This window comes from Oryza sativa, chromosome 1, assembly GCF_034140825.1.
Source record: "Oryza sativa Japonica Group chromosome 1, ASM3414082v1".
Classification (NCBI taxonomy): Eukaryota; Viridiplantae; Streptophyta; class Magnoliopsida; order Poales; family Poaceae; genus Oryza; species Oryza sativa.
In genome coordinates, this window is record NC_089035.1 from 26,414,859 (window position 1) to 26,485,825 (window position 70,967).

General features: G+C 46.9%; 3 protein-coding genes and 1 pseudogene across 9 annotated transcripts; 2 read left to right on the plus strand and 2 right to left on the minus strand.

Moving 5' to 3' along the window:
* Positions 1–2,833: 2,833 nt before the first annotated feature.
* LOC107277952 (G-type lectin S-receptor-like serine/threonine-protein kinase At2g19130) lies at positions 2,834–6,967 on the plus strand (annotated as a pseudogene).
* On the minus strand, positions 2,849–10,177 carry LOC4326564 (single-stranded DNA-binding protein, mitochondrial). Of its 5 annotated transcripts, none has more exons than XM_026027432.2 (5): positions 9,872–10,177; positions 9,546–9,772; positions 8,927–9,027; positions 8,539–8,636; positions 2,849–2,984 (listed from the first exon to the last, which is right to left on the minus strand). In XM_026027432.2, exons 1-4 carry the CDS (start codon positions 10,142–10,144, stop codon positions 8,563–8,565), a joined length of 675 nt encoding a protein of 224 aa, XP_025883217.1. In that variant the 5' UTR covers positions 10,145–10,177; the 3' UTR covers positions 2,849–2,984; positions 8,539–8,562. The 5 variants fall into 5 exon arrangements, with proteins under 5 accessions (XP_025883217.1, XP_015622363.1, XP_066167891.1 ...); XM_015766877.3 differs by lacking the exon at positions 2,849–2,984 and adding an exon at positions 3,114–3,285; XM_066311794.1 differs by lacking the exon at positions 2,849–2,984 and adding an exon at positions 5,120–6,686.
* Positions 10,178–12,642: 2,465 nt separating this feature from the next.
* Positions 12,643–35,044, plus strand: LOC4326565 (auxin efflux carrier component 3a-like). 2 transcript variants are annotated; one of them, NM_001398033.1, is made up of 7 exons: positions 12,643–12,793; positions 30,529–31,869; positions 31,972–32,320; positions 32,994–33,079; positions 33,217–33,374; positions 34,464–34,540; positions 34,631–35,044. In NM_001398033.1, the coding sequence occupies exons 2-7, from the start codon at positions 30,750–30,752 to the stop codon at positions 34,695–34,697; spliced, it is 1,857 nt and encodes a 618-aa protein (NP_001384962.1). In that variant the 5' UTR covers positions 12,643–12,793; positions 30,529–30,749; the 3' UTR covers positions 34,698–35,044. The 2 variants fall into 2 exon arrangements, 1 of the variants encoding a protein (NP_001384962.1); XR_010738565.1 differs by lacking the exon at positions 12,643–12,793 and having other exon boundaries at positions 30,640–31,869; positions 32,446–33,079; positions 34,631–34,948.
* Positions 35,045–46,888: 11,844 nt separating this feature from the next.
* LOC4326566 (homeobox-leucine zipper protein HOX3) lies at positions 46,889–50,640 on the minus strand. Of its 2 annotated transcripts, none has more exons than NM_001398034.1 (4): positions 50,262–50,640; positions 49,741–49,973; positions 48,720–48,799; positions 46,889–47,588 (listed from the first exon to the last, which is right to left on the minus strand). In NM_001398034.1, exons 1-4 carry the CDS (start codon positions 50,332–50,334, stop codon positions 47,285–47,287), a joined length of 690 nt encoding a protein of 229 aa, NP_001384963.1. In that variant the 5' UTR covers positions 50,335–50,640; the 3' UTR covers positions 46,889–47,284. The 2 variants fall into 2 exon arrangements, with proteins under 2 accessions (NP_001384963.1, XP_066162634.1); XM_066306537.1 differs by having other exon boundaries at positions 49,741–49,970; positions 50,262–50,415.
* Positions 50,641–70,967: the final 20,327 nt, after the last annotated feature.

Genomic DNA, 70,967 nt, shown 5'->3' on the forward strand with positions numbered 1-70,967 from the left:
ACTCATGCATGAATCAAGTTTTTGATTTTTTTTATAATTTCTTTAAATAAGACAGACGGTTAAACGTTTGGTACAGAAACCCACGACTGTACTAAAAATAGGACGGAGGGAGAATTTCTTTTCTCTTAAATATCCCAGAAGCTATACGTAAGTCACAGTGCACAGTACTTCGGGCTTACGCCTTCTTTGTTTAGGCTTATGCTTATTGGCTTACACTTTTAAGTCAGCATATTGGCATAATAATTTATAAGCCAGTGGATTTAATAACCTAAGTCTAGTGTTAGAGTCATACATCTATCTCATATAAGTAAAAAAAAAAGCTTCTCTAACCTAACTTTTGGCTTAATAGTGTTAGAATGGCTTATGGCTTCAAAAAAGCCAAACGAAAAATCTGCTTGTTTGTTTAGGTTTAGACTTTTCAGCTTATAAGTTGGCTTATAAGCCTAAACAAAGAGGGCCTTGGTTCTATTTTTCGGTTTCTCGGGGTAATCAAGAAGCCCTTTATTTTCTTGGAGGCGGCTTAGGGCCTGTTTAGTTGGTGAAATGAAAATTTTTGGGTGTCACATCGGACGTTTGGCCAGATGTCGGAAGGGGTTTTCAGACACGAATGAAAAAATTAATTTCATAACTCGCATGAAAACCGCGAGACGAATCTTTTGAGTTTAATTAATCCGTCATTAGCACATGTGGGTTACTGTAGCACTTATGGCTAAATCATGGACTAATTAGTCTCAAAAGATTTGTCTCGCGATTTCCTCCCTAATTGTACAATTAGTTTTTTTAATCTATATTTTAATGTTCCATGCATATATATCTAAAGATTCGATGTGATGCTTTTTGGGAAAAGTTTTTTTTTTAAACTAAACAACCCCTTAAGGAGAGAATACTTCTGCACTTCAGTCGGATATACTCCCTTCATTCCATAATATAAAAATTATACCGTTTAAATTTATTTCAGTCGTATATACTCCCTCCATCGCGTGACCCGTTCACGCACGACATCCCAGCTCTAAAGTCGGACTATGGACGGAAATAAGGATGAGTACAGAATCATCTTTAAGTTTTATAATAAGTAGAGATAAAGATATACGTAGAAAATAATAATAACATGTTAATTAATGAATCGTTGCACCGTTGGTTCTTTGTCAAGCTATCAATCTGCTGCTAGGGGATAGTACATGCCCCCTAGAGTTTTTCTTTGGATGATCCGGAAGCGAGAGTTCGTCATGCCGTCATGGTTGAGAGAATCATGGCTGCGAGCCTCTGAATCTGTGATAGTCACCAAACAACCAGTTGCCGGAGTTGACAAAAGGTGCCCGGCCCGCTACGGTGAAAACTGAGAACTGACCGCCACTAACAAATGTACATGTACGACACTAGAAGTCTCTGTCGGCGGCGACCCACCTCGTAGGAAACACAATGATCCAAAAGAAGAAACAACAGCTGCAATAAATTCTGGTTTAATTAATTTAGTTAAGCTTTTTTTATCTCCTTGATATATATTTTTTCTGCGTTGAATAAGAATATTCGTATTCCCATTTGAAATTTTGTCGAATGATTCTATTTTTGTATTACCGAGTTTTTCCAGAGGTACAGAGCAGAGGAACTCCAAACTCCGGAGTCCGGACGCTTTTTACAGCACACTTTTACTAATAATGGTAATAGTGTTAAATCATACTCCACCTATTTCACAGTGTAAGTCATTTTAGAATTTTCCATATTTATAGTGATGTTAATGAATCTATATATATATATCATTAAAATCAATATGAATATGAGAAATGTTAGAATGAATTACATTGTGAAACGGAGGAAGTACCATTGATTTATATAGATATTTTAGATCTTTGGTTAAAGTAATAATTAATTAATTTATTAAATCTAATAATTCCGTGAGGATCTCTCTTTCCATCTCGCATGGCCCCCAACTTAACGAGCGCTGCCACTGTCGCCGCCAGCCGCCATCTCTCTCAAATTAACAACAGTAACAGCCTAGCTTGTTCTCAAAAAAAGAAAAAAAAACCTAGCTTGCAGCATAAAAAGTCCTTATTAGAGCCCGGGTTTGCATGCAAGCATGAAAGAATGAACAGGCATGCATGCAACCTTCTTGTTTAATTTGAGGATTAATTACTGATCATAGATTGTACGTGCTTTTGCAAAATCCTGTTCAATCGAATAGAGAAGAAGGAAAAGAAAAAAAAAAACGAAGATGCTGTTCATAGCTATCTGCCGGTGCAATAATTTGGATATCTTCTCTCCAAATATGAAACAATAATCAAGAGATAATTAAGCCAAGAAGTGCGTGGATTATGAGCAACGGAAGTCCGCGTATGACGAATTCTGACGCGTTGGATCAAACTAAATGGACGGCCTATATATATATCTAGGGTATCTTAAAAAAAACCTCAAAGTCAATAACTACACGAGCAACCAAACAGGGAATACTCTTTTGTAGGTGGTGTTCGGATATGAGGAGACTAATTTTAGTCCTTGTCATATGCGCTAATTAGAGTATTAAATATAGACTAATAAAACTAATTGTATAAATGAGAGCTAATTCGTGAGAAATTTTTTAAGCCTAATTAATCTATAATTAGCACATGTTTACTGTAGCATCACATAGACTAATCCTCGTGAATTAGTCTAGAGTTATGAAATGGTTTTTATCATTAATCTCTGTTTAACACTTTTAATTAGTGTCGTAACGTCCGATGTGCCATCTATCCATTCCAAACACCACCGTAGTCTCGCCTTTTACTATTCTGGCACAGTAGCACCAGTCAAGGCTGAACTATATAATTGCTTTCCTCCCAGCAAAAGAAGCCAATCACTAATGGAGGCCTCCTTGGGCGCGTTGATATTTCCGTGTTTTCTTCTGCTGATATGCGCGCGGGCAGACGACACCGTCTCCCGGAATCGGCCGCTCTCCGGCGGCCAAAGGCTTATCTCGTCCGGCGGACTTTTCGCGCTGGGGTTCTTCCAGCCTGGTACGTGGATATACATGAGCTAATAATTCAGCCCTATCATCCACTTCAAAAACTTCAGCCTATTTCGTTTGTATTTTTTATAGCAACTACTGTAGCAAGTAACAAGTGATATAGAGATTAGAGACATATTGTAAACTTCAGCTATTAGTTTATCTTGCCTCTGCTTTATATTCCAATTCTCATCGGGTTTCATTAAGTACAAAAGGTTTCAGAAAGCTTTCACCCACATTTCTGCATGTTTCGTCATAGTTCTATGCTTCTTCCAGTCCTTCAAGAAACCTTTTTTCCCCGGAAATACCTAAATTTTATATGTATAATTGCAGTAAGGACAATATGGTTTGATCAAAAACCAAAACAAAAAATAAAACGAGGTACATATAGTTTTGTTAGGCGTATGCATGTTTCAGTGAGTCTTAATTTAAATAGTTCAATCAATTTCTATGCATGTTTTGGCTATATGCCTATATATCCTGGATGTAGAGGCTAGATTGACTTCTACTATCGAAAAAATGTTTTATGCAAGTTCCGTACAAGATTTCATGGGGTAATGTTTTATAGGGGATACAAGATGGGATATCGTAAGGATGATATTCCATTCTGTCGTTAGCATATATCTTGTATAATGTTTTACAGACTTAACACGATTAATATGTTTTTTTTTTCAAAAGTACTGTTCATGGCAATTTTATAGTTTTACAGTGTGCCATCCTTGTATTGCAATAGTAATTACAAACCAAATTGATGTTTTGAACATGTTATGTGCAAAGCTTATTGCACCCCAAGATAGTACAATACTCCCTCCGTCCCAAAATATAAATGATTTTGGAGGGATGTGACACTATCTAGTATTACGATATTGTGTTACATCCCTTCAAAACCCTATGTCTAGATTTGTAGTACTATGTTGTATTACATCCCTTCAAAATCCCTTATATTATGGGATGAAGGAAATATTTTATATTGATATAATAGAAAAAGAATAGTATAAAACTATAGCCTTGGGGGGCTATAATTAGGGGAAAAAAAGAAACTACAAGCCACGCCACATGTTTCCTTTTATTTTACTTGATACTTTCAGGTTGGAGGTGAATATCTGGCTAGTGCCCTAGTAGGCATATTTTTGTGAGAAAGAAATAGGTGAGTTCTTGAAATCCACAAGGAAGGCTTCCGAAATATGCTCGTTTCATGGCATAATTCTTTTCCTTCTTTTTGTTACTTTCCCACAAGCTTTAAATTTTAACTTATATGAAAGATGGAAATATAAGAGAGAAAATATTATAATTTGTAGAAGAAGATATTTCCATGTACAACAAATGAATCATGCAGCAGTTAGCATTTGTTGAAGATGTGAAGCAAGACCTATCTTCGTTATTTCTTTCTAGATACACATACTAGTCTCTAAGCTCTAGAAGTCTTTGTCTAGTGCATTCTTGAAAACTATTATAATCTCAGTGGTTAACAATTCAGATGATAGAGCGCCTAACAGATGGTACCTTGCTATTTGGTACAACAAGATCTCAAAGACCACACCCGTCTGGATAGCAAATCGGGCGACTCCAATCTCTGATCCAAACTTATCACAGTTGACAGCATCAGAAGATGGCAATTTGGCATTGTTCGACCAGGCCAGGTCTTTGATCTGGGCCACAAATATCACTAATAACGTCAACTCCACAGTTGGAGTTATCCTTGATTCAGGCAACTTAGTGTTAGCTCCTGCCTCCAATACCTCCAATTTCCTATGGCAGAGTTTTGATGAACCGACCAATGTGTGGCTCCCTGGGGCCAAGCTTGGACGGAACAAAATTACTGGCCAAATCACAAGATTTATCTCATGGAAAAGCTCTGTTGATCCATCACCTGGGTATTATACGCTTGAGATTGACCCGAATGGTGGCGACCAGTTCATCCATCTATGGAACAATTCTGCCATCTACTGGGAAACGGGCAAATGGATTGGTAATATGTTTACTGGAATTCCTGAGATGGCATTGTATCCTAAAGAAGTTTTAAGCTACAAATTTACCGTTAACAACCAAGAGAGCTACTTTGTGTACCGAACTAATGCATCCATTGCCACAGCGATGTTTATTATGGAAATTTCAGGCCAGGTAAAAACAGTAGTATGGATGGAGAGCAAAAAAGACTGGGTGCCCTTCTTGGCACTGCCAAAAGCACAGTGCGCCGTGTACTTCCTTTGTGGTTCTTTTGCCATGTGCACTGAGAACGCCGTCACTTTCTGCAGTTGTCTCAGGGGTTTCAGCAAGCAGTACAACGGCGAGTGGCGATATGGTAATCCCAGTGGAGGTTGCATGAGAAACACTAAGCTACAATATGATGGCAATAGCTCTAGCAAGACAACAGCTGATGAATTCTATGCACTAGCTGTTGCTAAGTTGCCTGACAAAGCCTGGGGTTTGGCAACTGGTACAGATGGATGTAAGCAGGCTTGTCTGAACAATTGCTCTTGTACCGCTTATTCCTACGCTGGTGGTTGTTCTTTGTGGTATGGAGATTTAATCAATCTAGTGGCTCCTGCTGATGGTTCAGTGGGGCATAGCATCCATATCCGGCTCGCTGCATCAGAGTTCTCCAGCTAACGAGGAAGGCAACTGTTATTGGGGCTTCAACTGCTGGAGCTATCCTTGTCACCCTCATTGTGATCATTGGCATACTTCTGATTCTCAGGAAGAGGAATTTGAGTGAAGCGAACAAAGTGGAGGGTTCGTTGGTCGTATTCAGGTATAGGTTCCTACAGCATGTGACAAAAAACTTCTCTGAGAGGTTGGGCAAAGGTTCTTTTGGTCCTGTATTTAAGGGAACGTTACCTGATGGGACACTAATTGCTGTAAAGAAACTTGATGGTGTTTCTCAGGGAGAAAAGCAGTTCCGAGCTGAAGTCAGCACAATTGGCACAATTCAGCATGTGAATTTAATCCGGTTGCTGGGATTTTGCTCAGAGAGGTCCATGAAGATGCTAGTCTATGAGTTCATGCCAAATGGGTCGTTGGATCGTTACCTATTTGGAAGCACTCCATTGACTTTGAGCTGGAAGACAAGATATCAGATTGCTCTTGGAATTGCCAAGGGATTAGCTTACTTGCATGAGAAATGCAGGAGCCTCATCATACACTGTGATATAAAGCCAGAGAATGTACTCCTAGGTGCTGATTTCATGCCAAAGATCGCGGATTTTGGACTTGCCAAGCTCCTCGGAAGGGATTTCAGCAGAGTTTTGACAACCATGAGAGGCACTATAGGGTATCTTGCCCCAGAATGGATAAGCGGCACAGCTATCACCACAAAGGCAGATGTTTTCAGCTATGGGATGATGCTTTTCGAGATCATATCAGGAAACAGAAATGCAGATTGGCATCGGCAAGGTGAGCAAGGTGCAGGGACATTCTTCCCAGTGCTAGTGGCGATGAGACTCCCTGAAGGGAAGATTCAAGACTTGCTAGGTTCAGAACTAAGTGCAGATGCTAACTTAGAAGAGGTGGAGAGGGCTTGCAAGGTGGCTTGCTGGTGCATACAAGATGATGAGAACACAAGACCAACGATGGGAGAGATTGTCCAGATTCTAGAAGGATTGGTCGATGTCAGCTTTCCTCCTGTCCTTTGGTATCTACATGTTCTTGCCCAGCGCTCCAACTTCTCCACCGAGGAAACGTCACATTAGGCAAGTCTGAGAAGATTGCTCTGTTACAAGAATAATGTGCTCATCTTCAGTGAGAATTGGCTGTTTCGAGCATAGTGTATTCACCTTTTGTTTATTAGACAGACATAAGAATATTGTTCTGTTACAAGCATAATGTGTTCGTCTTCTGTTTATCTTTTAGAATGGCTGGTGGGCTTTTTGTCTATCTTAGAATGTCCGGTTTGATCTTCAGAATCAGTTGCATTGCCCTAAAACTTTTAGCTCACAAAGTAACTATATATACCCTTCGAGCTTATATTACATTTAACTGATGTGCAAAGCAGATGATATCTGGATATGCGATGGTGAGACAGAAAAGGCGTGTTCAGCAGGTGAGAAAGTAAAGTTTTGGGGTGTTAGCATGCAGGTTTGATAACTTGTTTATCCCTCAAACTCTACAGATCTTAGAGCATCTCCAACAGCTTCTCTATCCCACTCTCCAAGCCAAAATTTAGCCATTTTGAACAAAAATCCCACTCCAACAGCCTCTCCATCCCACTCTCCAAGCCATCCGGATGGCCAAATTTCTTCCCTCACTAGCCAAACTTGGCCAGCCTACTCCACTTGCCATTCACTGGCCATCCATGGGTCCCACCACGCTCCTCCTTGTCTTCTTCGTCGTCGCCTCCAAATGGAAGCCGCGGCGCCAGCTTCCCACGCCGCCGCCTCCAGTCGCGCGGCCGCCTCCGGCCCGCACCGCCTCGGCGAGCCCGGTGGCCACCTCGCCGACCGCGCCGACCTCCGCCGCCTCCTCGTCACCGCCATGTTTGCCGTGGGCCACCTCGCCGACCGCGCCGACCTCCGCCGCCTCCTCGGTGCCGCCATGGTCGCCTCCGGGGCCACGCCGGCGGCGCGGCGCAGCCTACTTCCTCGGCGTGCACAGCCTCGCCTTCTTCCTCGCCGCCGAGGTCGCCAGCGGAGTCGTCCAGTTCGCCTGGTGGCCATGCGTCGTCGCCGTCGTCGGGAACTGGTTCGGTCACGAGTCGCCGCCGCCACCGCCTCGCGCACCTGCGCCTTGCGCGCACGCGAGTCGCCGCCGCCGTCCGCCGTCGCCTCGCGCATCCGCGCCTTGCGCGCACGCGAGTTGCCGTGGCCGTCGTCATCCGTCGTCGCCGCATCCAAGGTAAAGGCGAGGGGAGGAGGCAGTAAGTAGTACTGGAGGTGGTAGAAGGGGTGGCCGGGTGGGGAAAAGAGAGTGGAAGAAGGGTAGTAGAGGCTGACGTATGGGTCCCATTTGTCATAGACTTGTAATGGAGATGGTAGATGGAGAGGCTGTTGGAGTAAACAACGAGTTTGGCTTGTCAAATTAGATGGAGAGTTGGCCAAATAGACATTTGGAGAGTGAGAGAGACTGTTGGAGATGCTCTTACGATGGACACGTGAGATAAGACAAGAAAAAAGCATACTTCAGAAAGATATGTGGTAACTCCCGTAGTTGTTCAAATATTTTTGTTTACTGTCAGATGCCAAAAAAAAAGTGATAGGCTTTATCATCCGCATTAGGTATTAAGGGGGTTATCAGATTAGACTGGAAGCATCATAGAACAACTATTGAGTAAACAGATCCATTTTATTGTAGAAAAGCTCAAATTCACAAACTTCTCTGACCCAAAAGGTCAAAAGAAATTTTGGGAGAACTAAAATAAATAGCACAGCCACATATGTTGTTTTGTCAAAATCAAGTTATACAGTACAATCAGTTGTTCAATTATTAGAGGGTTTCGACAATGATGTCCAACTGTATTTGTTCCATAAAGCTGGTCCACTACTGAGATCTTCACCATACGTTGAACGCTTAAAGCTAAGCACAGTTGAGATACCTCTAATTTAAATCAATTTTATCAACTGATATACCTTGATGTCGAGTGGACCTCAGTTTCAGAAGTAGCCAACGCCCTTGGCTTCACCTAACTTGGGCGCATTACAATCATTCCCAAGAAACAAGAGACGGCCTGTTCGTATGGAAAAAAAAAGTATCATACTCCGACTAAACAACATCGATAGAAATATTGAACAGTATCGCTGAATGCTCATATGCAACATGACATTACTTTGTAGTTTGTACGTGAAAAATAAAAGGAAACAGCGAAAAGTCTACTTAACGTACTGTAGTGGTATGAGCATTGCTTTTTGAGAACTAGACAGAACTTGTTAAAAGAACATGAGGTATGGGCAACGCACTAGTACATGTTTTCAAGAAAATATTTGCCACAAGTCAAAATCAATGGTGCAATAAACATACCATTTGAGCGCACAGCTATTTCTCTTATGCGCCGAACCAGTCCAGTTATAGGATCAGAAAACACTTTCGTCTCAAGATTCCCTTCCAGATAAAGAACAGAACTGAAATGTTGAAATGGTACAATTTACTTGTGTTAGTGGAGTTAATCAACCAAAGAATTAAAAAAAGGAACTGTACAAAGCTAAAACCTTAAAATATTATTACCATGTCACTTATATGCAAATTGACAACTGCGAAAGATAGACTAATATATTTAGCTTCTTACTAATTGAGTAATACAGTAGAACAGTGATGTAATCACAAATGAGAGGTAGAGTAAGTTCAAGTCAATAGATCGACACAAAAGAAAAAGGCATCTACCAATCCCCACTCATGCAGAGCTAAAGGAATATACCAAATTCTACCCCAAGGAAACCAAGTACCAATCATATCAAGTATAATCATAACAGATGCTTTACTCACCAACAAATCAATTGCAACAGAGCTATGCAGTTGAACCATTGTAGTTAAGAATCTAATCCAACATACGAAATCAGAGGTTGTCACGCTCAAACATCAGGAATTGGCCCTTCACTACGTTTACGTGACAGCTCGTCTGCAGAGGCAACAGAGGGCTCACCCGGTCTTGACGTGCTTGAGCGCGAGGCTGCCGAGCCGTTCCGGGTAGATGCAGACGCGGTGCCACTGCACGGAGCATCGTTCAGCGTACTGGTGCGGCTCCTCGCGGTCCAGCGGGCGGCGGTTGTTGCGGATGCCGCCGGTGCCGAGCGAGAACAGCACGACCGTTCTCCCGCTCCTCAGCCGCTTCTGTATCGGCTCCTGCCCCACCTTCCCCACCATTATCGCCTTCGCGATTCTCACCCACACACACAAAAAAATAAAATCCCCAATCAGGCTGTCAGCTCGCACCGAATCAAAACCCAGAGGGGATCAAGGAGTTCCAACCTTGTAGATTCCGGGGTCAAGGCCGTTCTCGAGGGGACGGGTGTCGCCGGCGCGCGGCCGGGCGGCGGCCTGCTGATCCTGGCCCGCTGGTGGCGGTTGCTGCTGCTCGGGGTCGGGTCCCGCATCAGATCCCGCACGGGAGTCGTCGGAGGAAGAGGAGGAGGAGGAGGATGAGGAGGAGTCAGTGGTGGAGAAGGGGCGGAGGGGGGAGGAAAGGACGCGGCGGGTGAGGAGGAGGCGGCGGGCGAGGAAGGAGGAGGCCGTGGCCGCCATGGTTGCACGCCGCTTGAGAGCAAGAGACGGAATGACGGTTGACTGAACGGGGTCGCGGCTAAACCCTCCGCAAAGCCCTAGCTTTCGAGGGTTCTTTGGGCCGACATAGCAAGATATGGGCCGTTTGCCGGACGGGCCGACGATGATGCACTTTTGGGCCTCCATGCGAGGTTCTTCGTTGAGAGCCTTTCTTTCCATGCGCTTGCTAATCCGGCCCGGTTTTGCTATAAATATGTCCATAAATTTTCTTGAAAATATTTGTCTGACGTAAATATGGTAAATTTTGGTGTAACTTGTTTATAATTTTCACAAAAATATTTAACAATTAATTTTTGTTCGAGATTCGTGCAAGCAGAAAGGATAAAAAAAACGCAGGCACGGGTGAGGGAATTTGACCTGTGACCACCACTTCGGATTTTTAAAAGTTACATATAAGTAATACTATATAAGTTATACTACAATCATAATATATTTACATCTGATAAATTTTTAGAAGATCTTTTTATCGACATATGTATATAGAGTCCCATCCAGCCATCATTTTCATATTCAGACTTTCGGAGCCAATTCCAGGCATTATTGATGAATCATTGCGCTAGGAAATCGACATTCAGTTAGTCCAATCATTATGAGTTTTGTGACACGCGATCCAGTTTTTCGGTTTCAACCACGCCGTGGACGTGTAAATGTAATTCCATTTCATTCCATCCAACCATGCGTCGGATGCGGTGATGGGCGATAGATTAGCTGAAACGATCCGGTTCAAAGAAATGCCTTTCTTCCGCTGCTCCATGTGCCGCCAATACTTCCCTGCTCCTTGCAGAGTGGGCGCGCGCATATCACCGTAACTTGCTTGAAGAACTTGTTCATCAGCAGGGCAGTGGCATGATCGATAAACACGGACGCATGAGGCGTGTGTGCGTGAGGACAAAGCGAAACAGTTTCCTCGTTATCCTTTTTCCTCCCTTCTGATCTCCCGATCATGAGGCCTTCTTTGTTTCCGTGAAGCTTCGCGAGGGCTGACCGAACAGACCGGAGCGCTGTACGTACGTACGCACGACGATCACCTTTTGGAGTTTAGGTTAAGTGATCGGCGGATTAATATACTACGCACGCGATTCCCTATTCCGCTATTCGCCAAATGCAAATCAGCATATGCATTGCACCATGTAGAGTTTCATCAGGCCAGTGAGATCTCAGAGACAGCCACAGCTCATATCATAGCCCCAGGCATGCAGGGACATATTCTGCAGCTGCCTCTCGTGCCATTGTCTCACGGAATACAGTTCCCTCCCGCCCCGTGCCGTGGACTTGTTGGAGGCGCCAGCTCGGTCGACACGGCAGCGCGCGAGCTACTCTCGGTTTGGACTTCGGGGCTTCGGGCATGTAACACCCTGAAAATTTCCGATAATAAAAATCACTAAAATTTCAAATTTTTTTAAAACTTTTGCATCATGCTGGTTGTTATGATTCCTATTACTTGCCAAACCATAAATGATAAAAAAAAGTAAAGAAAAGAACTACATTTTAAATGTAATATACATTTAAGTAATAGATATAATTTACGAGAATATATTTAATCCTACAAATAATTATGCACAAGATATTAAAATCAAATAAACAAAAAGTTATTATTAACCTATTTTATCAAATATTAAAATATTTGAATAATGTAGGTGGGTGCCATAATATGAGTACACATGAAATGATGATCATTCAAATAAACTAGGCTCTCTCTATATATAATAGAATTATGGGAGTATTTAATTCGATATGTAGATCGATATTGCACCAAGTTCCTAATTGCAAAGTACCCTCTAAAATCAGAAATAGTTGGCTAGCACTGTTCCTTAGCCCCTAGGTGTTCGATTTGGTTTCTAGCCATCCCAGCTCTCTTTCTCCCCACTACTGCGCCGTCCTAGCCGGCCTCGAGCCCCACCCGCACCGGCGCCGTCGCTGTCGTGTCGCCATCACCGCGCCGCGTCGCCGTCGCCTCGCTCTGCCACCGCCGCCGCGTGCCGTTTTGTTGCCATTGCCGTCGCCCTGCCGCGCCGCTGTCGCGCGTCAACTCGCGCCCCGCGCCGCCGCGTCATGTCGCGTCGCCGTCGCCGCGCCGTCTCCAACCCGCCGCGTGCTGTCGCCGTCGCCGTTGGCTGCGCCGCGCCGAGCCGAGCCCCGCGCCGCTCGTGTCACCGTCACCGTCACTTGCGCCGCGCCGAGCCCCGTACCAGTCGCGTCGCCGTCGCCGTCGCATCAGTGCCTCATGCCCCGTGCGCCGCTGCCGCGCCATCGCGTCGCCGCGTGTCGCCATCGCCGCCTTGAGCCACGCGCTGCCGTGCGCCATCACGTCGCTCTCGAGCCCCGTGCGCCATCATGTCGCCCTCGAGCCCTGCGCACCATCATGTCGTCCTCGAGCCCCGTGCGCCGTCCGTCGCGTCGACCATTAAGCCACCCTTCCCACACCCTATAAATACCCCCCTCCCATCTCCCTTCCTCCCCACACACCTTGGCTGCCATCACAAGGCCTAGCCCCATCTCTGCCTCTTTCTCTTTCTCACACACATTTCGTCGAACACCTAGCGTGCGTACGGGATCTTCTTCTCTACTCCACCCCCGCGACATCGAACTTCGTCGTTCCTCCATCCCTCGGTAAGTCCTCGCTCCTCTGGCCTCCCCTAGTTCCGTAGAAACTATAGTCCCCTTTAATTTCGCCAATTAGAAACCGTCGCCGTGCCGGTCCGGCCACCGTTCTGCCGCCGGTGAGCTCGCCGTGGACAAGCCATCCCGGAGCTCCTCCTCTCCATCTAGTGAGTAAAATGGAACCCCCACACTCCGTAGATGCTCACGCCCTCACCAATTTGGTCGTAAACCCTCCGTATCGCCCTAGCACCTAGCTACCCGTGCCCGGCCATGGCGGCCATGGCGGCCATGCGGCGCCGCTCGCCCCTGCGCCGTCCTACGCCGTGACCGCCGGCAGGTGGACGCCAGAGCCTTGCCACTCCCTCCCCTGGTCACCGTCGGGTCGCCCTCGGCCGGCCTTGCCGCGCGCGCCGCGTCTCCCCTGCTGCTCCCGCTCGGTCTGGAGGTAGAAGACGATAGAGAGAACGAGAAAAGAGAAGAGAATAGGTTGTGGGCCCCACTTGTCATTAGCACATCCTATTTCCCTTTAGAAAATTAATTCGGTGGAAAATAAAGTAAAGGTTTGACCCCACGTGTCAGCAACTGTTAGTGTTAAGAACAGACTTCGGATTAAAAATAAATCATTTATGAACAGTACCTTTTTGCAATTTCTCGGATTAATTCAAATTTGAATATTTAAACTAGCGTAACTCTCTCATTTTAACTCGGATTTGAGTGAAACTTGAACCTAAATTTATCTAAATTCATAAGCTTTCCAATGGTATATAATTAATACTAAGATAATGCATAATAGTCAACTTAAAAATGTGCTAACAAATAAAATTAGTACTAGATGTAAGAATATTTCTCTCTAACATGCTTTGTCATTGTAATAACCACACAAACTAATTTTAAATGATGTCTCAAATTAATGTATAGGGAGATACTAGTACTATTAAATTGTTGTATAATTAAACCCATGACTTATAGATTATTTAAATAATAAAGCTAGCCTTATAATTAGGTCAATCAAACATGAATACACATAGATGAGTCTTTAATTTATTTATGAGGAATAGGAACAGAGTTGTTATGATAGAACCACCCAAATAAGGTTGAGTCGGTTAGCATCCAATAATTACTCAAACAGTAAAATCACTTGTCAACCCACTTAAATCACATATACTGTACAATCCATTTAAAATCACACATAAGAACAATAACCTACCTTTAGCATATATTAAACCAAGGAGTATATGACAAACATGTATGGTGGATAAATACTAGTTATAAATCTTGACCTTATAATTATAATTATAGTTCAACTGTAAGTTAGGATTGTTCATTAAGGGATAATCTGTAACCATAATATGGTTAACCTAAACAACTCTAACATTCAAAGCATGGATAATTATTATCCTTTCATAATTTATTGTGACAAGTAAAATATGTTCATAATTAAAGTAATGCCTCCATCAGTAAAATAATAATACAAATGATTCACTGTAATTATTTGATTGATCCTAAATCTATCCGACAACAGAACCTCTAGTATATGACCACTTTATTTAGATAAATACATGTGTAGCCATAATCCTTCCATAGTCATTAGCTTGACTAAACCACAGATTAGCCATATGTATATCTCATTTATACACTATCGATTAACTCCTAAATAGACCACGATGAAAATAGAAAGATTAAGGAATTTTAGCCCTTAGCATGATTGGAATCCCCTAGCAAGCAATAATAGTACGAGCAACCCTAGGTTCGACCCTGACGTTTGTATTTTGGTTGTGCATATTTGCTTGTTGTTGAATATTAGTTTTTCTCGCGTATTATAGAATTTGTGTATCAGTTAGTCGTGAGGCAACGTATGCAGCTTCCAGGAGGTGAAGGTTGATCAAGATTGTATCAAGAATAAGGATGATTCTGAGCAGGCAAGTCATCACTATTCCTTGAACATGTTGATCCCAATTGCGAAATTATTTTGTTTACAAATAAAATTGCATGCAATGATGAACATCCTACTTGTGATTATGCCATGCCTTGATTATTATTTACCCCTTATGCCTTCGTAACCATGTTTACGTATGAGTCCCTAGTCAATTATAACAATTGCTTAGAAATGCTATTCTAGAATCATGCATACTCATATTTATCAAATGCTATATGCTTGGGAAATTACCTTTGGGAAGGTAATTGAGATACGGCATGTGGAGACATGAGCGTCACATTGCCATGATGTTGATAACATGATTTGTGAAAAGAGAAATAAAATTAAACAACTGTTTTCGACTGGGGCAGACGGAGGATTTGGGTGATGTCCGGAAAAGGCTAGTGCCATCCCTGGTCAATTAAGGACCGAGCCATGAAGTTAAGCATGAAACGACCCCCGTACAACCGCACTTCTCGTATGGGTATAGACCTAGCGGAGTAGATAGCTGAGCGGAGGCAGTATCCATGCATAGTGGTTTCTTGATGTGTGAGGCAGGGACTCTACGGTGGGGCAGCCATTGGTAGGACTGCGAGGCGGGTGTCTACAGTGGTGTCACCATCGGTAGGACTGCCATGTGAGAATCTAAACATATTTATAACTTAATGCATGTGTGAGTCTTCCCTTCCCGGGTGCGCCAGAACTCCTCTCACTGCTAGAAACCGTGTACGCCTAGAGTGCATGAGGATGTAAAGTTCATGGAGCGGGTACTGCCAATGCGAGGTTATCAAAAAGCTTTGCCGTGACGCGTCTCATGTGTTGGGACGAGGCTCATGTGTTGGGCAGTTGCGGAGTGCGGGTAAAGTGTACATCCACTGCAGTGTGAATAAACCAAATCTATTCGAATAGCCGTGCTCGCGGTTATTGAGCACCGGGACGTGTATTACACTTGGCTAGACTCAAAATTCTTAACTTGTGTGGGATGGGATATTGCATGATGATTTTTATGCTGTTGGAGCCACTTACTGGGAGGAGGGAAGGTGGACGTCCTCAGAAAACCATGACGACTCAATGGCGGGAAGCTATCCTTGGGATCACAATGAATGGTGGACAGAACCGTCGTTGTTTAATGTGAACACTGGTATTAAAACTTGATCAGTCTATGCTATGTCTTAGACTTGTGAAAAGAATTGCAAAACTAGCTTTATGCAAAAGAACCTGAAGCCATTCCTTGAAATACCCTTTATCATATGCATTGTTGTTATGGTGGCTTGCTGAGTACGGTTGGTACTCACCCTTGCTATTTATATATCTTTTAGGAGAGTGTTGAAGAGAAGCCCTTGTCGGTACGCTTGCGTATCCAACAAGATGATCGGAGTGCGGTCTTGTTTTAGGTCTCGTTTCCCAGTCGACTGCCTGTGGCATGTTAACCGGGCCCTTATATTATTTTGTTCTCTGATAGTTGTTGGCCTACCTGGCCCTAATGTAAGTATTTAACTCTTTTAACTCTGATATGTTGTGATCCAACTATATATGTGTGTACCAACTACTGATCCAGGGATTGGTACGGATAAACACAGAAGATTTCCGATTTCCAAAATCGGGGGTCTACAGGGCACGACCCGCTGGCCGCTGCCGTGGTGAGCTGCCACGTTGTTGTTCGATGATTCAACGATGTGGTCGTATCACATCCAAGTAAGGGCTTTCTTAGTTGGCAAAAAATTTTCCCCCTTAGACCATCCCCAACCCTCTATGTCATCTAGTTTCCATAGTATTAAATACATTGTCACATAAGCAAAAATCATATGTGGCAATAGAGTCAATGAGAAGAGAGGTAAAAAGATGAAGAAATCATTTCTCATACAAGAAACCATATCTACACAAGTACCAAATAAAAACAAGAGCATACGTGGATAAAGGAGAGAGAAGAGAGGTGATTGGATGAGAATTTAATTTGAAGACTCCATCCATTGTATACATAGTTTCTATACACAGTGTCTATATGACATGGTAAGTATGGAAACTACTTAATAGTTTCTGGGTTGGGGATGGCCTTATATCATATCGGATATACAGACGCAGATTTGAAGTATTAAACGTAGTCCAATAACAAAAAACAAATTACATATTCCGTTAGTAAACTGCGAGATAAATTTATTAAGCCCAATTAATCCGTTATTAGCAAATGTTTACTGTAGCACCACATTGTCAAATCATGGCACAATTAGACTTGAAAAATCCATCTCGTAATTTCCTAACGAACTATGTAATTGTTTTTTTATCTACATTTAATACTCAATACGTGTATCCAAACATTCGATGTGACAGCACGAAAAATTTTGTTTGGGAACTAAACAAGCCCTAAGGGCTGGTTTGTTTTGAGATCTAAATTAGGCTTACCAATATTTATTAATTTTAATAGTGTTTAGTGTCTATTTGGTTTGAAGCCAAATTTTAGCATGCCTAAGAAAATATGCCATTTTAATAGTGAACTTAGGCTATTTTGGCTTCAATCCAAATACAACTTTGCTTTACCAAAATTAGTCATACCAAAACTTACTAAAATTTTGCATTGATAAAATTTAATAAGGCCTATTTTAGACCACAAACAAAACCAACCCTAAGGAACTCTCCTAAGTAACTCTGATGAGTGCCAGAACTTGGGCCTATGCCTGAGATGCGATGCATGTAGCGTTCTCCTACATACCATGGATGGCATGGTGGCGTAGCTCAAGAGATCGAAGACTAGAGAGAGAAGCTAGCGAGACCACACATGACATCATGGCACGAAAGCGCAGAAAAGACCCCGGGTGGGCCTGCCGCTACACGATCAGACGGACGCCGAAGCATGCCACGTGATGCGATTTTCGTGGGCGCGCGCGACAAATCACCCCCGCGGACTTTTCCCGAGAACCTTTTTGACGACGCCCGCCACCGCCAAGCCTCTCCTCGCCTCGCCTCGGCGGCCGGACGGACGGACCACGCGACGCATCAAGGCATGCGCGGCTGCACGGCTCGTGCCATCGTGTGGGCGTGGTTTTTCTTTGGTCCCGGACCGGTGTCCAGTCCAGTGGCCCGCAATCCATTGCCCTGTTCTTGATGGACGCTACCCGCTTCGCCTCCTTCACTTATGGCCTACGTTTTCTTCTTGTCCCCTGAACTGGCACATTGGTCACGCGGCCTCTGTAGTCTGTACCAGGGGATGGATATCATCTCAGCTCGATCCGTTGATCAACCACAGTAGCCTACCAGGCTACCGGCCGGCGACTACCGATGCTGCATTGCTGCGTGACAGTTAACTAAGTTAGGCGTCGGATGGACAGCTACAAGCTAGGTTCAGCCGTGCGAGAATTGGGTAGCAGTGACGGGGTCGAAGCAGTGACTTGACGAGACGCACAAAATTTGGATCGAAGTGAGCACGAGATCAAAGCACCGAACTCGCCAGCCGGTCGGTCAGGAAGACCGGAACTCTAGACGGCAATTCTAAGACCAGCCTTTTATATGTGTGTCAATCCAACCCGTCCTGGATTCTGTAGGAGTTGGCCGGACTTGACCTGATATGTATAGTTAAGGATAAAAACGGCTCGGAGTTTTCTATCATTGTGTTCTGTACTAGCCATTTTATTTCGACTCTGTATTATCTTATCTGGAAATCAAGATGGAAAACGGGAGGGTGTTTTCTTTAACTGTTTTAACGGTGCACCATTTTCATCCGAAACAAATAAGTGTAAAGTATCGGCAACCCATTAGAATTAGAAAAATGCTACCATAACCTCCATGTGTTGTCGGTCTCGATGCTATAGTATCATTATAAAGAATTTAAATTAATTATTTACTTCTTTAAATCTACACTAATTGCTTAGTACATGACGTTACTTTGTAGTATAGATATGACTATGACCTCCTTGTTCTTGTGGTACGTTATCTCTGAGACTCTATTTCAGTAATTTTGTTTATGATATTTTCTAGTGTTGTAGTAGTATTAATCTCGTTATCATTTCACACAATCATTCCGATTCAGTTTTTGGGAAAAAAATTATGATTATGAAAATGGTTTGAGCATTCTTCTGACCGTTTCCATCCCTATCCATACTATATGCATGGTGTGTGCCCATCGCTGCAGCTACCAAATGTTGGCAGCATAGGTATCAATTGTAAAACGACGGCAGTCTCACTATTACACACTGTTACTAGCACAACAAAAGCTTTATTTCGCGATACAAGCTAGAAGCCAGGACAACTTGACAAGGGACGTTTTTGGACTAATCCTAGTTCAGTAGAATCAGTAGCAAGCTTGAAGAAACTAGAGTGGTTTCTAATTAAGCAAGCCATTTGGTAAAACGACTGGACAAGATGTTAGATTTAATTGGGTAATTGATCCATTTAAATCAATTAAATCAAATAAATTCCAAGGCTCATTATGCTAGGAATTCATGTGTATTCATTATCTTATGGGATATTAATGGGATGATGAGTTTTGAGAATTAATCCATTTGATTAGGGAATTGGTAACTTATATCAATTACTCCTAATTGATGGATGGTTGATGGTTGTGTAGTGGAGGATGATTCATGGCTAGTTGATGACAATTAGTTGCTCTATTTCTCTTCCTATTCCATTGGTAACCTACATCAATTACACCTAATTGATGGTTGGTTGATGGTTCATGGCTAATTGATGAGAATTAGTTACTCTATTCCTCTTCCCATTCCATGACTCTTACTTCATCTTCCACTCCTCATATAAAATGAGAATGGATTTGATCTCCCTAAGGAGAAGTGAGACACACTTTCATCCATTTCCAAGGCGGTTGCTGCTACGGTAATCCCATCCCGACGAATGTGTGCATACGCGTTGGGAGAGTAGGCCTCCGAAACCACGCACTGCTGCGACGTTTGCACGGACGGGCGGGCGATCAGGTTTTTGGGGAGCGCAAGGCTCGACTACTCACTATTTATCAACGTCTACTTCGTCTTCACCAACATGTCAAACACTGGAGACAAGGAGAAGAAGGATTCCGTCAACACCAACGGAGGCAATACTACCTCAAACTCCAGCAGGGGACCATTCTTGTGGTATAACCTTCTTACATTATTTCAATTAGAAGTACATAACATTTCTGTCGACGGAGGATACCCGTAGACCGGATAAATAGGGTATTGGGGTACGTTGGTACGAGGATCTACACGATACGACATCAAGACGAACAGAGAGACAAAAATTATACTGGTTCAGACTCCTTGTAAGGTAATAGCCCTAATTCAGTTTATATGAGATTGATATGGAAAACCACAGAGTACACAGAGAACAGATGAATCCGGCGTTACATGCGAGACCCTTGTCGAGATGATTCGACAAGATCTTCCGGCGAGTAGGCTTCGCATCCTCCGGCTTCATAACCTATGATGGGTGTGTTGGCGCTATGATTCGATGATCTGAACTTCTCAGGGGGTGTGTCTTTTATACCGTGAATTGCCTTAGTCTCCAAGTAGAACTCGGAGACAATAAACCTGCATGATATAGAATAAACCCAATCATCTCTGAGTAGGACTCGGTTAATCACCAGTCCATGAGGATATTTTCCATAATATCTTCTAGTTTTCCTTATCATATATGGGAATATATCGTATATACGAAGGTATACCATATCCGTATATTTCGTAATTCATAGGAAAGGAGGTATGCCTTATTCATAACCATGACAATTTCCATTGGCATATTTTATTTATGTTGTAGCAGGCACCCGGAACAAAGGGTTGGCCTCCTATTTAACCAAGACATGGCCTCGAACGCCTAACAAGTATGTTCATGGGAAAGTTGTGTTTACCCATCAAATACTATTCGTGTCTAGTTCAGGGAAAGTTGTTTTATCCATCAAATATTATTCGAGCTTGTTACAAGAGGGGCATGTAGTACACGCCATGCTGAGGAGAAGGCTTGATTATACAACCCGGCAAGAATATTCCATTAGAAAATATTGGGTGACCACTCCAACTGCCCTTGCAAGATGGCGCTAGTGGTCCAGAGAGTCATCCAAGTGTACAGGAACACCCCTAGGGTTTACAGCTCCTTGAGGGTATTACCGTAACTTTGCATGTACCTTTGGGGGCACTAATGTAACTTCATGTATACCTCCCAAGGCAATATAAGACAGCCTAACCTTGTAGCAAGACATGTGACATTGGATTGGAACAATGGCAACATAAGTCAACCAATATATCTCAAGTTCATGTCACCTTGAGGATAGTTAGGGGAAAAGTGTATTTCCCCACCTATCCCCATTTTGTTCGTGACCTTGGGTCCCAACAATTTAAAACAAACTCTTAATAAGATCTGCAATCATGATATTTAGATCGACCTAATCAGCATAAAAGTATTTCTAATAATCTTGGTGCTTTCCCAGTGCCTATTTAGTATAGATATTGATAAATTTTATGATTATTTCAATTCCACACACATAGCTAACTCATGTGCTCAGTCTCACACTTCAAATTAAACGTGAAAGTTAAGATTTTGTAGTTCCAAGGGTTGAAATAACACTTGAAGGTTGATCACAGTTGCGGTTGAAAGCTCAAACTAGAAGGATGAAAAAAATTATTCTTCAGTTCATAATGGTGTTGTTGAGGAAAGTATCAAGTAGAAAAGCACCTATTATTCTGGTGTAATCATGAAAACCATGCAACAAACAAACTGTATATATTACAGTTTAAAAAGTTCTAAAAAACACCATATGCGTTAGAGGTTATGTTGCACGTTGATGTAAAATTTCAAAAATAAACTCGTTTTAGTTAATTTCATAGAAAGAGTGAAAAATGTTGTTTTCAACCTCTTCATTGCACCTTTTATGAAGAGTAAAATGCACCGTGGGTACTAAAACTTGTAAGGTGGGTGCGTGCACTCTAGTCACTAATCTTATAAATTACTCAAACAAGCCACTCAACTTGTTTCATGGGTGCAAATATTATAGAATACATGTCACATGAAGTGTTTGTTGCTAAATTAAAAACCCTATTGGTATAAGATGATGCGCTTGCGATCCATATGGGCAAGGCAAGGTTACAAGTTTGAAGTTAAGCAAAAAAAAAAGCAAATTAACCTCTGTATTCTTACATGCGCTGCTACATGCATATGCTTTCAGTCAACACAATTGCATAATGCTTAGCAAAAAAAACAAAAATATTCTTAAATTAGATTATATTGTCAATACTATTAGACCATTGGTCTATTTGTGTTAACGTATATGAATGAAATTAATATGGCATCTAACTTAGCACACGAACATCCCACTTGGCATATGTTTTCTGTGATTTGCACCTTGGAAAGAAGATAGGTGTCTTGTTTGAGCAATTTGCAAGATGAGTGACTTAATTGCACCCACCAAACAAATTGTGATACCGCTAGTATACTTTACTCTTTTTATGAATTTTGTGTTTCTTCCACATGAAACCAATGTAGATCTTAGAATTTTTAGATGTTCGTACTATAGCACTAGCCCTATATATGGTAATTGGTAGTAATTCTCTTGAAAATTGCAAACGTAGTTTTCATGCCTTAATGAATTTGTGGTTTCCACTTGAGTTTCCTCTAGTTTTGTCAACAAAGTTTTGGAAAATGAGAGGGTATTGTGGTTTGCACTTGATTTTGCCCCAAGCTAACAAGAGTGGAAAATGTGTGTGGTGGCCAGGATAAGCATGATAACTAGCTAAGCTGTGACAAAACAAAAAATTCCATTATGATTAAGGGTAGGTACCAGAGTGCAATGTTACAACAAAACTTAATTAACCATTTTGTGAAAGAGGGCGGGAGGGAGAGGGAGGGAGGGAGGGAGGGAGGGAGGGAGAGAGAGAGAGAGAGAGAGAGAGAGAGAGAGAGAGAGAGAGAGGGACAACATGAAGAAATGGTTATCATCGGTTGTATAGTTAGGAATTGAACTGAAAGCTGAAATATGAGAATTACACGTTCAAAGTATAAGTCTACTTTTCGCTAAGGAGGGATGTATGCTGCAAAAACCATGCAATTGAAAAGATAATCATGTGTCTCATGTGTCTGATTTTCTGCCATAGCTCGTTGAACAAATTTAAAAGTTTTTTTGACTGCCTTAAAATGGAGTGCATGGAAAATGTTAGTAGAAGAATATGCTATGTTTTATGGTTTAGCGGAAAATGATATTGTTTTGATAAATTACCTTCTAACAACTACATGCAGGTCCTATTTAGGAGACATATTGGCTCTGTTTCTAGCCATATACATGCAAAAGAGTGATAGAACAAAGAAATATTGTGCATGGCATATTGCAGTCGTGATACTACAATTATGCAAATATTGCTAACTACGGATGGAGATTTAGAAAAAAAATGCTTTAAATATTTTTCCATCTAAACAATGTTAACTTTTACACCATCATGATGTGTAATGTTAATGCTGATCTTTTGTAATATTTTTTCATGGAAGAACACGAGCTAAAGGCTGGATTTAATTTATTTTTCTTAAAAAATGAAGCTCGTGGATATGCTTCTAGGCATCCCTCTCACTAGTTACGTGGGCCCCACTTGTAAGTGAACTGTCTAGAATATTCCTAAGAATATTCCTTTATGAAAATCCAATAAATTATTTCCAATGTTCTAGAAAATGAATTAAACTTTCAAAATCCATATCTCTAGCTCTGGTCGACTCCTTCCACCTCCCGTAGTTCTCTAAAATTGTGACATATCAAAATGTCACTATTACTAGTCCTAAGTATGTCTTTTTCTTGATCTTTGTGTAGGTTTCAACTGTTTGCGTATAATTTGGGCCGTCGAAAAATCGTTCGAAAGTGGTTTCGAGAAGATTTGTGAAGCCCCTTAGCAACGCAAATCACCTTTGAACATATTGTGTGTCACGCCCAGAAATTTAGCCCAAATTTCCAGACTATTTTGTGTATTAAATCCCTGTCCAGGACCAGCCAGGGTACACAAAACGACAAGTAATAAACAGTTCCAAACGTAAATAAAGCGTAAAATACTTACAGAAGAGGCACTTAGTCCTCGCACCGAAACAAAAGCAGCAGCAGCGGAAAAAGGCGATCCTAGCGGGGCTTCAGCTCCACTCCACAGGCAAAACTCAACTGGGGTCTGAGCCTTGGTCCTCTAACTCCATCTTCAGCTCAGAAGCACTACACTTCTGAAAAGGGGGAATAATAGCAAGGCTGAGTACAACCACCGTACTCAGCAAGCCACACCAACGATGCAGACATGCAAGGGGATACAAGGAGGGGTTTCTGGCTATTTGCATAAAGGCAGTTGTAAAACATTTTATTGAGCAAAACAGTAAAACTGTTGAGTAATTAAAGTAACATTAAATCTCCACTGATCAACGCTACACCACGTTGAACAGGCCCAACCAACCCACCTGAACTACAGTGTATTGGGTCGATTTATTAAGTGTGAGACTAATCACGGTGAATCTGGTCAATCGCCCATAACCGCGGGCACGGCTATTCGAATAGTTTTACTCTGGCCAGAGGTGCACAACTGTACCCACAAGACACAACCCACCGACATGTCACCGCGTCATCATGTGCCCATGATGCACACGTCACCATGTCGAGTGATTGTGACGAGACCCTTCGCATAACCTTCCCCTAACCATCCACACCACGCTAAGGTTTCACCCCCACCCCTCAAAAGGCAGTGGGCGGTCCCCTCTTGCGCCGCGGTGAATCCGGCAGCTGGACAACCGGACACCCCGGCCAACCCAACTCCATCACGCCCACCCTCGCCACCGGTGCCTAGGAAAGGGTCGAGCTATACTTCAGATCAAGCAGTTACCCACTCCCGCTTGTGGCAAGCGCTGTAAGTCTTCCAGGGTTTCCCGTGAACCGGTCCTTAATTGCCATGGGTGCGACTCACAAAACCATGCACCCACAGCCCACCATTCAGTCGCATTTTAGTTGGATAATTACGACCATAAAACATGGCCAGATGTCTCGAGCACGCGGCTCAACAAGATACTAGAATGTCTAATACTGCAATTATCCCATTGACTGAGCTAGTGGTAATTAAGCATGGCTAAGCATATAGTTCTAGCTAGGTCATCAAAGTAACACAAGCTAGGCGATTTATTACCCACGGTTGACAAAGGACAGATATCAAGTAAACATGGCACAAGCGAGCAGATAGGTAAACCCTGATCCCATGTAATTAGCAAAACATGCATATTTATTTGCAAACGGTAAAACATTTATAAATTGGGAACAACATGCTCAAGGGGAATGTGTGACTTGCCTTGCTTCTTCAAACAATCTTCCGAACTCTTATCCTTGCGACCGCGAACTTCCGAAACGACGGATTCTACACGCTGGCACGCAAAACGAGAAAAAACTCTAATAAAAACCAAGAAAACAGTACATAAAAACTAAACAAACATGTAGAGCTCAATTTTAGATGAATTTTGCAAGTTGAATGGCTCAATTCGGAGTTCGAATGAATTAGATATGAATTTTAGAAGTTTTGAGCCATTTATATGAATTTCTAGAATTATTAACGAATTATTGCGCAATTATTATTTATTTTTACAAAGGAAAAGGACCTCGCTGACGTCAGCAAGGGGCGGCCGGCGCCGACACGCGGGCCCCACACGTCAGCGAGTCAAAGGGGGAGGGCGCACGGTGGACATGGTCCACACGTGGCCTCGGGTGCGCGTCCACCACGTGGACGGCCTAGATCGGCCTGAGCCGATCGGGCGGCCGAGGGGAGCGGCAGCCAGGGGCACAGGCGCGGCACGAAGCCGGCCCGGCCGAGCCAAGGCGTGGCGGCGGCATGCGGCCACCGGCGGCAGCAGCCGGCGACGTGGAACGGCGGCGGGCGGCCGGAGGACAGCAGCGCGCACGGCGACCGCGACGCACCCCAAGAGGCGGAGGTCGGCAAGAAAGGGGGACGGGAAAAAAAAGGAAGGGAGGAGAGGTCCTCACCGGAAGCGGCAGCCGGCGCGGAGGAAGATGACAGCGACGACGATTGCCCGATGGCGGCTTGCGAGGACGGAGGGCGGACGGGGTCGCCCTTGACCTTCAGAAGGAGAAGAGGGAGTTGGGGAGGGGAGGACCGATGCGGGGTGACCGGTAACGACGGCCGACCGCGACAATATGAGAAGGATCTCACCGACAACCGAGGAAGGAGGAGCTCCGGCGGATTTCCGGCGAAGAGGGGCGGCGGCCGAGGTCCTCCTCGTCCTTGCGGAGCTGAGGGAGGCAACGGCGCGGGTCGGCGTCGACCGAAGCGGCGGCGCGACGCGGCTGGAGTCGGCGGCGGCGGCGAAGAGAGGTGGTTCACGTGGCTACGGCGCTACGGAGGTGGAGAGGGGAAATGGAGCGGTGGCTGAGCTTGCCCGGGCGGTGGCAAAGCTGGCGGTGGCGGCGGAGCAGTGCGGCGGCGACCCTAGCGACGGGAAACGGCGGCCGGAGTTCGCCGAAGTGTGGCGGCGCGCGGGAGCGGCGTGGGGAGAGCGAGGGAGAGAGTGCCGGGCTCGGGAAACAAGGGGAAAATGGAGAGGGAGATGCGGGGAATGTTTCTATAGGGGAGGGGAGGCCGGATCGAGCACGGGAGAGGCGGAGTCGGGGCGGCAACCGCCGGGGAAGTGGGGCGCCGACGCGGGGTGATGGCGGCTCGGCCGGCGCCGGTTTTTGTGGGACGAGCGAGGAAAATGGTGGAGGACGTGCAGGGGATCGTGCCCACGTCATTGGATGCGAGCTCGGGTGCGAGAGGGCGCCGGATTTTGCGGCGACGTGGGCGGCAATGGCGGTTGGGGTTGGCCGGCGAGAGGTAGGAGGAGGAGCTGACAGGTGGGACCGCCGGTCCCACCTGTCGGCGAAGGGAGAGAAGGAGGGACGCAAAACAGACTTTTGCAAGCGGGCCAAGGGAGAAGGGAGCCGGCCCGAGAGAGGGAGGAGGCGCGCGGGCCGCGGGAGGGAAGGAAGACTTGGGCCGAAAATGGCCCAAAGAGAGAAAGGGAGATTTTAATTGTTTTTCTTTTTATTTAGTTGGTTAAAATGAACTTGGTGCTTTTAAAATTATTTCATGAGCTCCAAAAATTCGCGGGAAATTTCAGAGAGTATTTTAGGGCACAAAGAATACTACAAAATATTCCCGGCCAATGATTTTTAAAGGGAAAATTTTAATTCTCCCAATAATTCACTTGGATAAATTGCTTAACTTTTTATTTAATTTCTAGGAAATGCATTATTAAATGATTTTTAATTCCGAACAAAAATCGGGGCGTTACATTGTGCCCATATTTGAACTTAAGTTTGTTGTTTGTAAATTGATTATGCGTCAATTGGCGTGCACTTGCAAATGTTTCGCCTCGTCTACAAGATGGAATGATATGCCTACCTAACCCTGTTGCATTTTATCTTTCCTTCATAATAGCTATATCATGTTCCCTTGTAACCACCTTTGTTGTATGTTGGTATTTGTGCAACCTTGTAAGAATATTGACGGTAGCCCTCAATCTTTAAATCTGAGAACAACTTGGGTGAAACTTGTTTCTAAAAAGCTTTGAAAAATCTGACACGTGGGTTAGTGCCTGCGAAAGAATATGAGTTTATGAGAAAACTCGCGACACAGGGTCATTATTGGGCGAGATGCATTGGTGGTTGCTCGTAAGGACTATCCTTTAAACTACATCCGAACATGTAAGTACGACCACATGGGTTAAGTGGAACACTCCCGGCTAAGGAACTAGCTAGGCCAGGGAAGCCTTGAATACCAATGGACTGCATCGTCGAGGTGGTGTCGAGGAGAACCCTTGGGATTCCTTGCTAGCATGGTCTAGGATCTAGCCTGTTGTTAGTCCAAGGACCCCTTTAGTTGGCATGAGGTAACCTTGTGTCATCTTTCAAAATGCCTTATCATGAAAGCCTCAAAGTCATCATATGTGGATGTTCTGCACAGGTTGTGTGACCCAGTTAGTAGCGTCAGCTTGGGGGTAAAGTGTACCCCTCTATAGAGTTAACTAGTTGTTCAAACGACTGTGTAGAAGGGTCATGGGCGGATGTGAAGTGATTCCTTAGCATAGTTTTTGTTTATATTGTGCTTTGTGAAACATTGTTGTGGTTTGGGAAACGTGATGCTTGGGCTGGAAATAAATGGCTATCAGGGAGACAGGGGACTTAGGAAGTCCATGAAAGTAAATGGATGTCTTGAACTATGGGACTCTAGGAGTACTGAAATGGAATGGCTCAGGAAACTCGCTTTGAGGCCAACTCTGCTACTTGTGCAAACTTGGAAAGTCAGTAGACTTTGTCTTTCTCTGTTGTGGAAAAGCAAACACTTATATTATTCAAAGCTTTAAAACAAGGGTTAATTGTATCCATGCCACTACAAATATGCCATTTTAGATAAATACCACTACTATTCATGATATCGGCTACGTGCCACTGGAATTTGGGGAAATTGGAACCGTGCCACTCTGTCGCGTTTTCCGTCAAAAATCTTCGTTAGCCTCAACCGGACGTGCGGAAAAAAGAAGAGGCGGATGGAGGAACATGGAACTGATATGTGGATCCCACATTGAGGACGGAAAACATGACGGAGTGCCACGTTTACAATTTCCCCAAATTGCAGTGGCACATAGCCGATATCGTGAATAATAGTGACATTTATCTAAAGTGTCATATTTGTAGTGGTATGGGCCCAATTAACCCTTAAAACAAACCCAATTGCAAAATAGCCAGCATCCCTTAAAAGTTTGCATAAAACACCTAAGTTTCCCAGGCTTGTTAAGTACGTAAATACCCACCCTTGCTCTATGCATATATAGTTCTCTCTGCTCTAAAGGTAAAGTTGAAGTGAAATGAAAATTAGGTTTCATCTTGGTTCACAACCGTTGCTTGCATGTGGTGTTGGGAGTTAGTCCTTGGGTCCGCAGCTGTCGTTGCTGCTTCCTTCCACTTAAATTAAGGATCACAATGATTCATAAGTGTTTCTGTGAGTACCAATGTTGTGTCATGTGATTGGTATTGGTATCTTGGTCTCGTAGGGAGCGGTTTACGCCGTTTTCCTACAGCACGCCCTTGTCATGTGTTGTTGTACGGCAGTGCATAATCTGGGTGTGACAATGTACCACGTACATACTCTCTCCCTTGTCCCTATATTCCTTTTTCCTTGGTATTTTGGACATCAAATAGTTTTTAATACATTTTTTTTGTTAATTAGGTGTTTATTCGAAATAAAACTATATCAATGTGAAAATATATTTCATGACAATTCTATTGATATTTTTTAATATAAAAAGTTTTGTATATTAATGAATTATTAAGATTTTAAAATTTTGTCCCACGAAAACGGAGATAAGTACATCTTAGCATATGATTAAGCAATCATCACTAGCCAAGCGCAATCTTTTGCAATACATTAAAATAGAGTTCTTCCCCAAGTCAATCGGCCACATTCTCTTTCATGCAAGCTAGCAACCAGCCTGCCTTGTTATTTTTTTAAGGAATAGAATGAGGGATGGATGTCCACACTCCACGCTTCTCGATCATGCTCTTAAACATTACAATTTTTGTAAAAAAAATTCATACATATATTTCATAAAAAAAGTTTTAAATCCAGTATGCAGCTTTATGATACTAAATATATCCATTTGTGCCCTAAAGTAATTCGCAAATCATTCAGCTATTTAACCGTTCAGCCATTCAACACAAAAGAATGTACCTCGTTGGCCCTCTCAAGAAGGCGATCCATAGACAAACCTCTGTAATCTTGCGGGAGACTATTTTGATGCCTCAAGAGGATATTGCCTTGTTCGTTTAATTAAAAACCATCCAAACGGTTATGAATTTCTTTTTAAAAAAATATGATAACACTCATACAACATATCTATACAACTCCATAAATTTTTTTATCTAAACTCAACTCACACATCGAGATATAAAAAAGGGAGACAAATCCAACATATGAATAGTAGCATAATATAATGTTCATATATGAATTTGTCACTTTTTTTCTCAATGTGTAAGTCGAATTTAAACTTGTTTTTTTTTGGACTGATAGATATCATTATACTTTATATTGTCAATTTTTTAAAAAATCTTTCATAACTATTTATATCGAAATTGAAAGAAAAATTTATATGAGGGAACATCCCCTCGATCTTGCACGAGTTTACCATTCGCCATTCGGTTGTATAGCACTTGTTCATGTATAAACCAAGAAGACACTAAAATGCGCAATTTCAATAGTTTAACTAATCCAATCTTTGTTGATTTGTTGCTATAGTACTTCAACAATACCGAGCTACTGTTATTTGCATATTGGAACACTAGTCTTTCACACGTATTGTTGTACTACATCCGTCCCAAAATATAGTACGGAGGGAGTAGCTGCTAGCTGGAGTAGCTAGTGTTCTCGAGTCCAAACATTCATGGACGGTCGGGGCACCGTGAGAGCCGGATAAGTGCAGACAGTGGTACCAAACCAACAGTACAACTTCTGCAGTATCCCGTACGCGCGCTCGATCATCAGCTTGCATAGTCACGGAAAAAGCCCACCACGTACATAACCGATAAGATCAATCGATCGGTTTCACGGAGCAATGCAAATCTATCTTCAGAGCAGCAATGCCTCTATGACTCTATTCGCATCCAGTGATGCAAATCCATCGCCAAGATGCAATCTATATACCCCCGGTACCCATTGCATTGTGTATCACAACGCTAGCTTGTACATGTGCGCGCATGAACTACGGGCTTAATTTGCACCTCCGAGCGAAACATTGATCGTTTCTTATGAAGCACACGCCCACTGGTGGGTCAGTCACGATCGCGCATTCAAAATCTCTCATGTTTTTACAGTAAAATCCACCCTGGAGCCTGGATGACGGGAGAATGTAGACCGCTCCTCAACTCTGTGCTCGTTGGACTTGGACGCAGCCTATAAGTGGCTGACCCCGAGTTCTCCGAGTTAGCAAGAAGCCACTCCACTCGGCCGCTCCTGCATGTATAACTAGCTAGTTCTAGCTCGCTCAGGCACTCGATCCACCGCCGGGCGCGTTGGATTGAGATAGGCTGAGGAGATGATATCCGGGCACGACTTCTACACGGTGATGGCGGCGGTGGTGCCGCTGTACGTGGCGATGTTCCTGGCGTACGGGTCGGTGCGGTGGTGGGGCATCTTCACGCCGGACCAGTGCTCCGGCATCAACCGCTTCGTCGCCATCTTCGCCGTGCCGCTCCTGTCCTTCCACTTCATCTCCACCAACGACCCGTACGCCATGAACCTCCGCTTCCTGGCGGCGGACACGCTGCAGAAGCTGCTCGTCCTGGCGGGGCTCGCCGCGTGGTCGCGCCTCCCCTCGCGGACCGGCGCGCCGCGGCTGGACTGGTCCATCACGCTCTTCTCCCTCTCCACGCTGCCCAACACGCTCGTCATGGGGATCCCGCTGCTGATCGCCATGTACGGGCCATACTCCGGCTCGCTCATGGTCCAGATCGTCGTGCTCCAGTGCATCATCTGGTACACGCTGATGCTCTTCCTCTTCGAGTTCCGCGCCGCGCGGATGCTGATCGCCGACCAGTTCCCGGACACGGCGGCGTCCATCGTGTCCCTGCACGTCGACCCGGACGTGGTGTCGCTGGAGGGCGGCCACGCGGAGACGGAGGCCGAGGTGGCGGCGGACGGGCGGCTGCACGTCACCGTGCGCCGGTCCTCGGTGTCGCGGCGGTCGCTGCTGGTCACGCCGCGGCCGTCGAACCTGACGGGAGCGGAGATCTACTCGCTTAGCTCGTCGCGGAACCCAACCCCGCGGGGCTCCAACTTCAACCACGCCGACTTCTTCGCCATGGTCGGCGGCGGGCCACCGCCCCCGACGCCCGCTGCGGTGCGCGGCTCGAGCTTCGGCGCCTCCGAGCTCTACTCGCTGCAATCGTCGCGGGGCCCAACCCCGAGGCAGTCCAACTTCGACGAGCACTCGGCACGGCCGCCGAAACCACCGGCAACGACCACGGGGGCACTCAACCACGATGCCAAGGAGCTCCACATGTTCGTGTGGAGCTCGAGCGCGTCTCCCGTCTCAGAAGTCAGCGGCCTGCCTGTGTTCAGTGGCGGCGGCGGCGGCGGCGCTCTCGACGTCGGCGCCAAGGAAATCCACATGGTCATCCCCGCCGACCTGCCGCAGAACAACGGCTCAGGCAAAGGTCCGTCCCGACATTAATGCCGCAGTAGTAGTACTGTCACTTAATCACGGGCTCCATGTGCAACTCTAAACATAGACCTTCCCAAATTTTCTACATTTTCAGAGCACGAGGAGTACGGCGCAGTGGCATTGGGTGGCGGCGGCGGCGGAGAGAACTTCAGCTTCGGAGGCGGCAAGACGGTGGACGGCGCCGAGGCAGTAGACGAGGAGGCGGCCTTGCCTGACGGGCTGACGAAGATGGGGTCGAGCTCGACGGCGGAGCTGCACCCGAAGGTCGTCGACGTCGACGGACCGAACGCCGGCGGCGGCGCCGCGGGCGCGGGGCAGTACCAAATGCCGCCGGCGAGCGTGATGACACGCCTCATCCTCATAATGGTGTGGCGCAAGCTCATCCGCAACCCCAACACTTACTCCAGCCTCCTCGGCCTCGCCTGGTCCCTCGTCGCCTTCCGGTACGCCGTTTTTTCTTTTTCCCTCTCTCCGAAGATTAACCTACCTTTTTCACGTGACCTGTGCAATTACTCATTTTTTCTACTGCCTAAGTTAGTTCGGGTGATAAGGTGATTTCACTCGACAGAGACGACAAGTTCGGCGAGGATCGAGGACCGCGATGGTGTTGGTGATGATAAGCGCGAGAGCGATATTATTCTCGGCGAAGCCAGAGGGAGTGGGTAGCGCGTAGGCGGTAGGCTAGGAAGCACCGAAACTGCCCGGGGGCGTACGTGCCGTGGCGGTGGGAATAACCGAAAAGCAGCTTTTTTACGGATCCCCAAACGGCGGTGGTGGGCCGACGAGGTGAGTGAGTTTCCCGCCGGCACGGACCACCGCCGCGGGCCCGGTCGGCACCAATCGCGAACTGTAGGAGCTGAAAAAGGCAGAATTTGCACGGCGCGCGAGCACTGGTCGTCGTCGAGCCAGTCTACCAAACACAGTCACACAATAGCGTTTCCAAGCAAGGAACCATGAACGATTGGCCCCGTTTCCTTTGGAGTAACCTGCATCTACTACTACTACTAATCATCATAAGAGCACACCTGTTGTTATTTTATCATCTCTAGTGGCTAATGATGTTGATATTTACTGTTCCGGGAGCTAACCAACGGGCAATGTGTTCATGGGTCACAGGTGGCACGTCTCCATGCCAGCAATCGTCGAGAAGTCCATCTCCATTCTCTCGGACGCAGGCCTGGGGATGGCCATGTTTAGCCTGGGTGGGTGCCCACGCCCCTTGTGCTCATGTCTTCCCGTAGCCCTACACCGCATTGCTCCGCAATTAATCCCTCTTCACACGCACTGGTGCCCACTGGCCCGCGCTCGAGCTAACGCTGTCAAACTGTCTCGTGGCCAGGATTGTTCATGGCGCTGCAGCCCAGCATCATCGCGTGTGGCAAATCAGCCGCCGTCGTCTCCATGGCCGTCCGCTTCCTCGCGGGCCCTGCCGTCATGGCCGCCGCGTCAATCGCCATCGGACTCCGCGGGACGCTCCTGCACGTCGCCATTGTTCAGGTAACTATGGGTTGGTTTGGTTTGTGGCCTAAATACATCTTACTAAATTTTGTCAATACTAAATTTTGGCAAGTTTTAGCATGACTAATTTTGGTAAAGCAAAGTTGTGTTTGGATTGAAGCCAAAATAGCCTAAGTTCACTATTGAAATGGCCTATTTTTTAGGCATGCCAAAATTTGGCTTCAAACCAAATAGACACTAAATACTATTGAAATTGATAAATATTGGTAAGCCTAATTTAGATCTCAAACCAAACCAGTCCTATATGCATGCATCTAAAAGAAGTTACTACAGTAAGCAACCCGTGCAAAGTGATAATTTAATTTCTCCCTTATGCCAATTATAAAATTTGGTAGACAAGCTTATCATGTGTGGGGGCGTTTGGCTTTGCCAGCAGCGTATACAGGGTCGGGGTTCTGATCTGTCAGACCCTGGCTTATATACTCTGGGCCTGTTTGGCACAGCTCCAGCTCCACCCCTCCTGGAGTCAAACAGTTTCAGCTCCACTAGAACTGAGCTAGAGCTCAGTCAAACAGTTTCAGCTCCACCAGAACTGGGAATGGAGCTGGGTAGAGTTCTCTCACAAAATAAACTAGAGTTGTGGAGCTAGGTTTAGGCAACTCCACAACTCCACTCCAGACTCAACTCCTGGAGTTAAATTTAGGAGTTGGAGCTGTACCAAACAGGCCCTCCGTATATATGATTCCATCAGCTTCTTTACTGGAACATATGTACTCCCTCCGTCCCATAATAGGTGACGTTTTTGACTTTTTATTTGCAACGTTTGACCATTCATTTTATTTGAAAAATCAGTGCAAATATAAAAAAAAGATAAGTCATATGTAAAGTACTTTTGATAATAAAGCAAATGACAAACAAAATAAATAATAATTTCAAAATTTTTTGAATAAGACGAATGATCAAACATTGATAAAAAAACTCAAAAAGACAAGTAATATGGGACGGAGGTAGTACTTACTGGAGTAGTATCAATCATTCGAGCAATTTATTTCCCTGTGCATTATATACTACTAGTATATGTGAAGCTAATGCTCATTGATATATATATCTGGGAATTCGATTTGATAGGCGGCTCTACCACAAGGGATTGTGCCTTTTGTTTTTGCAAAAGAATACAATGTCCACCCGGCCATCCTGAGCACAGCGTAAGCAATTTCCTTTGCTTGTTTTGCTTGCTGATATTTTTGTTTGGATGGTGTTTATATTTATTCTGGGCAAATTGTCACTTTTTACAGGGTAATTTTTGGCATGCTAATAGCTCTTCCAATCACATTGCTGTACTACATCCTTCTTGGACTATGATCAAGAAAGCTTATGGACGCTCTCACATAAAACGGAAGAAATGGGGGCAAAGAGAGAGAAAAAAAAGCGATCCTGTCCATCTCAAACAGCGTATGCTTATATGTATAGCCTGTTGTCGGACATTGCCCATGATGACAAGACAACGAAGTTGTTACAGAGCTATATATCTCTGCGACATTTGTACAAGAGATAACGACAGAATGTACTCAAATATAACCGATATTAGATATGTGTTCTGTTAAAGATCTCAACACTCCCTATACTCTCAAACCCTTTGATGAGATTGTGACAATGTTCAGAACAGCAATAGTGATGGCACGTTGGTAAATGAAGAAAAAAAACAAAAGAAAGAAATGGTAGGGTCTATTCACTTTGATGCCATTTTCAACCTTACCAAATTTTGGTAAAGTTTCTCAAAAAGTGGCTATATTTAGTTTGCTACCAAATTTTGGTAACTATATAAGAAATCCTACTAAAATTTTGGCAAGTTACCAAAATTTTGGCAACTTACCAAATTTGGTAAGGTTTTTTTTTGGCATCAAAGTGAACAGGCCCGTAGTAGTTTGATCTTACTGAGACATTACTTCCATTCTAAAATATAACGATTTCTAATTATGTATCTAGACAATTATATATCAAGATACATAGCCCACAAATAGTTATATTTGGGATGGAGATAGTAGTAAAACTCTTTTTATTACGGTCTTTGTGCTACTGTCTTGCGCACAAAGTAGGTAGAAATTGACTTGATATGGTTTGTTCCCCCAATATAACACTGGAACGATCGGCCATCATGTAAAACACATACTACTAGAAATACAATCTTTCAGGGTGGTTCCAAAATTTTCTGTCTAGGTCACCAATTTCCATGTGCTCATTTTCCTGTAGGTACATGGTTAGTGAGATAACATTAGAAAAATAATTCGTAACAAGGGACTGTATTTTTCTTGTCGGTTTTTTATCCTCAAAAAATATCAAGAATTTGGTTCCAAATGAAATCAATTGGATTGCACAAAGTGGGCAACTTGGTATGCTTTTGTCCACACACAATTGGTTGAAAATATGTAGCACATAAGTTATATCACACAAAAAGAATAGGTGGTATTAATTTATTGGAGAACTTATGCATCTCCAAGCAGTGATTGATCTATAATTAACCCAAATCGTATGTACACTTGCATTACCAATGGCGGAGCACACCTAAAAAAATGGGATAGACCTATGATGATTCAATCTGTTGATGTAAAATCGCACCGCCACACCTTGAGAACGCTATGTGCAACCCACGACGGCACCCGGAGACGCATCGCCATAGGGGGTGGGTAAATGCCGCCTAACGAACACCTGGGAGGGACCCCGTCAGGGTGAACACGTGTCGGTTTATCCTAGGCTCGGCAGGCCAGCTAGGACATCCTCTAACGTCGTAGAGATGAGAGACGACGAGCAATTGAGGGATTTGAGGAGAATAGACTTGGAATAGGTAGCAAGAGGGAGGGAGGTGTAGAATATAGAGTGTTTGGATACTAAATTGATTCTGACGATTGATTAGTTCTTGTTTCAATCGGTCTTAGCCCCCTTATATTTATAGGAGCGGTGGACTTGCTTCGTAGAGTCTTTTTCACGCCCAATTGGGTGTATAAACCAATTAGGACTCTAAAAATATTAGAACTTAACAAAGAAATCTAAGAATCGACAAATCGGACTCGGAGTTGGACTTTGCTGGTTTGACTGGCCACATGCCGTTGGTTTGACCGGCCTCACGTGGCAAGTCTGGGTTCTTTTCAAATTTGGCTATAGTTTCATATTTCATACTCTATGAGCCGAATTTGGGTATTAACACATGCCCCCTGCCTTTTAGTGAACTTGTGGTCTGAAAAGCACTAAGCTCGGGGTTATGTAAGGACAATATCCACTAATATCGGCCATACATGCCTCAAAGGCTTATGTGTTCAATGATGATACAAGGATACTAGGAGAGACCCCCTCTAGTTTAGATTGTGTTTTGTTTTTCTTTGGCCTCCACTCTTGCCTCGCCACTTTTTTTGCGTTGATTCCTTTGTAACCGATTTTTTTTCTCTCAACCGGCTATGAGAAGAGCACGACTGATTATACAAAATCGGTCTTTGTGGCAATGTCCATAATGCATAATAATACAGTATAAAAGTAGGCACCATCCACGTCCCGTTGAAACTTTATGGTGCATGCGAAGGGTAATACCATGAAGAAGGAGAAGTAGGCTGCCGATGGTCCGTTCTCGCTCGTCTCCCATCTCGCTTGGTAGGTGAACTTGATCTCCTTGATCACTTATCATCTTTTGGAATCTCTGTCTTGTCATCTTGCCCCCCAAGCATTGATGTTTTTGAAGTGGCCTTCTCTTTGTCATTGGGGATCTTGTCCTCTTGAAATTCAGTGTTGTGTATATGAAAACATGACTCATCTACTTGCATCTTTCTATATACTAATCGTCTTTCGTTAATGATTGATTGAACTTGTCTACAAAATGCACTGCAATCATTGGTGGCATGAGAATAAGCGTTGTGCCACTTGCAATATGCTCGCCACTTTAATTCGTCAAGTGATGGTCTGACATAGCCTTATGACAATTTGATTTGCTTGTTCTCTAACACGTAGTCGAAGATCCTATCGCATTTGGCCACATCAAACTTGAACTTTACTTCCTCTTGCTAATTATTGTGCCCAATCGGTTTAAGAGTAGAGCAAACGAATGGTTTGGACTTAGAGGACCAAGCCCATTCGGCTGCGTATATATATCGGTCGTCTCATCGTCCGAAGATTTGACTTCATTGACTGTATTCACATGGGACGATTAGACCGAACTTTTTGTGAGATTTTGGCTTCTCTAACTCGGCTTTCTTGAGCCAGAGATTTTTGAAGTAATTGGCTTACATCTAAGAAACTATGACCATCTAGATTTTCTTTAAATACTAAAGTAAACCGGAATAAGTCAAATATACCAAGTCCTTATTAGAAAGTGTTAAACTATAACATTGGTTTCTTGTGTATCTAAATTTTCTAATGTATTCTAAAACAGACTCATTATACTTTTGTTTAACCGATGTTATGTGCATCAAGTTTAATTTGATATTACCACTATAGAAGTTTCTAAAAAAAACTAAAGAAGTAATCATGAATTTTTTGTTGTAACTGAAACCAATCCTGTATAGAATTGGGTGCAAGTGAAATAAACCAAGTAAATGCAGCACCATAGAAAGACAATTGAAAAAGCTTATGGTGATTCAATCTATTGATGTACAATCACGCCGCCACACCTTTAGCACGTTATGTGCAACCCACGGCGGTACTCGGAGACTCGCCGCCATAAGGAGTGGGTAGATGCTGCCGAACAAACACCCGGGAGAGACCCCGTCATGAAGAACACGCGCCGGTTTGTCCTAGCCTCGGCATGCCAACTAGGACATCCTCTAACGTCATAGAGATGAGAGATGACGGGCAATTGGGGGATTTGAGGAGAATATGCTTGGGATAGGTAGCAAGAAGTAGGGAGATGTAGAATATAGAGTGTTTAGACTTTGGATACTAAATTGATTTTGACGATTGATTGGTTGTTGTTTCAATCGGCCTTAGCCCTCTTATATTTATAGAAGTGGTGGACTTGCTTTACAGGGTATTTTCCATGTCCGGTTAGGTCTAGAAACCAATTAGGACTCTAAAATCTCAGGCCTTAGCAAGAAAACCTGAGAACGGACAAATCGGACTCGGAGTCGTACTATGCCGGTCTGACCGGCCATATGCCACCGGTCAGACCATCCCCCTGTCATCGGTCTGATAGGCCTAATGGCTACGGTCAAATCGGCCTCGCGTGGCAAGTAAGGGTTTTTTTTTCCCCCAAGTTTGGCTATTGTTTTTCTATTTCTTACCCTAGGAGCCAAATTTGGGTATTAGCACAGTCCATTTATAGGAGCTAATAGTGATGCCACTAATGAACTGCCATCGCCTAGCCTGCAACCTTGTCTCTCCCATTCTCCCTCCTCCTCCGCCATGGAACCTGCAAGAAATCAACCGTCAGAACCATTCGTAAAACTTGAGCGGGTCATGGGCTCATATCGTAGCATGACGAAAGGTGGTGGCGTTGGGGTAAGGGGTTCATACGTGCCTTCGTGGAGTCATGCTCAAGTGGATAGGGCAGGTGGGGCAAGGTAAGCTACGTTGGGCTAGCCGGCCCACCATGTCGTATATGACCCTCCACCTCTACATACATTAGCAAGATTGCTCAACATTTTTACTCAAACAAGTCACCATGCCTAGGCACCTTGATATAATAATTCAACCTAAATTTGGACGAGAAAATTTTGCTTCCCTTAGTCTCTTCTATATTCTTAATTTTTTTTCCATCTCATTGTTCATATATGCCACTGAATTTTAATTTGATCGTATACTCGTCCACTGCATTAGTTGACCATTCGATTTTTCTTAGAAATGATCAATATAATATACGTGAAATGGGTTTGCAGAAAAAAAAATCAACATAAGTGAAATGAAAGAACAAGCACGGAAGTGTTAAGAGAGATCGATGAAAATTCTGTAAGATGCTCTGTCGTCATTGAATTGCGACTCTGTTGTTGAATGGGACCATGCAATATCAAATAAATCCTTGCACTTCAGTAAGATACTCTGCTGTTGGACTACTTGGGCATGCTAAAAAATAGTGCAACTTTTTCGCAGACGGCGCGAATAAGTTATTTTCAGATCTTACAAAAAGCACCCAATAAAATTCCATATCTGGTGAACTTGATTGTTTACAACTCGAGTTAGAGTAGAACATACTGATCATGCCTGACATTATATGTCGGGTAACTGTGACAACTAAGTTGTTACCTTCGATGTTTGCAACCCTGTTTGCAGTCTCTATGTTATATTCAATGAAATTGGCATGCTTATTGGGTTTGTCGTTAAAGAAAAAAAGTCCTTCTGTTGCTTCCGGGAACTACAGTTATGGTTGAGGAAGTTAAGGGCCTGTTTAGATTGTAGCCAAAATAAATCATTGTCAAAATTTTAGCAAGATGACAATATTGCTAAAATTTTGGCACGATTTTTTTAATGTATTTACCAAATTTGACAACAAACTAAACGTAGATATTTCTTTAGCAACTTTCCTAAAAAAGGTATGGTTGAAAATGGCATCAAAGTGAACAGGCCCTAAATTAACGGAGGACCAAGGATGCGGATTGGTGCGTCAGTAGTATATGGCAATAATACTAGTAGACTTACGCTAACGATTCAAAATTGAATTTTCACTGAGAGATACTCCCTCCATCCCATAGTATAAGGGATTTTGGAGGGATGTAGCATATTCTAATACGATGAATCCGGATATAGAGTCTGTCCATATTCATCGTACTAGAATATGTCACATCCCTCTAAAATCCCTTATATTTTGGGACGGAGGGAGTACCAAATTTACGGTATCTTCTAATACCACCTAAAAATTGTAAAATGACTCATACTCTATCCGTTCCATTTTAAGTGTAGTTATGAGTTTTTTCTAACTTTTTATTTAAAATTATTTATGATTAGTATTTTTATTGTTATTATATGAGAAAGTTAATATAAATAGTACTTTATACTTGACTTATTTTTTAAAATTTTATTATAAATTTTTCAAATAATTTAGACGGCTAAATGTTGGATAAAAAATATATCACTACGTTTAAAATGGGAAAAATAGCGATGTGCCAAACGAGACCTGTTTTTGTGACCAAAGGGTATGGGTCCAGTGTTGTTAAACAGCCTTGGGACGCGGCGCATGCAGCAATACTGCAATAGTATTGGAACGACGTCAGGAATTCAGGATTTAGGAATAGCTGGATTTCTTCCATTAATGAGCTAGCTAAGTGTCCGAATTCTGAGGTTACCTTCGAGTAGACCTAGCTAGCTAGGCACGTGCAACTATAAACTCCGCCTACTCCTGTGATCCCTGTGATCAAACCAGCTATAGCAATTGTCTTATTGATTTCTGCTGCGTGGACCAACTGATCGACGCGCGACTACTGTTTCATCTACAGCCGGTTTACGTTTCCTGAACGTGGGTAGTTGTTGATCGATCAATCGGCAACGATCTCGCATGTTACTCTCACAGGTATTAAGCCTGCACTGACCACGACCTATTAGAACAGGTACAATTATAAGCCAACTATAAACATATTTTAAAAAGATAAAAGAGAAGGAATAAGAGCAACAGGTCACAGATTTATAGCCAGCTATAGCACGAACTTTCTAGACGCGTGTGTACAACAAATAGGATCATATATTGACTATGTAGTATATGTTTATATGTAACTAATTATATAAATTGGCTATTAAATTTACTGTAGATGGTTTAGAGCCAACCGTTGGCTATACTGTTAAACTTGCTCTTAGTTCGTAACCCCATGCATTTTAGATGGATGTTACGTCGAGCTTGGGCAACCTATGACTGCCTCGTCTCCATCTGTCGGCGGCCGAGCCAGGAAAAGTCCATACATGGCAACCGGAGGAGCGACCAAAATGTCATGGTTCCGGGCTCGATTTCAGGTACTTTGCCTGTCGGGAACCGTGAAACGCGAACAATCATCGGCCGATCCGTCGATCTCTAGCTAGCTAGCTATAGCTATCCGTGATGAGAAGACGACAAGGCGAACTTAATCGACGCCAACACAAATGCAAACCGTACGTACGAAGCTAGCGTTGATACTGTGATCAGGATTTCAGATCAGCAGAAGCATTTTTTTTTTCCGAGAGTAGTTGCGTGTTATAACCCGGCCTAGCTTGCTAAGATTTCGTACGTGTATAGATGCTGCCACCAACAATTCGTAAGTCATGTCCATGCACTAATAAATCAAGAACAAATCGCATCAGATTCATTCCACATACCGATCGGTCGAGTCGGTCGAGGCCGGCTTAACTAACTTGCTTGCATCAGAATCTCAGAACAGTCATTCATTAGCGTCAATCGCAATCAGCCGAGATCGATCGCTGCTTGCTAGCCAGTGGAGTACTACTAGTAGCAAAATTCCAGCAGGTAGGATCGGTGATAAAGCTCGGCGCAACTTGGCGCCCCTGCTTTGCGTTTGGCCGACCTAAGCCGGCCGTCGTGCCGACAACAGTGAAAGTTCAGTGTCCCCCTTGCTGGGGCTAGAGCTAACCGTGCATGCATGCCTAGGTAGGTAGGTAACTAGCTCGTACCCGCCTCTGCACCGGCCGGCCGGCCAGAGGACGATGGTTGGATGGAAAGGCAGCGTGAGATCGTGAGCTGTCGAGACGCCAGCCGCGCGCGGGGCGCTGGGCTTTGCGACCACCGCGTCCGTGCGTGCCCTTTGGCCGGCGGAACCGCGCGGAGGCATCCTGGAACAGCCGCCCAACCGCCCGGCGAAATTCCCCCGGTGCCCTGAGTCTCTCTCGCTGGCCGGCCGGGAATCAGGATCGATTTGATGTGTTTTTCTTGGTCCTCATGCTTGGCCAGTAGTAGCGCAGGGAGGAGAGGGGAAAAGCCTAGCTGCTTTCTTTGCGAGATTCGATCCCCGCAGAAGGTACACATTTTGTTTGGTTCATCTTTTGAAAATTAGCAAAAGAGGCATCACCTTCGAACTGATACACACGAGATGGGGGCGTCGAGTTTTGACTCGGTCGTGATCAAAGCTTGCTATATTCCGAACATGCATCTTGGCATCACGGAACTTTTTGACGATTTGGTGTACGCGGAATTGAAGTATGCAACCCCAAGAATCGTAAACAAATTCAACCAGAAATATTGCTCGTGTCGTGCACAATCTCTAGAATATGATTGTTATTTCTGCGCGCGCGTAAGTAGCGATGGAATGTATTAACAGGAAACAGAATCTGTATCACCTCAGGGACCACGGCCCCTACGCATGTCGACTGCATGCCAAGGACGAAACACACCCATGCCCTGAACGGTAAACGGCTAGAACTCGGATCGGATGCAACGCCAAGGTCCAACGTCCAAACTGCCCTCAGCTGATAGCTCACGCTAGTCGGCTGCTACTACACATGCCAGCCAGCCAGCCGGGCTGTCTCATGTTTGTCACCTGTCACTAGGGCGACGACGCACGGTCACATCCGTCGTCATATGCGCCGGACGAACGAACGAACTGTGTGTTGCTTGGCTGAGCCCACTCAACGCACGCACGCGTGCGCCCGCCCGCTTGCTGCCGACACGTTTCGGATGCTGACGCGTTCGCGAGAGGCACGTACGTACAGAGTAAGGGGCGCGCCCACGGGAGAAAACAGTGGGCGACATCGACGCCTTGCCCGAGCAAGCGCCAGATGTGGCCGGCCGTCCGGCGTCCGCTACATATTACTACTACAGTTAGCTAATAAACTAGCGCGAAGGTTTTCTAGACGCTCATGGTGCCATTTGCTAGCTAGTTGATCCAGACCCAGTTGCTTCATTGATCATTCCGTACGACTAATGTGGGGGACAGTTCGTTTGGGGCTTCACGAGTGGCTAACTGTCCCTATCTAAGCACGATGACTTTATTAGGAGGCGCTTAAAGCAGAAGAAAATTAATTATCTCGAGCATCGGATCAAAATACCCGATACCTGTGAAAAGCTGCTGTGGAGCTAGGGCCTTATATCAAGACACATGCATGGAATATATATATATATATATATATATATATATATATATATATATATATATATATATATATATATATATATATCAAGACACCTTTGATAGAAAATCCTACTCCTAATCTCACGAATTCTTGACCGTGGATTAAAATCCAATCTACATAGCCCTCCCCTCCACCTTATTTTCTGGGTATGCGAGTGTTCGTGGACGACGAACGGTTTCAACAGCCACTTGTTTTCGAGATAGCCTCTCGTTCCGATTTGTTTCACGTGCAAAGTTGCAAGCTGGGCCAAGCCAATCCGCAGGCTTCTATCTGCTTTTCCCCCTTTTTTTATCAGGCCTTAGCTGAACAACTCCTTGGCAAGCCCAAACATATTTATATCTACACTCTATACGTATAAAAATGTTTATACATAGAAACTGTATACATATATACTTTATACATTGAAACTTTGTACATGTGTAAATTTTATTAATGTAAAATTTGTACAAACAATTTAAAACAAATGCAACAATATATAATCTCTCTCTAAAAAATATTTATACGTAAAAGAGTTTACACATACAAACTTTATACATAGATATTTCCTGCGTATAAACTTTGTGCATAGAAAGTTTCTACATATAAAATATTGCACCTATAAACTTTGCATATATAAATTTCAAATGAATTAAAAAAATCACAAAAAGTATTAAACAGTATAAAACCTTGTATATATAAATATCTAAATTAAAAAGCCAAACTTACTACTCATAAACTTTCCATTAGTAAACAGATAAACTTTCCATTAGTAAACAGATGAACAGAAAAGGAAATCCCGCGTGAACCAGAAACGGAAATCCGGATACATTCGCTGACTCCTCTCCCCGCGAACGTTCGCACATTAGGCCGCCCGCCATTTTCTCCATCTCGCCCTATCCCGTAAGCTATACGCTATGCAACATGCATACGCAATGGCGTATTTAGGATTTTTTATGTGGGTAGTCCAACCAATATTTTTTTAAAAAAAATGCCCTAAACATAACAAAGCTTGGAGTATAAATTGATCAAATGTGCATTATTAAGCATGGAGTTATTTATTTTTACTTTTCCCAAGAGTCTTTTCATATATGTATATATATACATTGGGCTAGATTTTTTTCGTGGCCCCGGGACTACCAAGGCCACCTGTGTGCACGCGCTGTCCCTCGCCTTGCTAGTGAGCCCTCCGTCCACCCGCCATGGCTTATTTCCGAGCTCCGGTGAGGTGGCCCATCCCACCCTCCTTCTAACCTCTTTGTTTCGTTTTACCCTAGTCGTTGACCCTACGTACTGTTCCGTTGCCTCATCGTTGCCTCCCATGTTCACGGGCTAGGGCCATCGCATCGTTGGCCTCCCTCTAAGCCAATAATTTCTCTACCCCCAACCCCTAATCCTACTAGGTCGGGCCACCACCAAATCTCGTACCGTCGAAGCTAGAGGAGGAGCCTGTACGAATCACGACACGATTCAATGGTCTAAAATCTGTAAGACTCTTCTCCCGTATTTTTTTTCTTGTTAAATGTTAGTTAGCATTCATTTTTCCAAAGAAATTGGCATTTTCATAAATTGTGATACGATAGAGTGGGCCTTGCATCGGGCAAAATCTTGAGCTCAATGAGGAGGGATAAAAACCATAATTGACATGTTTGTGCTCCTAAGGTGAGAAATTGTTGAAAAAAAAATACTACTTCCTCTGTTTCATATAATAAGTCTTTTTTCTTTTTTCCTTGTTAAAATTATTTAGGTTTGACCAAATTTATAGAAAAAATTAGCAAAATCTATAATGGTAAATTAGTTTCACAAAATTTAATATTGAATATATTTTGATAATATGTTTTTTATGTTGAAAATACTACTATATTTTTTTATAAGCTTGGCTAAATTTAAAGAAGTTTAAGTTAAACGACTTATAATATGATGGAACAGAGGGAGTAATAAGTTTGTGTGATAATGATAAAGTACATATGGCCTAGCCAATATTATAGTGGTATAAAAAGCATTAGTATATTGTTTCTGGATGTTGACCTTTTACAGCAGCATATGTAACCATTGTTCCATAGGAAAGGAATTTTTTTTTCTTTGAACATACCGTAAGAAAGGATTGATAGTACGCCTTATAGTTCTTTTCGGAGTAAAGTCCATCACCGGTCCCTAAACTTATACCGCTGTGTCATCCTGGTCCCTAAACTCGCAAATCGACCGTTCAGGTCCTCAAACTTATTCGACTGTGTCATCCCGGTTTCTAAACTTGCAGATCACTCGTTTAGGTCCTCCAACTTGTTCAGTTGTGTCACTCCGGTCCCTAAACAGGACGGTCTAAAAAATTTATATCAAAAAATAATTTATAATTTTTTCATGTGAACTCTAATGAAGACAAACGTTATATCAAAATTGTAGCCCTCGACGTGACCTACAACTTTGTAGTTGAAAAGTTTTTGAATTAAAACTGTTTAGGGTCCCAAAATATTGTTGCATGTTTATAGATTTTGAAATTTTAATTTTAAAATTACATTTTGGGACAAAAATTGACTTAAAATAAAAAAAAATTCAACTACAAAGTTGTAGATCACGTCGAGGGCTACAATTTTGATATAAAGTTTGTCTTCATTAGAGTTCACATGAAAAAGTTATGAATTATTTTTAAATGTAAAGTCTTTAGACCGTCCTATTTGATCCAGATGATATTCAAATCCAAGTTTAGAGACCGGGGTGACACAACTGAATAAGTTGGAGGACCTAAACGAGTGATCTGCAAGTTTAGGGACCGGGATGACACAGTCGAACAAGTTTGAGGACCTGAACGGTTGATTTGCGAGTTTAAGGACCGGGATAACACAGCGATACAAGTTTAGAGATCGGTCATGGACTTTACTCTTCTTTCTCTTCTTTTTCGCGAAGACACAAAAGCAGAGCTTAGTGGATGAGACAAAAGAGCATGTGCACCTGTTAGGCTGTTAGCTCCAGCAGGACATAAATACGCGTACCCACATCTTGTGGTTCGTCGCCATCAGGCGGCACCATATTCGGGGCCATATTCTTGACCAGATGGATTCTCCAGGTACGTATGAGAAGGACAGAAATGGTGGGTCTCCGGTCATAATACGTAACTACGTCGTCTTGTGTGTTCCGCTCATACATCAAGACATTTGTTAGGCACAGATCGTTAATCCCTTGGCCCAAGACAGCGTAATACACGGACGAATAGCCTGAGCCCTTACTAAGGTCCACATATATAGGCCAGTACCTTGTGACCAACCAAACCTTGGTCCATTGCAAAGAGGCCCACGGGTTCGCGGTGAAGGTGTTGTGTGGACAGAGGATCGATAATTGTATGGAGCCATGGACCATGCATGCATGAACGATGGTCTCGCTTGGATCACGCTGTGTCATCCATGTGGTTCGGGGCTTCGCTTTTTCAGCTCATAATAATGCAGCCTCGTGAACATCGGATGATATTAACGTGGTATACATGGATACAGTTGCTGCAATCAGTAAAAAGTGGATCCTGAAACCTTTGCGGATTTGCCAACAGAATTGGCAGTTGTTCTCCCGAGGAAAGAAAACGACGACGAACTACGCACCGTTGGCCACCGTGCTGAATTGTTGGCCCAAAAGGACGAAATAACATGTCCACATGCGAAACAAGGAGGGGGCCCGTCGATCTCAAAAGGCCCAATACGGTCCGACACGGGGAAAAAAGATCATGCGTCGGCCCAAGAGAAACCTAGACGAGCAAGGCGCGAATCACAGATCATCAAGCTAAGATCAACGACCAATGGAACACAAACAATGCAACAAACATTTTGTCCACGCCTCTGACTCCTCTGAGACGACTGGACCCAACGCAACAACGCCAACACGGGGCCCTCTACCGCTGCGTCGTCTCCTTCAATTTACACGGGACGGCGAGGCCCATCTTTTTGTGGCCTTTAGGATGCGAGACCTTGGGCCTAGAAGGCCGCAGAGGGGCGGCGAGGGTGGAAGGGCGAGGGGGCGGCGGCGGCGGCTGACGACGGCGGCGGGCGCACGGCAGGCGGGCCGGTGGCGGCGGTGATGCGCTCGCAGCGGGGGCACATGGTGAGCGCGGACGCCGGGAGCGGCTGCCTGGTGTGCGGCGAGAGCACCGTGGGCGGGGCCACCCGCATCGCCCGCAGCTCCTCCACCTCCCGCTGCAGCCGGCGGTTCTCCTCCGTCAGCGACCCGAAGCAGCGCTTCAGGTACTCGCACTCCATCTCCGTCTGCTTCAGCTTCGTCCTGCACACAGCCACCAGCTCCCATCACTTTCTGTTCTGCCACGTACGTTACGATCAGTAACAATCGGGCAGCGATTGAGCGTTAACAAATGAAAAGATGTTTCTGCCATGAACTTGCCGAAGTTAACTGCGCGACATTACTATTATTAGTAGCTCAGTACTACTTGATTGCAGATTAAAATAGCGGCATGAACTAGAGTAGTTACTCAATTTGACCTTAGGCGTCCATTCCGATATCATTGTCACCTCGACGGCGACGTAGAGTGAAGGCAATGGCCTTTGTAGGGATCAATTGAAATGGATTGGCGTTCAGGTTACAAGTTGTACGCCATCCTTCACGGGACGTGTTAAACTAAGATTTCGCATTAGGTAGCTAGGGTCAAAGTTACAGAGAGCTGTAGCACGTGCCGATTAGTCCACGTGCCGGCGCCATTGGAACAAGCAACTCGGTTTTTTTTAATCCTGGAATCAAACCGAACGAGTATCATGGAGTAATCTACGCCATCTAGCAGCAATTCATAAGTGATGATGGAACTGCCTACACTTTATCAGGCTAGAGAATCTAGCTAATTGTTTGTTGTCTCACATCTTGGATGCACTACTAGTTTCAAGATGGATACCTAAGGATCCTTGTCACCTTCGTGAGGGAAAAGATTGCATAATTTTGTTGGAATGATGGGTTCATTGTGGTCCTGCTAGTATAACTTGTGTTGCACCAACACTAATAAGTGTAGTAATCAATCTAGCTTTTACGTAGGCTCTAATGCAAATTTGTAAAGAAATGCCATATAGTGGTCGCTTTCAAGATCATCATTTAGCATAAGCCGGATTGACTGTACTCTAATGCCTTTTGTCTTTTGTGAAGTTTTGTCACATGAACCATTTCAAATGCTAATACTTCTATGTATGGCTAACATATATAGGATCAAGTATGCTTCTTCGTCACATTCTCGTGTACAAGTCTTTGCCTTGGTATGTACAGAACATAGCTATTTATAGCGGAGAAAATACTCTAGTATATGATAGTGTAACGAGGACTGAGGAGTAGATTCTACTGAAATGATAAATAAAGAAGCTTGTGAACTTATTATTGGGTACTCTATATATTGCATCAAGATGGGGGATTTTTTACCTTGCCCTACGGTTCTGAAACCAGACCTCCACCTGCCTCGGCCGCAGCTTCAGTTTGATCGCCAAGGCCTCCTTTTGCTTCTGCAGAGGTTACATTTTCCAACGCATTAAATTGCTTGCCATTACACATGCAGGCCTTCAGGTTCAGAGTATCTCAGTATACTCCATATTGCAAGGGTCGTAGTATAGTAGTAAATCGCAGTAACACCCCTGCTAGTCAAACGAGCCTTAACTGCATTACCAGGCACTAGTTTATCATATACTCCTGCATTACTCTCTACTGTGCTTTACTGTACGTAAATATACCAGTATAGCTGCATAAAGCCAACTTTATACTGCATAGTGCTGCTAGGATATACTTCAGTAGACGTTGTTATGAAGTATCTAAAGCACTATATATAGTTCATTATACTATCAGCTGTACAGCACGTAAATACCAGTAAACCACTGCACAGAACAAACATTATAGAACTACTGCATAGTGCTGCTAGTACTCAGTAGACGTTTTTATGCAGCATAACCCTGAAGTGGTGTGACGTGTGCGAGAGAGAGAGAGAGAGAGAGGGTGCAGAGGTGCCTCCTCTCCTTTTATAGCTGTGCGGCTGTGCACACAGACACCAAGTACTAGTATATCTCCCGTGCAAGGACCATATCATCAAGCACCGAGCAATTATGGAGGAGTACCATCCAATGATCGATGGTCCTCCGAATCCATTTACTCGGAATCAATTCATATACCACGCCCTTTCAATGTCCAACAGTCCGTCAGCAGGAGTGCTCCACTTCAAGACCCAAATCCACACGCCAGTTAGTACGAACTAGTGAGCTCGATCTGTGATTATGATCGAGGAGCACGAAGCACTAATTCTATCAAGAACTAGATTCTGATGCAGGTACATGTACCAGACTGTGAGTCTCATATGCATGGAGTAGTATGCTAGAGCTGAGAACTTGAAATGCAGCAAGGAGAATGGCAGGGCGGGGAGGGAGGTGTACGATGTGAGGGTGCAGTGCACACTGACCGGCGTGAGGGTATGGTTGAGGCGGAAGCTCTCCTCGAGGAGGCGGGACTGCTCCTTGGAGAGGCGGAGCTTCTTGGGGCGGTGGGGCCCACCGACGCCCCTCTCCTCCTCGTCCTCCTCCACGCTGCCCATCGGGAACTCCTCCTCCTCGCCGCCGCTCGCCGGCTGGTTGATGTCCAGGTCCCTCATGTTGCAGCCGCCACCGGCGTTGTTGTTGTTGCAACCGGCCCCTTCTGCAAACAACAATACTCCTTGTTAGATTGCCATGAAAGTTGAATGGTCTCATGTTGATCAGTCTCCAAACCAGAAGCAAACGTCAATGAAAACCGCAAACAAGTTCAGTCTCCATGCCGAGAAAAACATTCTGAAGACCATGCATATATGTGTTGGTAACTCCAACTTCAAAAGGTTGGAGGTGCGCTCTCACATATGGGCATGTTCCGACGAAAAAAAAAAGATCAAGGCACGCACGTTTGTAGGATGGAGACATAGCTAGGAGATTGGTTGTCTCCCGAGCTTACCTGAACCAGAGGAGCTGAGGCCGGGGACAGCCATGGTGAGCTCCAGGCCTGACGGAGAAGTGGCCCCCATCATCACAAGCCAATGCAGAAGCGGCTCAGCAAGAGAAAAGGGCAGGGAAGGCGGGGCAAAGGCGGAGGGAGACAAAGACAGGTTGAAAAGGAGTAGAAGCCTGGGGAGGCGTTATATAAGGGGCGTTTCCAGGGCGAGGCTGCCAGGGTAGAGGCATGGACACGTTAGAACTTTTAACAGTGGCAGTGCCCCTTTAGAGCAAGGTTAACAGTATAGCCAACTACTAGCTCCAATTTATCTATAGCCAATTTAATAGTCAATTTATACAATAGTTGCTTACTATACTATTAGCATATGGTCCCACTGTCATACACACATTACGTCTTAGAGTCCATGCTGTAGCTGGCTAAAGATTTGTAGCCCGCTGCTCTTCTCTTTCATCTTTTATCTTATTAAAATATATTTGCAGCTGGCTTATAGCCTGCTATTGTATATTGTATATTGTGTGTGGAAATAATATTGCTGCTGCTGCTACTAGTAGCAGGGCGTGTACTTTAAATTATTAGGCTCATACTGTTTGGGACATGATGTGGTTTTTTTGTTCTTTGACTGGGATTACAACTTGTTGGAATGGTGGATCCTTGGCTCCTGATTTGAACCAACAAGATTATATGTATGATTAGTTCTGATGGCCTAATAATGGACTTAATCCTACAGATATCGAGAATTTTCCCACATAGGAGTACTACCCATCATTGAGTTGGATTTGTTTTCCATCAATCTCCATGATTTAGGAGTGCTGAACATGGATAAGATGATCGGAACTTGTAGACTCTTGTCTAGTTCCAAGTCCCTTTGATCCATGAACATGAAACCATAGTGAGCATCGGAACATAGCATTTCATGATCTCCAGGTACGAACGGTGTTAGCTACCCTGCCTAACGGAAGTGTGAATCCGGTAGGCATCACATCGGGGAAGGGCTCCGTCACGCCGGAGTGCCAGCCCCACACAAGCTTTGACCTAACCCGTCACGTCGGAGGCAGGCTTTTCCCGGGCCGGGCCGGGCCAGTCGCCTCGCCGCACTCGTTCGGTCGCGCTCGCGCAGCCGCCGCAGCCGGTCACGGCGAGCCGGGCGATGGTGGACTGGTGGGTGGGGATGGATGGACGGGCCGCGCTCGCGGGCGGAGGGGTGACGGTGGGCACGCCACGCGTCGGGGCGCATGGGCGGGTGCAGGAGGATTGCCGGCAGGTCCCCCGGTTCGGGGGTAGGCGAGCCGGCCTGTCGGCCCGCGGGACGGCCGCCGTAATCATTGCGCCACCAGTCCACCACCTACTCTCGTCGATCGACCTCGTCTACTCTTCCCTCGCCAGTCGCCACCGGCTTAACCTCGACTTGCATTGTTTGTGCGCGCGTATTGTTTGTGCTCGGTACTGTATGTGAGTACACGTCTTAAGCTCTGCTGCACATGATTCCTTTGTCACAAAAAAATAGTCAGACGACCATCAGGGGCTCAGGGGAAACATGGCTGGATGAGTTGTACTCCCTCCATCCCAAAATATAAATATTTTTAGCATAGTGTTAAGTTACACTTTTTTACTTCGGCTATTACTTGCAAGAAAAATAAAAAAAATCAATCAAGTAAAATTGATTGATGTTACTAGATTTATTATTAAACAAGCTATCATAATATGCAATTATTTTTATTTAAAATATATTTATTTTATAGATACTAACATGGTGGCCCGCACAGATTGCGCGGCTAGCATCATTATATTTTCTCTCATATAATAGCATATATGTTTTCTCATTATATTATTCAGATATATTAAAATGACATTATAATTTTAAATTTTGCAATAACTTTACGAAACTACAAATATGTAATATGCATAGCGTATTTTATATACGTGTTAGTTACTAATTATTTTTAATACCAAATTTTAGTTATTTGTAAATTATATATATTCCTATATGGACACTAGACTCGTCTTTTAATATATTTTTTAATTCCGAATTTTTTGTAAATTGTTTTTCTATATAGACTCTAGGCTCTTCTTCCAATACTATTTATTTTTATTTCTGAATTTTTATTATTTCTAATTATATTTCTATGTGGACTCTAAACTCATCTTTCAATATTCTTTAATTTTTAATTTCGAATTTTCGTACTTCTAAATTGTATTCCTATATTGACTTTAAACTCTTCTTCCCATGTTTTTCTTAATTTTGAATTTTAGTTATTTATAAATTGTATTTTTATACGGACTCAAAACTCTACTTTTAATTTTATTATGTTTATTCCTAATTTTAGTTAGTTTTAAATTCCTATATGGACTCTATACTCTACTTCTAATATTCCTTATTTTTTAATTCCGAATTTCTTTTTTTTCTTAATTGTATTTTTATATGTACTCTATCCTCTACTTCTAATATTCCTTATTTTTAATTCCGAATTTCTATTATTTCCTAATTGTATTTCTATATGGACTCTATACTCTAGTTCTAATATTCATTATTTTTAATTTCGAATTTCAGTTATTTCCTAATTGTATTTCTATGTGGACTCTAGTCTCCTCTTCTAATATTCCTTATTTTTAAAATCTGAATTTCAACTATTTCTAAATTGTATTTCTATATGGACTCTAGTCTCCCCTTCTAATATTCCTTATTTTTTAATTTCGAATTTTAGCTATTTCTAAATTGTATTTCTATATGGACTCTGCTTTTTCTTTTTCTCCAATTAATGTGAGAATTTCTAGGCCATGAGAGCGAACGTGGAAACTCTTCTTCCCATGTTTTTCTTAATTTCAAATTTTAGTTATTTGTAAATTGTATTTTTATACAGACTCAGAACTCTACTTTTAATTTTATTATGTTTATTCCGAATTTTAGTTAGTTTTAAATTCCTATATGGACTCTATACTCTACTTCTAATATTCCTTATTTTTAATTCTGAATTTCAGTTATTATTTCCTAATTGTATTTCTATATGGACTCTAGTCTCATCTTCTAATATTTCTTTTTTTTAATTCCAAATTTCAACTATTTCTAAATTGTATTTCTATATGGACTCTAGTCTACTCTTCTAATATTCCTTATTTTTTAATTCTTAATTTTAGCTATTTCTAAATTGTATTTCTATATGGACTCTGTTTTTTCTTTTTCTCCGATTAATGTGAGAATTTCTAGGCCATGAGAGCAAACGTGGAGGCTCATTTTTCTATTCCTTTAATAATATAATAGATTGTTGGTCAAAATAGTATCTCGAAGATTGTATCGAAGTCTTAAAAATGCTTATATTTTGGGACAAAGAGAGTACACATGAAGCTAATTATCCCATATTAAGTTTGTTTTGCTTATTTTGTTATAAAGGGAGTCGAAACATATCCAAGTAAAAAAAAATTAGCACGATGTAGATTTTTCTCCTCTCTTAATGCTGGTTAAGGACTTCATTTGAAACGCAAAATTTTTAAAACACACTGATCAGAAAAATACAGGATTAATTCCTTCAAAATTTCTACTCCCTCCATCTCATGAAAAAATCAAATCATGCGGATGAATTTGGACATACACTATGTCCAAATTCATCCCCAGAATTTGATTTTTTTTATGGGACGGATGGAGTATATTTTAAGACAATCTAAAGGAATTTCATATATGATTTTTATAGCTATTATTTTTTATCCAAATGACAACATAGAAATTTTTTTATGGGATTAAAATCCTTCAAAATTCCTTCATGAATCCTTTATTTCTAAAGGAGTGCTGATATTTTTTATGTACTCCCTCCGTCCCTATATATTTGACGTCATTATCTTTTTTAACATGTTTGACCATTCGTCTTATTAAAAAACTTTTGCGAAATATATAAAACTATATATATACATAAAAGTATATTTAACAATGAATCAAATGATAGGAAAAGAATTAATAATTACTTAAAATTTTTTAACAAGACTGACGGAGCTCGTGGCTCCTCACCGGGAGACCGCGCAGGCCCCCCTTTGCCGGTTCGGCCGGGGGCTTAGGGTGAAATCTCAAGCTCTCGCTCTCCCTCTGTATCTGGAAAGATCGTCTGCCCGCAAGACACACAAGACACGGCGATGTATACAGGTTCGGGCCGCTGCCAAGCGTAATACCCTACTCCTGTGTTTTTGTGGATTTGTGTATGAATGAGCTACAAAGTGTGAGCCAACTTCTCCCCCGTTCTAAGCTCTAAATCTGGAAAAGAATCCAAAAGAAGAACCCTCTCTCTATGGGCAAGGTCCTCCTTTTATACTTCAAGGGGATACCACATGCACCCTCCCCTTTCCAAACTGGACTTTTCTTCTCTTTATGGACGGAGATTGGTATGGTTGCTGTCCGAATGACACTCCGATGGGACAGCCCACACCTACCTCCACTCCCGGCGGAGACAGGCGCAACGTGGGATCGTGGCTGCCCGTTGCTGACGCGACCAGTGCCAGACCGGTCATTCTTGTCCACCACGCGTCAGTTTAACAACATGCATGTTTGCCCTTCCTTGTGTAACACCTTGCCTGTAATGGTTAGGATGAAGCCTGGTATATATCGATCGGGGTTAACGTGCCATCTCTGGGATGTAACACGCTAGCTCCAGCTGGGGACGAGTGCTTAGAAGCTCACACCTTGACGGGATGGGGTAAGGCGTGCGTCAGACCGCCAGTCGCCACCTAACCCGTGATCTGACCGGTCTGTGACTGGTCACAGACCGGATAAAGGAACGCGCCGTACTGCGCTGCATGCAGCGTGACACGCTTGACCAGACTGCAATAAATGCTGTTAGGTGAGCACAGCTGTGCTCACTTATCCCATATATGTGGCGCAGACTTCCTTAAGGGGGTCGGGGTGCCTCGGCCCTCGGGGCCGGGGCAAGCGCAACCCGACCCCCCCTCGGGGGTAATCAGGAGGAGGGCGGACACCTCACCCTCGGGCCCGACGTCCCCGAAGGTGCCAGGCCACGTGGGCGATTGTGTCTGCCTCAAGCCTCTAGTCATGATACTCCCGGTCCCATATCACCGACAGTAGCCCCCGGCGTTATGCCAGAGCAATTTCCCTTCCCAAGGGAAGCGGTCAGGTGTGACGCCACCCTGTGACAGGTGGGACCGGTCTCCGTAGTTGGGCAAAATACCCAACGGTCTCAATCCATGCACATTGGTATTGGTAACTTTGGTTGTCCATAATGGGCGGTCTATTCAAGACTGCCACACCACTTGAGCAGCGCGCGAATCTGGGTGAGCAGATTTGTCTCGCCCGGAGATATGGTAACGCCGCTTCGGTCGGCGAGCGTAATTAACGCGCGCACGATACAATCCATTTCGATTGCCACAACCGCATATCCACTCAATGCGCCGTAAGCGGGCGAATGGGATTAGTGGAAGCGTGGGCACGGGAAACGAGGGAGCGAGATAGCGAGATACGAGGGAGCGAGGTAGTGGGCGCGAGAAACGAGGAGTCAGGCCCAGCGATGGCAAGGGTATAAAAGCATCGAGAAAAGGATTTGCTTCCTTCCTTTCGCCATTGTTCCTCTTGCCTTCGCCACCTGAGCTCTAACTCTTTCTCTGCTACGCCCTACTTTCGCCACACGCGCTCGTTCTCAATCATCTCTTCCTCCGCCGCCATGGCACGGGGCTCTGCTCTGCTCGACGGCAGTGTACTACCGCCTTCCCGCATCGTGAATGAGAGGCACGCCGGACTGCCGCGCCGCTTCATGCCGGAGTCCGCCACCGGTCGGGAGATAGTGATGCTGGGCGAGGGGCGCCCGGCACCAGACTACCCGGGGCGGTCCATCTTCTTCCTCCCCTTCGCGATGGCTGGGCTGGTCCCGCCATTTTCTCATTTCTTCATGGATGTCCTGGAGTTCTATGACCTCCAGATGGCGCACCTCACCCCCAATGCGGTGATGACATTGGCCATCTTCGCGTATCTGTGCGAGATGTTCATCGGGGTGCGCCCCTCTCTTCAGCTGTTCCGGTGGTTCTTCACCGTGCAGTCGGTGTCACCGCCGTCGGTGGTTGGCGGCTGCTACTTCCAGCCGCGGGGGCCGGTGTTGAACCGCTACATCCCCTGCGTCCTTCGCAAGAAGTGGGACGACTGGAAGAGCGACTGGTTCTACACCCCCCTCGCCAACGAAGCGCGCCTCCGACTTCCAAGCCAGCCCCCGGCGCAGGTCTCCAGCTGGCGGGCACCGGTAGATCTGGGGGAGGACTACGACGCCGTCCTCGACCGCCTGGCGGGCCTGCGATCCCAGGGGCTCACCGGGGCCATGGTGTACGGCGATTACCTCCGTCGCCGGATTGCGCCGCTCCAACGGCGCGCCCGGAACGCCTGGGAGTACACTGGGCCTGAAGACTACATGCGGACCCACCAGGGAGCCAGATGGGATTGGGCTCCCGAGGACTTCAAGATCGTGGTCCAAAGGGTGCTGAATCTTAGCTCCGCGGAGGCGTCTCGCATTCCTCAGGAGATCCTCCCCCTCTGCAGCGATCCCGACCGCGCCTCCATTCTAACCATTATGATGGGGGTCGGGGCTTCAGAGGAGAGAGCCCCTAAGGGCCACGACGGCGCGGGCGAGCGCCGCCGAGGGGAACAATCTGCCCCAGGAGGGGGTCGTGCTTCTGGGCCCCGCGCCGGGGGCTCGGGGAGCAGCCGCCCTGCCGACGCCCAGGGGAAGAGGAAGCTGGGAGGAACACCTCCCCCATCTCCTCCCCGAGGGGGCGGGGCGGCGCGTGCCAGCAGTCGGCGCCCGGAGGGGGCCGCGCCGACGTCGCAGCCCGAGGGGGAGCGCAAGAAGAAACGGCTCCGCAAGACGGGGGAGACGGAACCATGCCGGGGGAACCTGATTTCTCCTCCAAGGTGGTCATTCAACCGACCCCCTCGCAGGTTCGTCTCACTCTCATTGCAACCACCTTTCTCCCAAAGAGAAGTTTTTTCTTACTCATTTTGTTCGTCTTTTGGTTTTTTCTTCTGCTTCAGCGATGTCCCGTCGCATTCCTCCCGCCACCCCAAATCCGGCCAGTCCGAGGCCGAAGATCCAGCGGCCGCAGAGGAGCGGAGGCGAGAGTCTGACCGGCGTGAAGCCGCAGCCCGCCTTCGGGAAGCTGAAGAGGCCGCCCGGGAGGCCGCCCGGGTTCGCCAAGCGGAGGAAGCTGCTCGGGAGGAGGCCGCCCGGGCTCGCCAAGCCGAAGAAGCTGCCCGGGAGGAGGCCGCCCGGGCTCGCCAGGCTGAGGCGACAGCTGCTGCTGGCGCGTCACTTGGGCCTACTCCCTCGGGCGGCCCTCAGGCGACATCCTCCGAGGCGGCTCGCGACGAGGCCGCGGGCGCATCGCCTGGGCCTACCTCACCGGGCGACGCCCAGGACCAAACGGGCCCGGGGGACATCCCCGAGCCCAGCGCATCCTCCGGGGGGCCAAGCCGCGTCGCCTTTTCTCCAAGGCGGCTCTTCTCCTCATCTTCTGTCGCCCCGCTGAGCGCCGAGCCCATTCTGCAGGCCCTGGCCGCCGCAAACACCGCAGTGCTGGATGGGTTCAACACCCAAGTGGAGGCCCTGCGTGCAGAACGAGCGGAGCTCGAGGCCGCATGGGCGCGTGTTGAGGAGGGGCGGCGCTCGGTGGACGCCATGGTGGAGGTGGGCCGTAAGGCTCACCGCCGTCATGTCTCGGAGCTTGAAGCCCGGAAAGCGGCGCTGGCGGAGATCGCCCGTGAGGTGGAGGAGGAGCGGGCGGCCGCCCTCATCTCTACCACCGCGATGATCGAGGCGCAAGACACTCTCCGCCTTCAGCACGCAAGCTGGGAGGCGGAGCTGAAGAAAAAGCTCGACGCCGCCCAAGGGGTCCTTGACTCCGCTGCTGCCCGAGAGCGGCGAGTAACGGAGACTGAAGCGGCGTTTCGGCGGCGCGAGGAGGCCCTTGAGGCCCGTGCCATGGCGCTGGAAGAACACGCCGGCGCCGTGGAGAGGGGCTTGACGGACCGCGAGGCCGCCGCTGGTCTCCGAGAGGCGACGCTGGCGGCGCATGAGGCCGCCTGCGCCGAGGAGGAGTGCGCGCTCCGCCTCCGCGAGGACGCACTCGCTGAGCGGGAGCGAGCTCTCGAGGAGGCTGAGGCCACGACCAAACGGCTGGCGGACAGCCTGTCCCTTCGCGAGGCGGCGCAGGAGGAGCAGGCGCGCCGCAATCTCGAATGCGTCCGCGCCGAGAGAGCCGCACTGGAGCAGCGGGCTGCTGACCTCGAGGCGCGGGAAAAAGAGCTGGACGCAAGGGCGCCTATCGGCGGGGCGGCCGCGGGCGAAAGCGACTTAGCCGCCCGCCTCGCAGCTGCCGAACACACCGTCGCGGAAATGCAGCGAGCGCTGGACTCCTCCACCGGGGAGGCCGAGGCCCTTCGCTTGGCGGGCGAGATTGGGCCCGACATGCTTTGGGATGCGGTCTCCCGCATGAAGCGCGCCGGTCGGCAAGCAGGCCTCTGGAGAGGCCAGACGACGGTGCCCCCCACCAATCTGGAAGGCCTCGCTCCGCACCTCAACAGGATGGCCTGGGTCCTCGAACGACTCCCCGAGGAGCTCGAGAAGACCATCAAGTCATCCTCGAGGGACCTCGCCCGGGGGGCGGTTGAACTCGTGCTAGCGAGTTACCAGGCCCGGGACCCCAATTTCTCTCCCTGGATGTCGCTGGAGGAGTTCCCTCCCGGGACCGAGGACGACGCGCGCGCGCGCGTCGGGGATGCTGCTGACCACATCGTCAACGGCTTCGAGGGCTCGGCCCCTCGGCTCGCGTTCGCCCCCAGCTCCGACGAGGAGGGCGACGCCAGCGGCGAGGACGACGGTGGCGACGAGGCCGGCGACCCGGGCGCATTTGAATGAGCCCCCAGGCCCCCGCCAATCTTAACTTTTTTCTTGTTCTTTCTTCTAAGGCCTTCATGCCTCTTTTTTGTACAATTTAACTTAATCTGCAATGAGAAATGATGAAAAAATTTTTGTGTTAGTTTTATTTTGCTATATATGAGATGAGGATGATCTGTGCCGTGGTCTTTTTGCGTCTTAGCTTGAAATAAGGGCCCGTGCCCAAGTCCCAGTCCTCGAAAAGCGCGGGTCGGGGCTAGTGCCTGGGGAGATCCGCATGTCGAGACTGGCCAGACCGGGAACGTGGTGACCGAGGGTTATGGGTGACCCGATTGTGGGTTTTTGCCGATTCCCCCCCGGAGTTCACCACGCCCCGGGGCACGGCTCGGTTCTGGGCCCCGTTTGGCGATTTTAGCTGACCGAACCGAGCCCCCGAGGGCAAGGTTGAGCACGAGTGACATTATTTCAAGTCAAGATTCTTCAAAAGGAAAAAACGGCACAGACACAACCTTTAGAAAATTGAAACTGCTTTTATTGAAATGCTGAAATAAAGGAAAAAGGGATATATGTGCATGTGTGGTAGCCCCCGGCTAACCCTGCACACCCGAGGGGGGTGCGGGGTTGGCCCGAGCCAAAACCTGACACCCGACCCCCCCCCTTTCAGGGGTAGAAGCGACGAAGGTGTTCGATGTTCCACGGGTTTGGCAGCTCCGTGCCGTCGCCCGTGGCCAGCCGTACCGAGCCCGGCCGGGGGACACCGATCACTCGATACGGACCCTCCCACATTGGTGAGAGCTTGCTCAATCCAGCACGCGTTTGGACGCGGCGTAGGACGAGGTCGTCGACGCAGAGTGATCGGGCCCGGACGTGGCGCTGATGGTAGCGCCGCAGGCTCTGCTGGTAGCGCGCAGCTCGGAGGGCCGCGCGCCGCCTTCGTTCTTCCAAGTAGTCGAGGTCATCTCTACGAAGCTGATCTTGATCAGCCTCGCAGTACATGGTGGCCCGAGGAGACCTCAGGGTGAGCTCAGATGGGAGAACCGCTTCTGCGCCGTAGACGAGGAAGAAAGGCGTTTCCCCGGTCGCTCGGCTTGGTGTGGTTCGGTTCGCCCAGAGCACCGCTGGCAACTCCTCGATCCATGAATCGCCGTGCTTCTTGAGAATGTTGAAGGTCTTGGTTTTGAGGCCTTTAAGGATTTCTGCATTGGCGCGCTCCACTTGGCCATTGCTTCTGGGGTGGGCAGGTGAGGCGAAGCAGAGCTTGATGCCCTTGTCTTCGCAGTAGTCGCCGAAGAGTTCACTAGTGAATTGGGTGCCATTATCCGTAATAATACGGTTAGGCACTCCAAAACGGGCCGTGATGCCCTTAATGAATTTAAGAGCAGAGTGCTTATCGATCTTGACAACCGGATAAGCCTCGGGCCACTTAGTGAACTTGTCGATCGCGACATACAGATACTCAAACCCGCCTGGGGCCCGCTTGAATGGTCCCAGGATATCAAGCCCCCAGACAGCAAATGGCCATGACAGTGGTATGATCTGCAGGGCCTGGGCCGGCTGATGGATTTGCTTGGCGTGGAACTGACACGCTCTGCATCGCCGGACCAGATCGACTGCATCATTGAGAGCTGTCGGCCAATAAAATCCTTGACGAAAGGCCTTGCCAACCAGGGTACGCGAGGCGGAATGGGCTCCGCACTCGCCCTCATGAATGTCAGCAAGAAGCTCAACGCCTTGTTCCTGAGGAATGCACTTCAGGAGGATTCCGTTAGCCGCGCGCCGATAGAGGGTCCCTTCTACCAGCACGTAGCGTTTGGAAATGCGTTGTACGCGTTCACTCCCTTCGCGGTCCTCAGGTAGAGTCTTATCTGTGAGGTATGTTTGGATCTCAGAGATCCAAGCAATCAATCTAAGGGAGCTTGGAGCGCTCCCTTCGGGTCCCGAGGCCTGGACTCCGACGGGCCTCGGGGGCCGGTCAGGCGCATCCGTCTCCCCTAAGGGGTCGGGTCGCGCCGACGGCTGGGTAAGCCTTTCTTCAAAGGCGCCCGGTGGGGTTTGGGCTCGCGAGGACGCGAGCCGTGAGAGTTCGTCGGCTATCATGTTATCCCGTCTGGGCACATGCCGAAGCTCTATCCCGTCGAAATGGCGCTCCATGCGCCGTACTTGGCGCACGTAGGCGTCCATCTGCGGGTCAGAGCACCGGTACTCCTTACAGACTTGGTTAACAACCAGCTGAGAGTCGCCTAACACCAGGAGGCGGCGGATCCCCAGCCCGGCCGCCACTCTGAGTCCGGCAAGGAGTCCCTCGTACTCTGCCATATTATTGGTTGCTCGAAAGTCGAGGCGGACCAGGTATCTGAGGACGTCTCCTGTCGGGGAGGTCAACGTGACCCCCGCACCGGCACCCTGGAGGGACAGAGAACCATCGAACTGCATCACCCAGTAGGTGGTGTGAGGCAGCTGCGAGGGGTTCGTGCTGGCCTCGGGGATTGAGACGGTCTCTGGAGCCGGGGTCCACTCTGCCACAAAATCGGCGAGGGCCTGGCTCTTGATAGCGTGGCGTGGTTCAAAGTGCAGATCGAACTCAGAAAGCTCGATTGCCCATTTTACCACTCGTCCTGTACCCTCTCGATTATGCAAGATTTGACCGAGGGGGTAAGACGTAACCACAGTGACCCGATGCGCCTGGAAATAATGGCGCAGTTTCCTCGAGGCCATCAGAATAGCGTAAAGCATCTTCTGGGCCTGAGGGTATCGGGTCTTGGCGTCCCGGAGGGCCTCACTAACAAAGTAGACAGGCCGCTGCACCCTTCGGTGGGGCCGATCCTCTTTGCTAGGGGCCGTATCCCCGGGGCGTTCTTCATTCAAGTGGCCTTTCGGGGCGCACTTGTCTTCTGTGCCGATGACCTCGGGGTCGGAGGATGAAAGGGGCGGCCTTCCCTCAGTAGCCTCGGGGCCGTCCTGGGGGTCGGGGGCTCCTGGCATCGTCGGACAAGCGGGCAAAGGGCCAACTCCGGTCGTCAGGGGCCTTAGGCCACCGTTCGGCTCGGGGGCCTCTTCTCCCTGCTCTCTCCCGGGTCGAATCGGTACAGGGTTAGCCTCGGGGTCAGAGGGCGATAGGTGCGGCCTCCCCGCAGTGGCCTCGGGGCCTTCCTGAGGGTCGGGGGCGCCCAGCACCGTCTGACGAGCGGGGAGAGGGCCGACTCCGGTCGTCAGGGGCCTTAGGCCACCGTTCGGCTCGGGGGCCTCTCCTCCCTGCTTGCTCCCGGGCCAAGTCAGCACAGGGTGGGGGTGCGCGGAATGAGGATTGTCTTCATCGCGCTCCACAGCCAACGCTGCACTAACTACTTGGGGGGTCGCCGCTAAGTAAAGTAGCAGGGGCTCATTTGGCTCCGGGGCGACTAGAACCGGGGGAGAGCTGAGATATGCCTTTAACTGAGTAAGGGCATGTTCAGCTTCCTCCGTCCAAGTGAACGGCCCCGAGCGCTTGAGGAGCTTAAACAAGGGAAGCGCCTTCTCTCCCAGCCTTGATATGAAACGACTTAGGGCGGCCATGCAACCAGTGACGCACTGCACATCCCTAAGTTTGCTGGGGGGGCGGATCCGCTCTATAGCTCGTATCTTCTCGGGGTTGGCCTCAATGCCTCGGGCAGAGACCAAAAACCCGAGAAGCTTGCCCGCAGGTACACCAAACACGCACTTATCGGGGTTCAGTTTTATGCGGGCGGAGCGGAGGTTCTCAAAAGTTTCCGCTAGATCTGAGAGTAAGGTCTCTTGGTTGCGCGTTTTTACAACCAAGTCATCGACATACGCCTCAACATTACGTCCTATTTGGCTACCCAAAGAAATTCGAGTAGTACGCTGAAAAGTAGGACCTGCATTCTTTAACCCGAAGGGCATTGATGTATAACAATAGGTTCCTACGGGGGTAATGAACGCAGTTTTTTCCTCATCCTCCCTAGCCATGCGAATCTGATGGTAACCAGAGTATGCATCTAGAAAACACAAAAGGTCGCACCCCGCAGTGGAGTCGACGATCTGATCTATGCGAGGCAGGGGGTAAGGATCCTTAGGACATGCCTTGTTAAGGTCGGTGTAGTCGATGCACATCCGAAGCTTGCCGTTCGCCTTGGGAACGACCACCGGGTTCGCCAGCCACTCCGGATGGATGACCTCACGGATGAACCCGGCCTCCAAAAGTCTAGCCACCTCCTCGCGGATGAAGGCTTGACGTTCCGGGGCTTGCCGCCGCACTTTCTGCCGGACCGGCCTTGCGCCCGGCCGCACGGCGAGACGGTGCTCAATCACCTCCCTGGGGACCCCGGGCATGTCCGCTGGTCTCCATGCGAAGACGTCAGCGTTTGCCCGCAGGAAGGAGACGAGCGCGTCTTCCTATTTGCCATCCAGAAGACCACCGATCCGTGTGGTCTTGGATGGGCCGTCGCCCAAGGCAACCTCCTTGACCGGGACCTCGTCGCATGTGGCAATCCGCTGCCTCGGGGCGGTGGGGGCAGAGGTGCCAAGCCTCTCGTCACCACCCTCGGGCTTGGTCGCAGCAGCGAGGTGGTCCGCGCGCTGCTCCATGCAAGCGAGCGCGACTTTTAGGTCGCCACGGACAGAGATGGGGCCACCGGGGCCCGGCATCTTCATCTGGAGGTAGGCGTAGTGGACCGCCGCCATAAACTTCACCAACGCGGGCCTCCCCAGGACCGCGTTGTAGGGCAGACTGAGGTCCGCCACATCGAAGTTCACCCGCTCCGTGCGGAAGTTGGCTGATCCACCAAAGGTGACCGGTAGGTCGATGTGACCTAATGGCCACGTGTGCCCCGGCGTCACACCGATAATCGGCTGGGACGGTCGGAGCACCATCCCCGGGGCCTTGATGGCATCAAAAGCCGCGGGGGAAAGGATGTTGAGGGCCGCTCCTCCATCTATGAGGACACGTCCCAACTTCACGTTGCAGATGGTGGGGGAAACCACCATCGCAATCTGCCCTCCCCGGGCAACGCACGGTGGGTGGTCGGTCTGATCGAAAGTGAGAGCAACCTCCGACCACCGCGCCCGACGCATCGCCTCATGAGTAGGGGCCATGGCCAGAAGCTCTCGCTTCATAGCCTTGAAGCTCCGGCGAGAGACGTGAGCACACGCTCCTCCATCGACGGTGGCAATGGTGGCTCCAGGTTCTTGGAAACCTAGGTCATCATCACCATCATTGATGTCAACAGCGGGGGCCTTCTGCTTGGCCTCACTTCGCCGTTTGCCGGAAGGAACCGCCGGGGACTTGCCCTCACGGCGTTCCTGCCTCCTGTCCTCCTCCCACTTCCTCGTTCGCTCAGCCAGGTTTTTGACTGCACGACAGTCCGCGAGATCGTGGAGGGAGGTGTTGTGGACGGAGCACCACCTGCCGGCGGGGCGCTCCCTGCTGGGAGTACCAGCCTCCTTCTTTTTGTCGCTCGCAGGCCTCCCCTTTCGAGTGGCCCGCGGAGCGCCCTCGACGGCGAGGACATGACCCTCGTCGCCGGAACGGTCCGACCTCTTCTTCCTCCTCCTGTCACGCCGCCCTGTCTGAGCGGCGGATCCGGGGGCGGCCGAAGCTGCCGCTCCGGAACCGGAGGAGTTCCATGTCCACGCTTCCTCCTTACGAGCCACTCGGTCCGCGAGCTGAAAAAGCTCCGCGGTAGTCTGGGGCTCTTTGGAAGCGATCTTTTCGAGCATGCGGTTGTGCCGCACGCCCCCCCTGAACGCGTAGATCACCGCGTGTGCAGGGATGCATGGTATAGTATTGCGGACTTGGCAAAACCGCTGAATGTACGAGCGAAGCGACTCATCATCGCCTCGCTGTACTGCATGCAAGTCCGCTTCTTCGCCTGGGCGCGGATATGTGCCTTGGAAGTTCATGGTGAACTGTTGGCACAAATCTTCCCAGGAGTGGACCGACGCGGGTGGCAGGTTCATTAGCCAACCCCGCGCCTGTCCTTTTAGGGCCATGGGAAAGAAGTTCGCCATGACCCTGTCGTCACCCCCAGCGGCCTCGATCCCGGTCGTATAGACCTGGAGAAACTCGGTGGGGTTGACGCTCCCATCGTACTTCTCGGTGATGGTGGGCCGGAACCTTGGGGGCCAACGGACATTCCGAAGACTCGCCACAAAGGCTCTACAGCCAACACCACCGGCCGGGGGCACGGAGGGCTGATCCTCACGTCCATGTCGAGGTGACACTCTGGACGAGGAGGCGCCCTCCGTTGCACGGGGAGTACGCCGGCTATTACACCGACGCTCGACGTTGAGGCGGGCATCCGGCTCCCCATGCTGATCCTCCCGAGTCGAAGGTGTCGACGAGGGAGTGGCAGCCGAATGACGTGCAGCCGCCGCCGCTCGCCGCGCCCTCCGCCTTGATGACACGGAGCCGGTGGTAGCGGCGCCGGAGGTCTTGGTGGTGGCGGACCGTCCACCAGCACCCAGGCGCTGCTGTGCCGTCATGACCAAGTTGGCCACGTCTTCCAGCCATCGTTGGGCTGGAGACTCCGGGTCATGGACGACAGGCGGGTGTCGTAGGAGCGCGCCAGCAGCCTGAAGCGCACCCTGAGGCGTGCTGCCGTCGCCGTAGACGCGGAGGCGACGCTCCCCATCTCGCCGTTCTCCTGCATCACCTGCGACTGGTGATGCCACGGATTTGTCGACCCTCTCAAGCGCCTCCCCCTGCTTAGGGCTTTGGCGCGGAGGAGGTGGGGGAGTACGAGCTCGACGGCGTGGATTCGGCTCCCCGTCGTCGCCGCTCACACTCGGAGAGAGGTCGTGCGCTTTTCCTTGCTCGGCCATTAGGCTGAACAAGAAAAACTTGGCGCACACGGAAGAGTCTGAGAGCTCAGAAAACACACGCTGAGCCCCCTACCTGGCGCGCCAGATGACGGAGCTCGTGGCTCCTCACCGGGAGACCGCGCAGGCCCCCCTTTGCCGGTTCGGCCGGGGGCTTAGGGTGAAATCTCAAGCTCTCGCTCTCCCTCTGTATCTGGAAAGATCGTCTGCCCGCAAGACACACAAGACACGGCGATGTATACAGGTTCGGGCCGCTGCCAAGCGTAATACCCTACTCCTGTGTTTTTGTGGATTTGTGTATGAATGAGCTACAAAGTGTGAGCCAACTTCTCCCCCGTTCTAAGCTCTAAATCTGGAAAAGAATCCAAAAGAAGAACCCTCTCTCTATGGGCAAGGTCCTCCTTTTATACTTCAAGGGGATACCACATGCACCCTCCCCTTTCCAAACTGGACTTTTCTTCTCTTTATGGACGGAGATTGGTATGGTTGCTGTCCGAATGACACTCCGATGGGACAGCCCACACCTACCTCCACTCCCGGCGGAGACAGGCGCAACGTGGGATCGTGGCTGCCCGTTGCTGACGCGACCAGTGCCAGACCGGTCATTCTTGTCCACCACGCGTCAGTTTAACAACATGCATGTTTGCCCTTCCTTGTGTAACACCTTGCCTGTAATGGTTAGGATGAAGCCTGGTATATATCGATCGGGGTTAACGTGCCATCTCTGGGATGTAACACGCTAGCTCCAGCTGGGGACGAGTGCTTAGAAGCTCACACCTTGACGGGATGGGGTAAGGCGTGCGTCAGACCGCCAGTCGCCACCTAACCCGTGATCTGACCGGTCTGTGACTGGTCACAGACCGGATAAAGGAACGCGCCGTACTGCGCTGCATGCAGCGTGACACGCTTGACCAGACTGCAATAAATGCTGTTAGGTGAGCACAGCTGTGCTCACTTATCCCATATATGTGGCGCAGACTTCCTTAAGGGGGTCGGGGTGCCTCGGCCCTCGGGGCCGGGGCAAGCGCAACCCGACCCCCCCTCGGGGGTAATCAGGAGGAGGGCGGACACCTCACCCTCGGGCCCGACGTCCCCGAAGGTGCCAGGCCACGTGGGCGATTGTGTCTGCCTCAAGCCTCTAGTCATGAAAAAGAATAATATGAAAAAGAATAACTAGGGAAAGCCCCCACTTTCTATATGATAGATTCGCCCTTGGAGTCACTAGTGCTAGACTGTTGATACTTTGAGTTATTGTTTAGTTACCTGAAAAATATTATTTTAGGTACTTTGGATAGTACATATCACATTCGTGCAGGCAACATATTCTTCTCCCACCTCTCTCTCTCTCTCTCCCCACATTACCAACAACACGTACACCAAATCAGTCGGACTATCATATCGTGTTTATTCCTTTTCTCCCATACGCCTTCTACGGCATCGCCTCTAGCACCGAAAAGGTCATACCAATAATGCCTCCTTTCCCTCCTCCTCCTCTACACTAAGATGAGCAGCAGTGACATGCTCCTTTCCCACAGTATTTTCCCATCTCCGGCCGGATGGCTTGCGCCATCGGAGATGCCACCAATCACCCCTTCTAACTAATTCAGATAACACCCCTGCCACTAGCCCCACCCAGGGTCCTTTGGCATTGCCAACGCCACCTCACTGCCCTCTCATGTTCATCACCTATCATCGATCTACCGTCTCTCCATTTGGTCTTCTAAGCTTAGAGAAATCTTCTCTTCCCTCTTTCATCGTCCCTAATCCCCACCCCTACCTTGTAACCCTAATCCCAGCATCACCGTCAACATCACATAATCATAGGAAAAGACACCATCGCTGAGAAATATGAATAGAGCACGAATAAACTTAGTAACTTATAAAATTGGTAAAAATATTTTTAATAGTTTCTTTCCAAAACTTTTATATAAAAAATATTTGTAAAGAATCATATTATTTAACAGTTTAGAAACATACCCATGGTATTTAGTGGTGGCCACAATCTAACTTTTTATATATAGTTGGTACACACTAACAATTAGTAGAAACTAAAACTCAACATGGAATGATGCAACATCATCACTCACTAGCAGTTAATATTCTAGAGCATCTTAAATCTTATACAAAGATGACATATCAGTTAGGCTATGTCCATTTCCTGGAGTTGGAAACTAATCCCTCTGACCTGTACAACGGAACGACTCATTAGCACATGACTAATTAAGTATTAACTATTTTTAAAAAAAAGATTAATATGATTTTCAAAAGCAACTTTCGTATAGCTTTTTTTGGTGAAAAACGCACAACCTTAGAATATAATGTTGTAAAACTCAACATACAAATATGTCAAATATTTTTTCTTACATTATTTTTATAATATTCAAATTCCGTAGCAAAGCTTTGAGTATCACGGTTTTAAAAGAACTGATCCTCAGTTGTCACAAAGATTGATGGATATAGGAGGCTAGCTATAGGAGGAGTACGTTCATAGCCAATCGCAGGTCGTAGTCCAGATAAAACAAGAGAATCGTGGCTGATTTCGATGTGAAATGGTCAAATGGAGTTGTTTGCAGTCATGTGTCACTAACTTTCTTCTTACAGAATGCCTGCATTCCAAGAAATCACTTCACGACGGCCAACTTTCGGAGGAGGATGTAATAGGCCTGCACTGCAATGACTTGACCGTTTACTCTGCTGGTTTTGTGTTAAGGGAACCACTTCGATGATGAAGGCGCCCATAATGACAGCAGCGCATCACACAACGGATAAAGCTGTGCAAGGGCATCTTTTTTTCCTTCAGAGAGGACATGGAAATAATTGTGTGGGTACGTGTTTGTTCTCCAAAGTTTATGCGAGTAGTGACCGTATGTCTGTGTCAAGTAAAAAGGACACTAAGGTTAGCACGTCCTTAAAGTTAATCATTAGTACTAGTATGCTTCAATTCTGGCAAAGAAAGTAGTACGTCGTATATACTGCACGTTTTAAATACAGAATATGCAGATAGCATTTTTAGTCGTCTACAGTCCACGAAAATGCTACTCGAAATTTCATCTGCTCGAGACATGCTCTCCCTGTGTAGAAAGCAACGATCCAAAAGGTTGTTCTTCAATTATGCAGTTCCGACTCTTCGTCGATACGTAATGTCACCCTCCGTGTACGTACGTACGTGCGAGCTAGCGCAGCGCAGATCAGGACCACATACGTCGTACGACGAACAGCATTCTTGCTGTGCATCCCAGGAGATGATGCAAGAACGCAGCGCACCTGCCGCGCCACCGTAACAGTGCATGTCGCGCTGCCAGTACAGGACCAACGTACACGTACAGTACGCCGCTAGCGCTGAAACGATCGATACGATACGGCTGATCTGAATTCCTGTAGTGTAGTACGGATCTTTCCAGCCGGCCGGCGCCCGTAAGCTAGCGGTACTAGGCCAGTACCGTCACATCGCCATATATACGGTGGCACAGCCGGACCGGCCTCCGTCTCCGATCGCCTCCTCATCGCGCGCGCCGCTCGCGTCCCACGCCGAATCGACGGATCCGGGGGAAAGCAACGGTGGGTAGGCGCAGATGCCAGACGGAGTAGTCGTCGTGGTGGTGGCCACTGGCCGCCTGCTTGTCTCTGCGTCGCGTGGAGCGAGCGAGACGGAGGCCAAGCGGCGGGGTAAGCGCTACTGCCTACGAGTCCTGTACGTGCGTAACGGAAATGGGTGGCGAGGCGAGAGACGGGTTCACGCGGGGGGGGGGGGGGGGGGAGGCGGCAGCGGATGGAGACAGATGAGGCGCGCGTTTTGTCGCGTTCAGCGCACGCATCAAATCATGTCGTTTGTCATTTTTTGCCCTCCTCTGCACGCATCGGCTTCCTTTCTTTCGCCGGGGCTTGGGGTGGCCGGGACCGGGAGTGCGGAGTGTGTGCCTGCCTGCCCCTTTCAGAATCCACATCGTGTCTGCCTGTCTGATCCCTAGAAAGGGGCAAGCCTTTTTACCAGTCCAAGATTCTATTTCTACCTGCACCTTTTTTTCCTTTACGACATGTACAATAGAAGACATCCATAGAGTTTTTTCACTAAGACTGTGTTTACGCCAAACTTGAAAGTTTTGTTGAAATTGAAAGATGTGACGAAAAAGTTAGAAGTTTATGTGTGTAGAAAAGTTTTGATGTGATAAAAAAGTTAGAAGTTTGAACACTCCTCTTTAAATGGAGGCCACAACTAGATGGGTTCCTCAAAATTCGTGGATATCCCTACCAAAAAGTCACGGCATTAAATTTCCTCAACTACCCTCGGCTACTCCTCTCTCGTCGTTCTCCTCTCTCTCCCTCCTCACGCGTTGCGGCTCTCTCGTCGCTCATCCTCTCTCTTCTGCCGCCGCGCCTCCCTCCTCGCCCTCTCCAGCAGCCGCCATCGCCTCCGTCATCGCCCTCCCCAGCAGCCGCCGCTGCCACCTTCCTCCTCCCTCCGCCAGCCGAGTCCCGCCGCCGCTTTCTCCCGCCACCGAAGCAGCAGCAACCAGCGCCTCCACCTCCCTCCTCTTCATCCTCAGCCGTAGCCAGCACCGCCACCTCCCTTCTCTCCCTCCCCAGCAGCCGCCACTGACGCCCTCCTCTCTCTCCCTCCGCACGGCAAGAGACGGTGTTCGTGGTGAGCGGCGGCGGTCAGGTGGTCGTCGGCAACCGGGGCAGGCGGCCAGCAGAACGCACGGGCATGGCGGGCGGCGGCGGCCGTGGCAGGCGGCAGCGTCCTTTCTTTCTTTTTTTTTGATAATTTGTTATTCATCTGAGATGTATAATTTCTTTTTTTAGAATTTGCGATCAATTGTATGGATCTGAGATGTATTTGATTTGTGTGTAATTTTTTTAGGTTTTGTGATGTATTTGATTTGTGTGTATAAGTAACTTAGGATTTGTGATGTGAATAATTTGGGATGTTACTTTGATTTGGGGATTTGGGGTTTGATTTGAGGATATGCATGGTACTTGATTGGGGAGAAAATACAGAGCTCTGTCAATTAGCAAAGAAACAATG

Excerpts from the sequence above, each read along its gene's own strand:
- LOC4326564 (XM_026027432.2), bottom strand. The coding sequence starts at position 10,144 with ATGGCGGCCACGGCCTCCTCCTTCCTCGCCCGCCGCCTCCTCCTCACC. Across the intron at positions 9,773-9,871 it reads TTGACCCCGGAATCTACAAG|GCGATAATGGTGGGGAAGGT; the intron begins GTTGGAACTCCT and ends AGAATCGCGAAG. Across the intron at positions 8,637-8,926 it reads AATAGCTGTGCGCTCAAATG|GCCGTCTCTTGTTTCTTGGG; the intron begins GTATGTTTATTG and ends CCATACGAACAG.
- LOC4326565 (NM_001398033.1), top strand. The coding sequence starts at position 30,750 with ATGATATCCGGGCACGACTTCTACACGGTGATGGCGGCGGTGGTGCCG. Across the intron at positions 31,870-31,971 it reads GAACAACGGCTCAGGCAAAG|AGCACGAGGAGTACGGCGCA; the intron begins GTCCGTCCCGAC and ends CTACATTTTCAG. Across the intron at positions 34,541-34,630 it reads CCGGCCATCCTGAGCACAGC|GGTAATTTTTGGCATGCTAA; the intron begins GTAAGCAATTTC and ends CACTTTTTACAG.
- LOC4326566 (NM_001398034.1), bottom strand. The coding sequence starts at position 50,334 with ATGATGGGGGCCACTTCTCCGTCAGGCCTGGAGCTCACCATGGCTGTC. Across the intron at positions 49,974-50,261 it reads CCTCAGCTCCTCTGGTTCAG|AAGGGGCCGGTTGCAACAAC; the intron begins GTAAGCTCGGGA and ends TGTTGTTTGCAG. Across the intron at positions 47,589-48,719 it reads TTTCAGAACCGTAGGGCAAG|GACGAAGCTGAAGCAGACGG; the intron begins GTAAAAAATCCC and ends GGCTGTGTGCAG.